Source organism: Chenopodium quinoa, unplaced genomic scaffold, assembly GCF_001683475.1.
Source record: "Chenopodium quinoa cultivar QQ74 unplaced genomic scaffold, ASM168347v1, whole genome shotgun sequence".
Taxonomy (NCBI): domain Eukaryota; kingdom Viridiplantae; phylum Streptophyta; class Magnoliopsida; order Caryophyllales; family Amaranthaceae; genus Chenopodium; species Chenopodium quinoa.
Genome location: NW_018745684.1, coordinates 6,676,004 through 6,736,951, shown reverse-complemented (window position 1 = coordinate 6,736,951; position 60,948 = coordinate 6,676,004). Strand labels below are relative to the sequence as shown.

General features: G+C 37.5%; 3 protein-coding genes and 1 pseudogene across 4 annotated transcripts; all 4 read right to left on the bottom strand.

Moving 5' to 3' along the window:
• Positions 1-211: 211 nt before the first annotated feature.
• LOC110717745 (protein GIGAS CELL1-like) lies at positions 212-3,844 on the bottom strand. Of its 2 annotated transcripts, none has more exons than XM_021896507.1 (3): positions 3,485-3,844; positions 2,160-2,510; positions 212-867 (listed from the first exon to the last, which is right to left on the bottom strand). In XM_021896507.1, the coding sequence occupies exons 2-3, from the start codon at positions 2,499-2,501 to the stop codon at positions 541-543; spliced, it is 669 nt and encodes a 222-aa protein (XP_021752199.1). In that variant the 5' UTR covers positions 2,502-2,510; positions 3,485-3,844; the 3' UTR covers positions 212-540. The 2 variants fall into 2 exon arrangements, with proteins under 2 accessions (XP_021752199.1, XP_021752198.1); XM_021896506.1 differs by having other exon boundaries at positions 2,160-2,520; positions 3,485-3,841.
• An 8,539-nt stretch (positions 3,845-12,383) lies between these two features.
• LOC110717888 (UDP-glycosyltransferase 74E2-like) lies at positions 12,384-21,719 on the bottom strand. The gene is made up of 2 exons (XM_021896672.1): positions 20,966-21,719; positions 12,384-13,220 (listed from the first exon to the last, which is right to left on the bottom strand). The coding sequence occupies exons 1-2, from the start codon at positions 21,635-21,637 to the stop codon at positions 12,495-12,497; spliced, it is 1,398 nt and encodes a 465-aa protein (XP_021752364.1). The 5' UTR covers positions 21,638-21,719; the 3' UTR covers positions 12,384-12,494.
• LOC110717889 (UDP-glycosyltransferase 74E2-like) lies at positions 13,228-16,071 on the bottom strand. The gene has a single exon (XM_021896673.1). The coding sequence runs from the start codon at positions 15,065-15,067 to the stop codon at positions 14,375-14,377; it is 693 nt and encodes a 230-aa protein (XP_021752365.1). The 5' UTR covers positions 15,068-16,071; the 3' UTR covers positions 13,228-14,374.
• Positions 21,720-26,294: 4,575 nt separating the features above from the next.
• LOC110717920 lies at positions 26,295-53,970 on the bottom strand (annotated as a pseudogene).
• Between the last annotated feature and the right edge of the window lie 6,978 nt (positions 53,971-60,948).

The window sequence follows — 60,948 nt, the reverse complement described above, 5'->3', positions numbered from 1 at the left end:
ATAAATTTCAAAGGGTGCCCAAAATGGGCAGAATCCACATTCAAAATTTCACTTAATTTATCTTTATTTAATGTCAAACCGTTGTACGCGAGGCAAGTCTCACGACTTACAATAACGAGTCATCTTTATAGTCATATTTATGTTAAGATCTGCAGCAAAGTACTAAATTTAATCAAGGAAAGTAACGCCAATATAATTAGGAAGATGTCAGTAATAAACAAAAACATAATAATATACATGCAGATGCAATAAAAGCCTTAGAAAAGGCATTGTTTTTACCAGTTATGTACATGAAGAGTTGAGCTAATAGTCCTACACTACAACCATAAATTAGCGTATGGTCTTGATAAGTTAAAAGTAGAGCCTGAATGTACCAAAATTGTTAGCAGAGGCTAACCAGTAACCAGGACTCCTATTTGCAGCAATGAATTCTGCACTCTAAATCTGTGCATATAACTTAGCCAGGCAATTATTATCACCGATTGCCGGAAGTCTCTTGCTAACATCCCATGTCCTTGAATCTCCTTGGGCGTTATCATTTCATCGCATTGACATTAGAACGCGCACCATTTTCTGCCTCTCTGCCTTTTTAGCAGCTGGTGTCTTCTCTAGTTTCCGCTGATCTTCCAACCAAATATGCCTCACCTTATCAATTGAGCCGAGTAATCTCTTCCGCGGAGTGAAGATGTCAGCAGTTTCTTTCCCTTTATGATCAGCATTTCTATCCCTAACTTTACATGCTTCAGGATTGGGTGTTGAGATGTTCTTCTCATCAGGTTGACTGTTGGATGTTGAAGCCTCAGCTTCTTGTTGAGGAGTTTCTAACGTTTGATGGTCACGTAGTTCGGCCCTTTTCCTCTCAATAGCCTGTGTAAGCATCAGAATAGATTTATGCTCTGTCAGGCAACATAAGCATGCCATGATACTCAAGTCTCTTCATTTCAATTGCTTTACCCATACATGGGTATTGACACTTAACACTTGAACTCCAGAAATACGAAATATATATACAAAAAACATAAATCCAACACTTTGACACAAACCTATGTCCAACATGAATTCCCAACTCTAAGCAATGCAAAAAACTAAAAGAAACACAAGCAAAAGAAATTTGAAAACCAATCGTTGGCGTTAATTCTTTTCCATACGGTCAAGATCCAACATAAGCTAAACTAAAAAAAGGTTGACTGAGAATACATGTCAAAACCACAAAAACAGTAGTTGTTGCAATGGAGGTGGGTGGAATTAAATAATCCAAAACCAAGTATCTTGTAACAGATCATACCCCTAAAATTTAAATATAACAGAAGTTAGTGCACCAAACAAATCATGTTACACAGGTACTGTAATTTTTACCAAAATGACTTGTCATTTTTATAGGTCAACGGTTAGGATCAGATCATTAGATATGATACCCGTACGAGGGAACCAAATCAATGTTTGATCCTCCTAAATTACATTCAAGCATATTCCAAAGTTTCAGCCAACCTAAACAACATTATTATAACTTAAACAACTTGCAATTTATCACATGTAACTTCAGCGAGTTTACAGCCTACTTATGAGACTCAAACTCGTGAAGACTCATTTGGTATGCAATACTCCCTCCGTCCCACTAAGATTGTCTCATTTGATCCATGAATCTAATGAGGCAATCTTAGCGGGACGGAGGGAGTAATGAATATCAATAATGTTAGTGGATTTGAGTGCAATTTTGTGATCAGTATCCGCAAAAATGCAACTTTTCTCAAATATGTCTCTTGTAAAATTTTCATTATCACCCATTACCATATTAAATATGGTATGAGCGCAAAGAAAAAATATAAAGAAAAACACATACTTGGAGATAGTATAGTACCACAATATTATAGACTTTTGCTAGAGGTAATCCTTGCAAATTTACAAACAAATTCATTACCATTGTCACCCATCAAATAAACCGGAAAGAAATAATCTTGTTAATAAAAAATTAAAAGCCATGATTCCCTTACACAAATTCGGAATATACACTAATCCTGATGATGAAGGAAGCATGCTTAACAAACATAATCATAACCAAACACCTCATCAAATCATTAACTAGTCATTAAGTATACCCAATGCCAACAATTTAACACAATAATGTACCAAAAGTAAATCACAAAGATGAGAGTAATTACCCTAACAATAGCAGTAATATCCCTTAGAGGTACCCTTGGGTACCAAGAAGGCAAAATACTGCTTCCATGGCCTTTTTTTACACTCCTTGGCCTTTGATTTTCTTTACCAACCAATGATCTATTCATATACCGACGACGATGTCGTATTCTTTGTAGTCCAGCCCTTTGCTTGTTCGATTTAATATTATCACCACTACTCTGTCCTGTTGATGCATTTTGTGTTGATAATCCCATCCAACGTAACCCGGGTTCGTCTACTACGAGATCAACTTGGCGTTCAGCATTTTGCAGTAATGAGGATATGTCAACAGGTCTTGGCAATCTATCTCTTGATGGATGCATAATGTGTAGCTACAAATACCTTGATCATTTCAAACGAATCATATAAATATATTATAAATTAAACTATCAAAATGTGATTGCAAAATGATTTTCTTACAAAATAAAAGTGTAATTTTAGCTATTAAAAACATAGTTTAAAGTTCAAATTTATCACATAAAGTGCTCCATTAATGTTTGAAGTACTTGTTAAGCTTACTATATAGCAAAAAAAATTCCCAGAAAATGTATCTATGATTGTAGCAAATTCCATCAATCTAAGAGACAAATGTGAACTCGATTGATGAAACTCTTCGATTTAACTAAGTACCCGTGTTGGATTCTCGATACTCTGACATGGGTTTGAATACTTTGACCATTAATTTTGAACCAAAAATATTAAAAATAAATTAATAAAAGACACTTGGACACATTCATGTGTCTGGTATGAATTTTCGATTCCGAGTATCATAAAAGTAAAAAAAAAAAAATCAACTCCCATATTTCTAATTTTAAAAGAAAGAACCATATTTCTAATTTTAGACAAGAGTAAAATCAGCATAATACAATCCAAAAATTCCCCAAAAAAAATCCCAAAAATATTAAAGTTATTGAGCAATTAGTTAAATTTAGTTAAAGATGAAAGGAAAAATACCCATTTTAAAAAGAAATCCAAAAAAAAAAATTGAAAATTATTAAGATTTACAGCAACCCAGAAAAAAAATAAAAACACACTCATGACTAAAGATTATTTCACTTCAATTTTTAAAAAAAAAAAAAATCAATAACATCCCTAAAAAAACATTTACAAAAATTGAATAAAAATCCAAAAATGAAATAAACTTATAACAAAATTAAATAAACCCATCATTAAATGATGCAGGAATACAAGTAAATTAAGAAAGAAAATGGCAAAAATTGAAGCTATAAATACTAAATCTTGACCAATTTTTTAAGAAAAAAATAGTGAATCATAAGAAATAAAAAGGGAGGCAGAGAAATAATACCCAGATTTGAAATTGTTGAGTCTTCTTTACTTCAAAACTTGGCAAAATGATTGGGTTTAGTAGCTCTGTAAGTCAATGAATATGGAGAAAGTAGGAGAGAGAAAAACAAAAACAAAAAAATCAAAAAAAAGAAATTAAAAAGCAGAGAAAAAAAGAGGCCAAGTAGAGAGTGGGGAAGTAATGGATAGCGGTAGTTCAGAAATCACATGCTAAAATATGATTTTGGGGTTAAAATTTAATTTTGAATTTGAAATTAGTGAAAAGATTTGGATTAAAGTTTTGGGGTTTGAATTTTACAGTATGAAGGGCGGGATTTTGAATTGGTTTTGAAATGGAGATCTGAAATTTACAGTTTTGTTGTTCATAAGGTGAAGGTTAGGGTTAGCCAAAACCAAAACGGGGTTGGTGTTGGTTGGACCAAGAAAAGAGACATTAGAACATGGGGCAGTGGGGTCGCCGGGCTCCACGGCCCTATGGTATTAGTGTTACGGGACGGAGTAATTATTTAATACGCTTAGTTTTTTAAGTATGAGTAGGTAAAAGATAACGAGACATTGGATAAGACAACTAAAAGTAAAAATATTACATTAAATAAAAGTGAACATTAATTACATCGATCGACGCATGATTTTGGCATAATTCCCAAAATAATACCACTTTAAGAAGTATTTTAGATGTTTATTTGACACCCCAAGGACGTTCGTTAGCTAGATTCTTTTAAATATTATTTCGGATTTTTATGTTGGTTTATTTGATTTGACACGTTTGTCAATATATATTTATTAGTATTGTGAATTTGTGATTATTAGTACGAAATACAAAGAATTCCGCAATAATTTGACTTTTTTACAGTTTATTTAGGGGGCGTTTGTTATGAATATTGGAAATAGAGTAAAAAAGAAACAAATAAGACAGGGGAAAGGAATCATTTAACCATTAACTTTTCATATTTTTGGTTTAACTATGGAAAGGAATTACTTAAACATATCATCCTCTCTTTTTGTTTAAGGAGGGTAATTGTTACATTAAGAGGTAACAATTAGGTGGAAACCATTACCCTAGGCTAGGTAATGTAATTGTTACATAAACCTTCTAACCAAACAATAAGTAATATTAATTGTTTAATTGAATCCGTTTCCAACACAATAAATACTCTTACCAAGCATGCTCGTATTGATTTTGACTTGTATTTTCAACTAATGTATGTATATGGAGTAACAAAAAATTATACCATGCAATATACTTCCTCTGTCCTAAAATTTTTGCCCTATTTGGCGGTTTCCAATGCACGTGTCAAAACGTTTATATCTTCATTTCCATACATGTAAAAATTATAAAAAATTGATACTAATAAAATATACAATAATATGAATCAAGCAAGACCTTATTACACAATTTTTATATGTGGTTGGCCACATTGTGTGGTCGGGGTTACTTGATGGGTTCAATCAGGGGTTACTTGAGGGGTTTGGTCAGGAGTTACTCAGCTTACTCGATCATGGGTTACTTGAGTGGTTGGTCGAGGGGTTACTCGGCTTACTCGATCATGGGTTACTTGAGTGGTTGGTCGAGGAGTTACTCGGTCAGGGGTTATTTGAGGGGTTCGGTCATGGGTTACTCGGTCAGGGTTACTTGAGGGGTTACTCGGTCAGGGTTACTTGAGGGGTTACTCAGTCAGGAGTAACTCGAGTAACCCCGACCAAACGGTGTGGCCAACCACATAGAAAAATCCCCCATCTTGTTAAACTTATTTAGTTGTAATTTGATCTTACCTGAACATATCTAAACTTATTTGAACTTATTAGACCTTATTAAAACTTATTTTAGTTGTAATTTGAACTTTAGTAGCCCTTATTAAAATTAATTTTCCAGAAAAGAATTTAAACTTATTAAATTTAAAATAAGTAAAAATAAGGTGAAAATAATAGACTCTTAGTATAATAAAAATTAGGGACCATCATCGAAAATTTCCAAAGAATAGTGTATAGTGAGCCTACAACAATGAACATGCAATGGCTCAAGAGTGTCTATACAAAGTCCTCTTATTCACTCAAAGAATGAATCTCTTGGTTATAAAGTTATACAAATTCTTCTTAGAAACCCAAAAAAAAAAAGGGAAAAGGTTAAATTTTTTGTTTTAACGAATCAAACGTAGTGGTATTGATAATGCATGAGTTAATGGTATCGTATTTCATAAAAAAGAATATTTTTTGTATGGAAAATTTGTAATAATCCTAATTTTTAAAGGTATTATTTTCTAATAACTAAAGAGATTTAACTTTTTCATAATAAAAACTATAGACACCATCATTTTTTCTTTTGTTCATAAAAGTGGTGAGAATGTGAGATGCTTCAGACTTCAGAGTCCACTATTCCATGATTCCGTCGACCGTCATTAGTGTTTAAATTGTACGGAATACATAGTATTAATTTATCCTAATTTAGGCCAATCTTCTTACAACAATCCAATTTGTCGAATTAATTAGAATATATGGAATGTAGAGTAAATTTATCTTAGTTTATACAACTTGAGGAGAATTTTAGGTTAGTAAAAAATAGCTAAATCAATACTTGGCATTCTTCATATCTCATGATTGTTCACGTCTCTTTTGGGACTGCCATCAACATTCAAAAATAGTTAAATTAATGATAAGCATTTTTGTAAATACATTTTGAAGGTTATTTTACGAAAATAATGTTATTTATTAGGAAATTTTAGAAAATACACCACAAAAAAATCCAAATTTTGATTATAACACAAAAAAAAAAAAAAAATAAATAAAACCTTTTATTATAACACCACAAAAAACTTAAAATTTTGATTTCACCACCTCGTAACAAATTTTTGGATGGAATCCGTTAGTGGGGCGTTAAATGACACATGTCAAATGCTTATTGATTTAAAAATAATAATTTAATAAAAACAAAAAGAAAAATTAAAAAAAAAAGAGAAAAACCCTAAACCCAAAACCCAACCAGTTCCACCATCGACACCACCTTCCCCAGCCGGGCCGAGAGCCGAACCCAAGCCGCTGGCACTCCCTGCCCCCACCAATACTGCCGAAACCAGCCCTTACTCTCTTCCCCCTCCCCAAAAACCACCCCAGCTCGCCTAGCCTCACAGATCCAATCACGAATTCGCATCGAGCAACCCCGCAGCCACCTTCGTGCGCCACTGCAGACAACCAATCCCACCTCTTTGAACCACCGTAAATACTAATTCGCACCGATCCGGTGGATTGTGGTTGGTATTTGCGGTGGCTCGAAGGTGCTGGGGTTCGAATTCATTGTGATTGTGGTTGGTATTTGCGATGGTTCGAATTGGTTGGGGTTCGAATTCGTTATGATTGTGGTTGGTATTTGCGGTGGTTCGAATTGGTTGGTATTTGCGGTGGTTCGAATTGGTTGGAGTTTCGGTGGTTTGGCGACGGTGATGTTGCTGTCGTAAGTGGTGTTTGCGGTGGTAAGGCAGGGTTAGGCCGGGTGGTTTTCGGGGAGGGGGAATGGGGGGAAGGAAGAGTTTTGCCGGTTTTGGTGGGGTAGGAGTGCCAGCGGCTTGGGTTAGGCTATCGGCGGTGGAGGACAGGTGGGTTTCGCCGGTTTTGGTGGGGCAGGAGTGTCGGCGGTGGGGGACAGGTGGTGCCGCTGGTGGGGTTGGGCTGGGTTAGGTTGTTTAGGGTTTTTTTCTTTTTTTTTTATAATTTTTTTTATTTATTTTTTAAACCACAGTTTAGTGACACGTGTCTGTTGTGGGCCCCACTAACGGATTCTGTCCAAAAATCCGTTAAGTGGTGGTGAAATCAAATTTTTGGTTTTTTTTTGTGGTGTTATAGTAAAAGAGTTTTTTTTTTTTTTTTTTTTTTGGTGTTATTATCAATTAATCCTATTTATTATGGAGTTATGGACTACTATGTGAAAGTCTTATTTTCAAAATATTCGTAGGCACTAAGGAAGTGTTTATAATTTAGGAAAGATTAGTTTTAATAATCCCAACTTTGCAGCCTATTCTATTCACCTTATTTTCACTTATTTTAGTTCTAATAAGTTCATCAGTTAAGTTCAAATAAGTCAAAATAAGTTCAGTTGAGGAAAAATAAGTTCAGTTCAGAAAAAATAAGTTATGATAAGGGTAATCCAAGTTCAAATTATGACTAAAATAAGTTTTAATAAATTCAGATTAGTTTAGATAAGTAAAAATCAAGTGAATAAAACGCACCCTAGGTCATTTACTTTAAATAATTCCTAATTTTGATTATTATGGAATAATCCCTACTTTGGGGGGGCGTTTTCTTCTAACAGGTCATGATCGGTCAACAAAAGACAACAACCTATTATAACAGGTTACATGAAACGTGTCAAGCCGTGATTGGTCTAAAAAAAATTAAAACGATAGTTAAAAAATAAAATTAAAAAAAATTGAAAAAAATATAAATCACCAGTCCCCACCCCTTCCCCCGTCGGAAAGTTAGCCCCCACCCTAAAACCTCTCCCCTCCTCGGAAAACGTTATTCCGTCCTCCCCTACCCCTGAAATCTCCCCTTATCCCTTTCCCCACCCCTTAAAACACCCCCCTTCCCCAACCCTCGTAACTACCTCACTCTATTTCGGGTGTGGGGGAAGGGAGGGAGAAGTTTCAAGGGTTGGGAAGGGGTAGGAATGTTTACGGGCCCGGGGAAGGGATGGGGGATGTTGGGGGGGGGGGGGGATAAAAGAGATAGGAGTGAGATTCATCACATGAGGCCATGAAGGTTTTGTGGGCCAATATGAAAAAGAAGTAGATTAATGACCATTTTCTCCAAATGATGTTAAGACATAAGAATTATGCTCCTATCCAATTAGGAATGGCAACGGATCGGTTTCAAGTCGGATAAGGCTACATTCAAATCTGATTTGCTTGATATTCAGATCATGGACTCAGATTCGAATACGAATCCGCTTGATCCGACTCGGAGTCTGATTCGACTCATATTTATAGCATCCAAATTTGGTCTGTTTATTCGGAAATCCGATAAAAATCCACCCTGTTTGTGTGATATACTTCCTCCATTATTTTAATGTTGCACCACTTGCCTTTTATAGAAGTTTCACAAATATTGCACCATTTCTATTTTAGGACAAAAAAATATCTCTGTTCACACTACAAATACCCAACATATCCTTACCTTTTCACACTTATTTTTTAGTTTATGTTTACATCATATGGGCAATTTTGTATTTTAGGGAATGTTTTATTCACATGATTTTTATTTATCAGATCTTATCTGAACTTATTTGAGACCTTATTAAAACTAACTCGTATTTTAGTTGTAATTTGAACTTGGATAACCCTTATTAGAATTTATTTTTCCTGAACTGAACTTATTAAAACTGAAATAAGTGAAAATAAGGTGAACAAAACAGACCCTTATCTTTTTCTCTCTTCCTTTTTCCCACTACCAAAATTATTGTGCCCAACCTCTATGGTGCAATAAAAAAAAAAAACTGAGTAAGTACTAATTTTTTTTGTATTTTCTCTAATAAATTTTATTTCTTACATCATATTGGTTGGATTCGGATCTAGAGTTAGTTTTTGCGAAAGATTCAATTCAAGTTCGATCCGCCTCCTATATATTCGGATTCAGATTCAAACTATTTCTTAAGGGATTCGTATCGAACTTTTTCCTTCGGATCGGTTCGCATTCGAATCGAACTCGAATTTAATTGCCATCCTAATCACATTACTTTCAAGTTTCAAACATATAATCATATCTAAATATATATCGACTACAATAACATTGTAATGCATATGGAACTTGTTTCGAGTTCAACGTCGCAAAACTGTTAATTTGTTGAGTTATTAAACCATACAAAACTATTGCTTTTTGTTAGAGGACCAACTCAACCAAAAGTTTAAGTTCTTGTGCGAAATATTCCGCTTGAAAGTGAGGGGTTGATGAGATTCGAACCCGTGACTTTTGTCACCCTAGCTCCGATACCACATTAGAGGACCAACTCAACCAAAAGCTTAAGCTGATGGTTGAGGCCTATAAATATGTTTTTATACTCTATCAGCCGATGGTTGATACCCAGGAATATGTTTTTATACTCTATCATTTTTAAAGCTAGAGAACTTGTTTTTCTATTAAGATAAATTAACCATTAACTCATTAAGTTAAACCATACTCAAAGGTGCCAAATCCATTAACTTCTACGAAAATTCTTCAAGACTCTGAATGCATCTTATTATGTTTAGTTCAAGTAAGACAAGTTCAATTCAAATTAAGTTCTAATAAAAATATAAGAAAAATAAATCCAAACCAAGCTAAAACAAATTCGACTTAGTTCATAATAGTTAAAATAAAATTAATTTAGATATTTAAGTTAATGAATCATGATGATTGATAAAAGTAAACAAAATATAACTAAGTCCTATAATAATATATTAAGACCATACATGGTAATCAACTATCCAATTAACATTGTGAACTAGTAACAACAAAGAAACTCACATACGTATAAAAGAAAAAGCACCCACAGTGAGGGGAAAATTACTGTGATATTAAATTGAAATTTGAAAACCTAGGAAGAGAAAGTATTTTAAGATTTTATTCTTTTTGTTTTTTTTAATATTTTTTAGTTATTTGCTCTTTGACTATATCTTGACTTTAAGTAGCCTTCTTCGACCTTCTTAGATAAGTCTCATCCGCCATGTGTCAGATTTGTGTTTAAATTGTTGTACATATATTAATAATCCTAATTATTCAAGCAAACCTTCTTATGATGGTCAATTTTTTTGGTTCGCTAATAATGTCAATTTAGAGTAATTTTTATCTTAGTTTAAACAACTTGAGAGTTTAAGCTTAGTAACAAAAACAAGTTCATTTTAAAACACTTTAGCATTTTTTTTAAGAAGTAAGATACATAGGGTAATTACAAAAAAAAAAAAAAAAAAAAAAAGAAAGAAAGAATGTCTTCTCGCAAGATCGTGCTCTAATTTATCTAAAAGTAAAAAATAAGAAAAGTTACCGGTCTGTATCTTAGTATGTCAGAATATCTGTTGTTCTCTTACAATATCTTTTTGGGATTATCATAAAAACATGTTTTTTTTTTCTCTTACAAATGCTTTCAAGGTTGATTTCTATAAACAATATTGTTGTTAATAATGAGTAATATTATATGTTTGTTGTTTGAATTAATACTGTTTTGAAGGAGTTTCTTTCAAGTCTATTACTACGTATATTATATTATATTATACGGAGTACTTCCTTTAATTTGTTACACAATTTTTTGTATGCGGCCTGCTGTACCGTGCGGCAGGGGTTACTCGAGTTACTCGGTCAGGGGTTACTCGAGTTGTCGGGATTACTCGAGTTTCTCGGTCAGAGGTTACTCGAGTTGCCAGGGTTACTCAAGTTACTCGGTCAGGGGTTACTTGAGTAGTTACTCCTGACTGAGTAACCCCTCAAGCTAAGTAACCCTTGACCGAGTAACCCCTCGAGTAACCCATGACCGAACCTCTCGAGTAACCCCTCAAATAACTCCTGACTAAACCCTCAAGTAACCCCTGACCGAGTAATCCTGATCGAACTCGTTAAGTAACCTTTGACCGAATTACTCGAGTAACCCCTAACTGAACTCCTTAAATAACCACTGAACCGAGTAACTCGAATAACCCCTGACCAAGTAGCTCGACTAACCCATGACCGAGTAAGTCCTAACCGAGTAACTCGAGTAACCCTTGACCGAGTAACTCGAGTAACCTCTGACCGAGTAACCCCTCAAGTAACCCTTGACCGAGTGAATCCCTCGAGTAACCCCTGTCCAAACCCCTTAAGTAACCCCTGACCGAGTAACTCGAGTAACCCTTGCTTGAATAACTCGGGTAACACCTAACAAAATAATTCGGGTAACCCTTGCCACACGGTGTGGCCTGCTGCGCCAAAAAGTTGCTGAATTTGTTATTTATCTTGCACAAAAATAAGAAAATGAAATTAAAATTTTCCACTATTTTAAAATAATTTTCAAACTTCTTAGATGAATTTTTTTAGATGGGGTAAGAAATATCAATATACTAGATTAGGTCCCATGCCATGCACGGTAATTTTCACTATTTGTTATTAGTTTAACACTATATTTAATTATAAAAATTATCTAAATGCATGCAAATAAGATGAAAAATTCGTCATTACAAAAATAAAAATAAAATTATATCATACTACAAAAAATCGTGGGAGTATTACATGCATGATTAATATAAATAATTATAGGTTACGTCACAAAGTTATATGCAGGAAAATATTATTGCATAGTATTAATATAAAAAGAATAATATTTTTGTTAAATGTGTATAAATGGAATATAATTACCAAATAGTAAAGGAAATATAATTGCATAGTATTAAATATTTTCTTTAAGAAGTTTTGGCAAAAAAAAAAAAAATTATCTTGGCGGAAACTTTTTTAAAAATAAAGGAGATGACACATGTCATTCTTGGTTTCACCTTTAATATAATATATAAAAATTATAGTTATAGTTATAAATTTCTGTGTTAAAGTCAATTTGATGTAATATAACGTGAAGATGTTTTTATTATTTCATACTATAAATTAAATCCATTTGAGTGTAATAAATTAGAATAAAAAAAAATCATTTTAAGCAAATAATATTAATATTAGTATAAGAATCTTTAAATTAAATATATATAATTTTATTGTCTAAAATAGGTTGTCAATTAAAAAGATATAAAAAGAAAAATAAAGTTAGAATAATAATTAATTTTGAAAAATGATTTTTGGAGGGAAAAAATGACACCAAGAAGCGACATATGTTATTCCCGGTATCTATTTTAGTATTATGTTATTGATTGATTGATAGTATATCTTTATCACCGTTGATATCAATGATTCGACCTTAAACATCATTAAAAGTTCGATAAAATTGCTAATCATATCTTCAAATAAATACACACAAAGTTCAATAAAACAAAACTCTTACGACCTTTCTTACATAAAACATCATACAAAGTTTGAATCTATGAGTAGCTTAACAATTTTGCAACCAATTCTTCAATATTCCTATCAGAGCTACCACCTTCTTCCATTGCCTCTTTAGTGAATTGCTTCCACTTTGTTGCATTACTTCTAATCTCTTTTGCCCGCTCTCCTTCCATAACCTCTCGAATGCTAAACTCTAATTCATCAGAAGTCAAAAAACCCTGATCATCTACCCTCACTCTAACTCCGGTCCTCCAAAAATCGACTATACATTTAACATTAGTAGGTTGATCAGTCCATTGTGGGAATGCAACCATTGGAACTCCTAAACTAATAGCCTCTAATGTCGAGTTCCATCCACAACGTGTCACGAAACAACCCAAGGCATGGTGAGCCAAGACCTCGAGTTGAGGGCACCAATTGACAATCAAACCTTTATTTGATGTCTTCTCTTTGAAATTCAAAGGAAGCTTACTTACTTCCAAAGCCCTAACAACCCATAGAAAATATTTGTTGCATTTTTCCAAACCCTTTGCTATTTCAACCATTTGTTCACCTCCAAGGGAAGCCAAACTACCCATTGATATGTATACCACAGAGGCAGTTTCTCTTGCATCAAGCCATTGGATACAAGCATCGGTTTGGGCTTTGAAAAGACTAAGACCATAGTCTTTATCATTTGCTAACCTCTTGTCCAAGTACATTGAAGGAATGCATGGTCCTATTGTTTTCACAGGCCATTGACTTGCCATCCAATCTACTACCTACAAGTTCAATAAACATAAAAAGATTAATTTTATCGTTCTGTCTAATAAATTGAACAAAACTGGCCTTAAGTTATTATTTCAATGTTCAAACTACGTGATCTATTAAGCCCGATAATCTAGAGATTCTACATCTCCTAACAAGGCTAATATCTCATAAAATTAGAGTTATAGATCTTTAAGTTGATTCAACTCTCAAATTTATAGTCATTTAAAATTGCATAACCTTGATTATACTATTATATTCCCTTTAAAAAAGGTGAACAACAAATGGTACTCCTCATTGTCCTCAATAGTAACACTAGTCCACTACTTTCCAGTTACTCTTTCGGCCTTTCCACTCCACATGCCACTTCAAGTTAAGGGCCTTGTAGGGTCTACCAAGAAAATGAGCCGTATGAACTCGGAGCCATATGTCCAATTTAACTTATTTAATCACATATTTGCTAATTTTGAAAATGATTATATTTGTTCATATTTTATTTTTGTTTATTTATTACAAATGTTAAATGTATAAAACTTTATACGGAGTATTAAATTAAAAGTAGTAAGAATCTAATTTTTTTTTTTTTATTTTTTTCTTTATTTTTTTATTCTTTACTTTATATGATTCTTTATCTTAAAGATTAGTGTACAATAAAATGTCAAATTATTAGTCAAATTAGAATATTTGATCATGAAGTGAACGTAGCCTCAATTTCTTTGCTAATAACTATACTCCATATTTGACTAATAAAATGCACTTATTTCTCTTAAACACTATAGAAATCGAGACTTTATTTCTATTCTCCACTATTTTCTTCCTTCATTATTCTCCTAATTAATTACGCCCGCATTTATTAAAACAAATGAAACTTTATTTAGGAATAGATCCGGAGAAGTATATCACTGAATATTTATAATAAAAAAATTTCAAACATTAACTTAGCACACATCATTCCAGACAAACATCAGAAACAAAGCGAGTATAATAAGTATAATGGGACAAGCTAAATTCATACAATTCTTTTTGATCTCTCCAATTAGACAGAAAATCCTATTTCCACTAAGGAATTTAAATATAGCATTAATTAGTTAGTTTGGCTAAACCATACTCTAAAAAAAACTTTGTATTTCACTCCTCATGCACATATATGTTATTACATTAATAAAAATCATACCTTAATCTCCAACACATCCATGGTATTAACAAACAAACAATTCACCTCTACCAAATTTGAGAATTGATCCAACAAAACCTTGACCAATGCATTTGCATATAAGCTAGGAGTTGAAACAAAGCTAGGCAAATCATCAACCCGTAACAACGACCCAATTGAAGGCAAAGACACAAGATTCGACCCGCTTAGAGAAGTGATTAAATCACCTTTATAAGCATGGTAGTACATAGAATTAACCACACAAGATTGTGTAAAAAAAGAAGCCCCTTCAAGTCCACTTTTTTTTACCACTTGTAACACCCAAGGCATGAAAGCATCATAAATAACCATTTTTGGTGTAGGGTAAAAATATATGCTATTTTGCTTGTAATAGTCAAGGAGTTTAAACAAGCTACGGGAAATGGACACCCTTAGACGATTAAGGTATGCCTCAACGTCTACTTTATTGGGTTCTTCCTCGTAACCATCATATACACGTACAAACTCGAGGTTGCTCGAGGATTCACCCATGGTTTGGGGGCATAATTGATTGGAGATACTTGTGGTGGTGATTACGGTAACTTTGAGGCCTTTAGAAGCTAAGCGTTTTGAGAATTGAAGCATAGGGTTAATGTGGCCTAGTAATGGGTATGAGAGTACTAAAACATGAGCTCCTTTAATTGGTTTTTGATAAACTTCACCCTCCATTACACACCAATAATGTTTATGAAGTAATAAGAATTCTTTGATATTTCTCTCCTTTCGTATTTATATATGGATGTAAATTGGTTCATGATATAAATAGTTGTTTGTCCATTTTCATGCATGTTTAAGTTATGCATGCCACGTTCTAATATGAAACGAATAAGAAGCCAAAAGCTAAGAGAAGTAACGTTTAATTTGAGGGTGGAAGGATAGTAAGTATACCTAAGTAACAATGTCCCAAAATATTTGGGAACCAGCAACTTATGGAAATAGGTAGTCACTTAGCTCATTAGCTCTTGCAAGTTGATTTAATAATTTCTTTAGTTCCTAATCCTAGTTTGGAATATTATATTAAGTGGTAATATTATTGATAATTAAGGTTTAGCTTAATAGCCTACAAATTGTTGACACTTTAAATATCAATATACGTATATGATAAGTGATGTCTTGAAGCTTAAAGTTCTGTAAGTTATAAATTACTTACTCGTCTAGCATTCACTGCCCTAGATACCTCCTAAATTGCGATACAACTTTGTGTACGTACAATACATAGCAATCGTATTCATGCCAATCAAATATCAACAACATTCATGGTTTGGAGTTAGAATCCTTCATAGCATTTAACTAGAGAAGATAATAGTGATGTTGATTACGAAACCCTACATATTTGCATTACAAATACAAATTGCACATATATACAACGGTTTTTTCCTAGTTTGCTTGACTTTACAATAAAGACAGTAGTAATATATTAGGTAACTAGAAAAATATTTCATAGAAAGACAAGAAAATTGTAACACGTATTGTTCAAGTTTGTTGCCATTCCCTTTTTAAACACTCAAACTTATCCAACATCATAAATAAGTTCAACTCTTAATTATGTTTTGGATTAGTTATTAGTATTATATTAAGAGTAGATCATTATATATAATCCAAATCTGGGATCATGCTCTTTTAATTATATCAAATGATTTGCACAATAATTCTCTGGCCTAAACATGAAAATACTTGTTTTTTTTTTATCTGTTCTATAGCATCATGAGAACATAATCTTAATGAGTTTAAAACTAGGGATTATTGAATTATTATGTCAGATAATTTAATAAAAAGTATGTAAGATTATTCATGCATGTAGATGATTAGAAGCTTGAATTATATATACATGCACCATGCATGTCAAATTTCATCATAATACTCTCTCATTTCATAATACGGTGCTTTTTCTGTGTGGCTGACCACATCGTGTGGGCGGGGTTATAGTCGGTCAAGGGTTACTTATTCTGGGGTTACTCAGTCGGTTAGCGCATTTTCACCGGGTTTACTTATTCAGGGGTTACTTAGTTGGTCAAGGGTTACTTAGTCTGGGGTTACTCAGTCGGTTAGCACATTTTTTCGCCGGGGTTACTTATTTAGGGGTTACTTAGTCGATCAAGGGTTACTTATTCTGGGTTATTCAGTCGGTTAGCGCGTTTTCTGTATGAGAGTAGCCCATGACCGACCGAGTAACCCCTAACTAACTGAGTAACCCCAAAATAAATAAGTTCTTAATAAGTAACTCTGGCCACACCATGACCAGCCACATATAAAAATTTGTGTTCTTAATATAGTGGCTGTCAAAGGCACATAATGCCAATGCCATATTTATAAAATAAAATATGCGTCTAAATGTCTAATGCTTTGTTATATATGGAGTATATGTCATCAATTTTAGCATATACTTCGTATGGCCTTAAATTCTGGAAAACTACGCATGACATTATTAAATAAATTGGTGGACTAGGTCAGCCATGATAGTTGATATCAAGGTGAAAGAGCGATAAAATATTGGGAAATTGTCGTTGCTAAAAGGACTACTCCACAAGCTAACATTGAGTGAGCATATAATGACAAATGATATTTGGCCACATATATATGTTGGGTTTGAATTAGATTTGATTAGTGCCATTTTAATTTTATCAAGTCATTTAAATTGGTTGCCAATATAAACCCTTGTGGTAGCATTGATTTATAATTTATCTACATTTGTTAGCTTACTACTACATCTATAACATCCGTTTTTATATGTGTTTCTTTATAAGTCGACAAGAGTGTAAGAATAAAATTATTGGTAATAAGGTTAAGTACGAAATGATGAATGATGGGATGTGTGATGAAGGTACGAGTTATGGAATCCTGAATTGATTTGTTGATGATGAAAGATGGATGAACAAACCAATATTGTCAATTTATTTCAAGAGCTTTCACTGTGGACGGAAAGAGCTAATTTAGATGAAGGGGACGAAAAATTCATAGGGGGTAGGAGAACTTGAATTAAAACGAGTTTTAAGATGGGTAAGAGTGAAAACGTCACATAATACACTCGTCTCTCATTCGATACTTTTGAATCTTTTCAATTATAAGTATTAAGGTAAGTTTGATGTTTATATTAAGTTCAAGCATCACAATCAAGTTTGTCCCAAAAAAAAAAAATCACTATCGTATCTAAAGGTTGTAGGTTTAACTATAGTGGGATACAATCAGTAAAGATAGGGTGTCACGTGATGAATTGAAGACATATTATGTTACTGTTTTCAATTATAAGTATTAAGTTGAGTTTAATGTTTATTTTGTATCGAAGTTCAAGCATCACAATTAAATTTGTTCCAAAACACTTACAGTCTAAAGGCTGTAGGTTTAATTATTGTGGGAGATAATTAATAAAGGAGGGGTGTCAAGTGATGAACTGACATGTTATGTATTGGATATTTTAATGAAACCACGCAGTAGTATTTTTCCTAACCCTGTATTATAATTTTGGATTTTTTTGTCAAAAACTACCTAATAAAATCTAGATTTTGTGAAAAACTACCCAATAAAAAAAATGTTGTAATAAACTACCTGATAAAAGTAAAATGTTGTAAAAAACTACCTAAGAAAAAGTAAAATGTTTTAAAATACTACCTATACCGGATTTCCATAGTTGACCGACCTCAAAACACTCTCGAAACCACCGCTTTAACTAACACAACTTGCTTGAAATCGCCTCCACCACACCTAAACCACCTTTCAACCCCAGAACCACCACCTCTAACCTCAAAAACCACCACCCCGAAGCACTAATCTACCCTCACTAACTCGGAAAATCCTCCAACCACACCGAAAATAACCTTACCACCTTGAAAACCAGCCCTCACGGTAGTTTCGGGGTGTTTCAAGGTGGATCAACGTCGTAAAATTAAGTCAACGATAGAAATTCGGTCAAAAGTAGTATCTTACAACATTTTACTTTTTATTAGGTAGTTTCTTACAACATTTTTTTTTATTAGGTAGTTTCTCACAAAATTTAGATTTTATTAGGTAGTTTCTCACAAAAAGTCCTATAACTTTATAAGGATTGTGTGATGGGAAAAAAATTGGTGAAGTGATGTTGATCAATAGAATCTAATATAAAGAGTAATTTGTAGAATTGTGGACAATTGTTGCAAAGTTAATCTCTGGTACTTTTCTAACCCATGTAATATGAGAGTTGTGGGAAGAGAAAAATACCAAAGTTGGCGGTAGAATCTAATGAATAATCTGTAGACATTTTTTACAAGTACTAAGTTAATTTTAACAAATCTACTGTATATAAAATATAAAGTTTAAATGCATTTTCTATGCAGTTGGCGACACTGTATGACCGATTGTAATAAAAAATGGAGTAACCCCTATAATAATATACAAATAGAGTAACCCCTTATTGTACTTATTGATTAACCCTTAAATAACAAAGTAACTCCAACAACATTGACAGAGTAACTCCCATATTACTATAGGAGTAATATAAGTAACCTCTATAACCCTAATAGAGTAACACCTCTAACACTAACCGAAAAACCCCATGGTGTGGCCAGCCACATATAAAAGTTAGTGTTGATTGATTTGCAAGTGGTCGGGGACGCTTGACCTCAATAGAGTGACTAGAAAAGTAGAAATTAAAAACCTCACTCAAAAGTTGTGTTTTAGAAGTGGTTAGAACTTAGAATTGATAAATACTAGTCTTATAATTTTAGAAAACACAATCAAGTTCAAGCCTTAACTAGTCTTCTTTTCTCATATTCCTGAGTCAAATAATTTGTAAATTAAAGTTTTCCCATTTTAACTTTATTTAGGACATGTTTGGAAAACTAGAGATAGCGCGAGTACATTTAATTAATTGAGTTAACCCTAAAGTAATTTTTTATATTTGAGAAATGCTATTCAACATTATCTCTACCATTAACCGTTATCGAAATTAAACCAATACCTTATCCAACACTCTTATTTTTTCCAATAAGTATTTTGACCTAGCTAGTTAAAACATTATCCGCTGATACCACCGAACATGACATTAATATCGTGCTTGGGATATTTCTATTGAGAATTATGGAGAACGCACTAAAAAAAAAAAACCCTCTAAATTAAGATCCACCAATGCATGGATTTCCACTCAATTCAAAAATATTGAATCTATCATGATTATTCAAGATTAGCCATTCATGTGCAGCCTTATAATGCAACTTCATTCTATTGCACATTTGCACGTTCTGATCTTTACATGCAATGATGCAATAAATGTCGGATACGAAAGAGGCTCAATGTAACATATTTTTGTAAATCAAAATTATCAATCATAAACTTTTGTATCCACGTTCTACAATAAGTTATGGCACACTCATATATAGGACTAATTAGATTAGTATTCGCGCAATGCACGGTGGTGATAAGTAATTAATTTATATATATTTTTTTATATTTTTTGTTGTTGATAAATTTTTTAATTTATTTTATTTTTAATTTTTCTGTATAAATATGTTTTTTATAAATATAAAAAAACATGTACATAATCCTTTTTTTTAATGGTTATTTTTTTATGCTACATCATAATATTTACTATGTTATTGAAAATATATTAAAATGATGGTCAGACAAAATATATTTAATGTTGCATTATCTATTGAGCTTATATGTTTAGAGTGAAAGTTAAAGACACAGTATCTATATCTATTAAATATTGTTGTACAATATTAGGAATATCCAAAATTAGTACAAAGTATACAACAATATTGATACAAAACTCAAGTTTCAGATTTTTAGTTTCAATTCATAACTACTTTGTCATAGGGGGCTAGCAAGTAAAATGAAAAGGCAAAACAAAAATAAAAAATAAAATAAAATGATGACATCATATTGAAGTTTGGAGGGATATTTTTTTAATGAGAGCTTGACACATAAGACACTTTAAGGAATATAACACATTAGCACTTTTTGTTTTAATAATAGCTAATAGATTACAGTGAAAAATCTAGATAATATTTATAATTTCTAGATAAAATAAGTTGTCCCAAATAGCTACCTAAAGTTGTCCCTAAAGGCCAAAACCGATTAAAAATTACTCCAACTTAAAATATTGTAAAGTAAAATTGTGGATCAATTATGGGCTTGTGGCCGGATAGAACATTTATAACACAATTATCTTCACAATGACCCAATTTACTCTGAGTAGCTAGTCATTACTCAAAATTTTAATAGTTGGAAAATCATATAACTACTCCATATCATCTCCATCCTAATTAATTCATTAATTAAATTAATAGTCCACATAAGAGTAGGGTAGGATTAAAAGTTACTTTGCATACAATTATACATGTAGAACTAATTATTTGATACTCTATCTTAACTAAAAACTTTAAGGAAAGATCACATTAATATGGTTCATTTATATAGTTTTAATGTATAAACTTAAAATAACTGCCATTCAGATGTGACCTATTATTTAGATACATTTTGACAAAACAAAAAAACGAAGTTATAACCATCATTATTCATAGACGGTCCAACAGAATGAAAGAACGAAGATATAATAAAAATCAAGTAGCAAGAACCAAAATTACATAAACATACCTTACTCTCAAGGCCATCAAAAGTGTTGAAAAATCGCCAATTAGCATCTCCGCAATTCGAAAATTGATTAATCACAAGCTTCTCTAAACAAGGATGCAAACCCACACGACGAACAAAGGATGGCACGTCCCGTGCATCAAAAGCCATCTCAGGAACACAAATTTCTGGACCTTCAATTGGTACACTCAATATACCTTGATGAACTTGATAAAATATCAAGCTAACTAGGCAAGATTGCGTAAAGAAAGACGCCCCTTCGATATCGAATTTCTCAGCTATATCTAAAGCCCATGGAATGCCTGAGTCATACACAAGGCACCTAACGTTATGACCAATTCCAATTTTATGTTCAACTAGTTGAGTTAGGCTCCGTGGTGCAACAACATCAAACTTTTTCATGTATTCTTCGAAATTTCCCGGTGTTGCGGCCTCGGTGCTACCATCGGATATGGTTTCTATAGTGATTGAGCTTGATTTTAAGTCATGGAATTTAGAGGAAAAAGAAGAAGTGGTAGCTAGTGTAACATATAGGCCTCTTGAAGCAAGTTGTTTAGAGAATTGTAGCATGGGATTTATGTGACCTTGAATTGGATAAGGGAATACTATAACATGCACTCCACCCATACTTGCTTTGGATTCCATAATTTTGAGTTTGTGTTTTGTATTAACCATAGTTTAGTGGTCATATCATACATAGCTATATATTTATGAAGGATGTTGGTTAATGTTGGACACTAGGCTATCCGTATTGAGATTTCATAGGTCAATACTTGTTCCATATAAAATACTTTTCTGTTTTTTTTTAGTTGACACGTTTTGATTTTATGCACTATTTACATAACATACCTTACTTTGACTTCGTTTTGTGATCTAGTGCTATAAAACCATAATCATGTGGGGTTATGTCAGATTAGTTTCAACTTCTATTTTCCAAATATCAAAATTTTTATTACTTTTGCTAATACGTACATATGTATTGACAAAAATATCTAAATGAAACATGTGAATTAATATGAAACGAAGGAAGTAAGTTATTTCGTGTGGAATAAACTAAATAATCGGTTTTACTTATACTAGTCATGTGGATGTTCTAAAAAGTAATTCAACAATAGAAATTCCATTCTTGTTTTCTTGTTTAAAACAATTTTCTAACTATGATTGTCTATAATAAGTTCCAAAAACAAGGATTAAAAGCAAAAAGATGAACGTATAAATGATATAATAGTTTCTTTTCCTTTCCTATTTTGTATCCGAGTAAAAAATAATTTCCCCGTTTTCTTTTACTTGCAACATGTTAGTATTTACTATTCACAAAGTTCTATTTGATAAGACAAAATATAGTCAAATGATGAGATCATGTCAAAATCGTCTCAACATACTTATTGATAATAAAATACATTAATTATTGAAGTCAAATTGTTTTGATCAAGTGAAAGAGAACGTAGGAGGTATAAACCACTCTACTTTTAAAGATTATAAAGGTATTTCATTTCTACATAAGGAACTATAAGGGAAATGGTGGATCTTGGATCAAAACTGGGAGGGGGGGGGGGGGTCAAGGTTTGATCTTTAAACTTTTTGCTCAATTATATATAACATCACTTAAGTACGTACTTAAGCACTATGCCACAACTCTTTACGTATATTTATTAAATATCATATTACTTATAACCAACAATTCAGATTAAGTGGGAGGCATGGGCGGGGGTGGGCTTCTGATCACTGCCAATCCAAGATCCGCCCTTGAATGTTGTAGCATGATGTGATTCCTGCCTTGGACACTACTTTCTACTTCTTCCATTCTATTAATATTGCAACAAGGATAAAATTACGCATCCCAAAACACATTTTATATGCTAAATATCTATAATTGTGTAAGAATAAAAAATATACAAAGTTGATATTGTGAAAGTATTTTATGAGACGAATCCAACAAGATCTCACATGACTATATATTGCTTAACGTATAAATCATAATATATGGTCAAACAAGAGTGATGAATAGTGCAAAAAGTCCATTGTTGCAATATTAATAAAACGGAGGAAGTATATAACCAACTAACTGATCGAGTTGATTTGATATCTAGTGATTCAATCGACAAATCAATCATTAATAAATATGAAGTAAAAATTTATACGAAGTATTTATTTTTAGGCCAAATTAGAAAATAACACCTACAAAAAAACCCGATTTTGATTATAACACCAAAACATTTCGAAATTTTATTATAACACCACTTAAAATCCCAAAATTTTGGTTTCACCACCCACTAACGGTTTTTTGGATGGAAACCGTTAGTGGGACCCACTAGGAACACGTGTCAGTTGTTTATTGGCTTAAAAATAAAAATTAATAAAAATTAAAATTAAAATAAAAATTAATAAAAATTAAAATTAAAATTAAAAAAAAAAGAAAAACCCCTAAACTCTAACCCAACCACCAGCCCCACCACCGCCGACCGTCACTACACCGTAGGAGACCCCAATTGCTTTCGGATTCCCTTCCTTCACCGGCGAAACCACCGGCCATCACCCCCACCAACATCAGCCCCCCCGTAAATCCCCTTCCCCCTTCCTTCTCCCCGAAAAATCACCCCCACCCACCACAACCCTCCGCGAAAACGCCTGCAATTAACGGTTTCCTGAGCAGCGAAATCGCCGGAACTTCACCAACGAAACTCACTAGATTTTGCAGGATTTCAGCCGGTTTCTTGAGCCACGAAATCTTCCGGACAACCACCTGCGAATTGACGGAGAACCACCTGCGAATCTGCTGAATTTCGCAGCGATTTCAATCAGTTTTTGCGCAGCAACACCACCGGAATCTGCTGAGGTTGGGTTCTTGGTGAGGCTAGGGGAGGGGGTCGGTTTCTGGCGGGAGGAGAAAGAGGGTGGTTTCAGGTGAGGGGCTAGGTTAGGGTGGCGTTGGCGGTAAGGCTGGGCTGGGGCTAGTTTAACCGGATTATGCGAGGGCAGGTGATGCCAGCGGCTGGGCAGGTGGTGCCGGTGGTGGGGCTGGCTGGGTTAGGGGGTTAGGTTATTTTTTTATTTTTATTATTTTTTTTAAAATTTTCTTTTTTTTAAACCAATACACAGCTGACACGTGTACATGGCAGGCCCCACTAACGGTTTTCATCCAAAAGTCCGTTAGTGGATGGTGAAACCAAAATTTTGGGATTTTTGTAGGTGGTATAATAAAATTTCGAAATGCTTTGGTGTTATAATCAAAATCAAGTTTTTTTGTAGGTGTTGTTTTCTAATTTGGCCTTATTTTTATTTAGAAAGTAAATGATGCTAATGGTCTCCCTATAACAAGAAAGACCAAAACGGGCAATGATTTCCTTTTATCGAGAGAGAATATGAAGCCAAAGTACAACAGAAAAAAGTAAAGAAAAAAATTTCGAAGTATAATAAGAGCAATTATAGGCTTAAAAAAAATCAATTAGATATCTAGGTTTTAGTCACTAAGTTGGAATGGATTGATATGAATCGGTATGGATTCTCATAATTGGATGGTATGAATTTTATATCCCATATCAATCTAAAGTTGTTTGGTTTAATCATAGAATGGATTCTCATACTTGAGTAGTAGTATGGATTATGAATTCTTGGGAAGGAGGTGAGTATGAGATTCCAAGGGAATGGGGTGGAGATAGAATTTCCCATGTATGAGATTCCATACTTAAATAGCCCAACCAAACAAATAAAGCTATGTAATCCATTCCAACCCATTTCTAAGAAGTTCAACCAAACAGTCCCTCAATGGCTACTTAATATGCATGGGCAAGTGCATATCATTTCTTTCTCATTCATGTACTTTTATTATTTTTAGGTGTCATTTGTTTGACAAAAAAAATCATGGGAAGTTGGAATTCCTAGGAATACAAATTCGTTTGTGTTGTTTGGTTGACAAATTCCTAGGAAGTTCCACTTCCCACAAAATGGAGGAGTTTAATTACCTAAAGAGACTTAGGTAAGTGGACTTCCCATGTAATTTTCCACTTCCCATGATTAACCAAACACAATTTAACATTTTTTAGAAATTTCAATCACATGAAAATATAAATTTCCAAAGAATTTGTATTTCCCACATTCAACTAAACGGCCTTTAATCTATAATATGAATATATGATCCATTGATGAAAAGAAAAAAAAAAATATTTAATACACAATAATACAATAATTTTTTTGACAAGAAGACACAATAATACAATAACTAAACTATATAATTAAGCTAATAAGCACGTAATAAGTGAAGTCTAACTTATCAAATGGCAGACAAAAAGTCAAAAAGGGACATAGACCCATGATTCCATGAAGCATGCCCCCTTTGTTTCTAATGGTAAGTGCTTAGCTGTTTCATTTAGCAAAAAAGTGGTGAAAATGATAATTTAACTATATATTAAAAGGCGTGTCTAAATTTGTTACGCCACATCATCATTCAACGATCTTTAACATCATACCACAACATCATTCAATGAATAAAAATGCATACAAAGAGATGCGAACCCAAAATTTTATTGAATGAAAACAACATGTATTACCATCTTAGCTTGAAATAAATCATGTTCTATTAATTCACATTTATATAAGTATTAAAATGTAGAATAAAAACAAAATAAATCCAAAGTGAGTTATTTTTGTCATTGTATTATAATTTAACCACAGTATAAAAGTTAACCAGACTTTTAAAACGTCTAATATAAAAATAAAATTAGTAAAAGTATCACCCGCAACGAAGCTCGGATCACACCCTAATTGATTAATAATAAAACGAGATTTATGGCCATTAATTAAGGGGACCAAATCCCCTCCACTAGTGTAATATCATACGTAAAACGTATGCAATAATTGATGCGATCTTGGCCGTAAGCTTACGCAATGAGTGATCTACTGATCTTACATTATTTTGCGTAGTTTGCATTTCATTGTTAAATTTTTTACTTGTAAAATACTTTAGAATTGGGATTCCCAATTATTATTATTATTTGAACTAGATCTAAAATAATGTGTTAACATTATCAACCATAGAAGATCTACGATGAGCTCTATTCAACTGAATTAATCTAAATTTAATTTTTCAAAATTGTGTTGAACAAAATACACATGTAATGACATCAATCGCTAGTTTCAAAAGTTTGTTAGGTGAATTAGGCTATGTTACCTGATCCAATTTAAATATTTTTTATTCAATTAAATTTGCTCTAATTCAATTTTCCATTAATATGAATATTCCAAATAAGAGATTATCATAATTTTTAATTATTAAAATTAAAAACAATTAACACAAAATAAGATAAAATAAGCTAAAACCAACGTACCCCTAATTTAAAACTCCTACTTTAGTTTAAGCAAGTAATTGTAACCAAAAGCATAATTGATAGAAAAATAGCGGCACTTTTCATATATGGATTAATACCATTTTTTAATCCCAACTTTCACCAATTTAGTTTCATTAATCTCAACTTTAGATTATTCCTCAATAATCCCAACTTTAAGGTGGCCTATCGTTCTTCATACCCAAACCGGTCAACAAAAGTCAACAATCTTTTATTCTAGGTTGCTGGACACGTGTCGCCACGTGAGTGGTCCTTTTTTTTTTGACTGAACCAATTTTTTTAAAAAATAATCAGAAAATTAATTTTTTATTTTATTTTATTTCCCCCTTCCCCTTTAACAGCCCCTCCCCCTCCCCCTCCATTAATGGCAGCCAGCCAGCCACCATCCCCTCCATTTCCGACAGTCCCCCCATCCCCTCCATTTCCAGCAATCCTCCTTCCCCTCCGTTTTCGGCCACCCTTCCACTTCCCCTTGAAAAGCGAAAAGGGGATTATGAGATTGAGTTTGAAAACTCAGATTTAATGCAAAATTGGGGGTAACGAGAGGTGAATTGAAGGGGATTTCGATTGGTGGAGTGGGTTTGTGGTGGCTTTGCGGGGTGGGTGGGATGGGTTTCAATGGTTGGTTCGCTGGTTGTATGGTGGTTTCGATGGTTGTGGTTGTTGCTTGCGGTTGTTGTTGGTGGTGCAGTGGGTAGTGGTGGTGGTGCAATGGGTGGTAATCATGGTTCGGTGAAGCTTCTTAATTATTTCTTAATCACATGCCCGTACTCTCGCTAATTAACTTCTTCAATTTTTGGGGCTGGTGGTTTTTGGGGTTTGGTTGGTGGCGTGGGAGTTTCGGTGAAGGGGGCTGGTGGTTTTTGGGGTTTGGTTGGTGGCGTGGGAGTTTTGGTGAAGGGGGATGGTGGTTTGGCTCGGAGCGGCGCCTCTAGTGGTGGGGAGGGCCGGCGGTTGATTGGTAGTGGTTGCCATGGCAGCTAATAGCCATGGATGAACAACAAAGGGGAGGAGAGAGAAAATGGGTCTTTGGGTTTTTTTCTTTTTTTTTTTATTTTATTTTAATTAATTTATTTTTATTTTGATAAACCAATTAACATGCAACACGTGAATTTTTTTTTAACCCTTTCTTCAAGTAACCGGTAATCCGGGCCAAAGAATGAAAACGCACCCTAAAGTTGGGATTATTGCGGAATAATCGAAAGTTGGGATTAATAAAAATAAATTGATGAAAGTTGGGATTAAAAAATGGTATTAATCCTTTTATATATACTAAGGTGCACATAGAGGTAGGTGCACCCAAAGATAGTTTTTTCTTCATTTGATATTTTTTTTGCTCATTTGAAAATTTTTAAATGAGCAAAAAAATACCTATGACTCTATAAGTACACTTTACACATGGGTGTACATAAATTTTTTTAGATAAATAGTGCCCTAGAAATTCAAGATCATTTTGCAACTACATCTCATAACTATACTCTTAAATTCTAATACAAACTTGTACTCCGTAGCAATTAAGGGTCGAATTGGTATAGCATTGAGATTTGAGCTTAATTAATTATCATACATTAATATGGATTAATTGTTAGTACTCGTAAATACTTGCTAATGACACGTTATCAAATTATAATTAGCACGGAGTACTTATTTTTTAATCCAAATTGACTATTGTGACCTTAAGATGTTGGATATGAACTCATCTATGTTCCTCTCCGAAGATCCACCATTAGACGACATTGCTTTTTTTCATCAAATCCAACCATTTCTTCGCATTTTCAATGAACTCCACTCTTTTTTCTTCCATAACTTCAATTATACGTTCCACGATTTCCTCTCTTCTTACAAGTCCTTCCTCGTTGACCTTCACTCTTACTCCTACTTTCCACAAATCCTCAACTAACTTAGCAACCATAGGTTGATCAGTATATTGTGGCATCCCTATCAAAGGGACACCCAAAACCATTGCCTCTAGTGTTGAGTTCCAACTAGAGGTGTCAAAACCACACCCGACCCGATCCGATCTGAAACCGACCCGAAAAATATTCGATTCTTAATTGGACTCGCGTGAACATAATAATCTAGCATGACTCACCTTTAAAAATTTATCCCACCCAACCCGACCTCATCAAACTCGATCCGATCATCCGAATTGACACCTCTAGTTCCAAGACTTCCAACCACAGTGAGTATAGAAACACCCAATTGTCTTACTATTAGGCCTTTCGTGGCCACCTCATCAGCAAAGCCCTTTGGAAGCTTGTCCTCGGAAGCTCGAACCACACCCACAAGAAGTGGTATTTGCTTTGTTTAAAGTTTAAACCCCCATGCTAATTCTTCAATTTGAGCCTTTGTTAGACATGCCATGCTACCAAATGAGACGTAAACCACTGACTTTGGTGACTTGGTGCTTAACCAATTGGTGATAGGAGTAGGGTCAATGGGGTAGAGACTTAGGCCAGATTCTTTGTAATGTGGAATTCGTTTGTCCACGTAAAATGATGGAATTGTTGGGCCGGTAGTTAACAACGGACATTCTTTGGACATAACATCAACTATCTGAAAACAAAAAAAGTTTGACATAAGTTAATAAACTTGTGACAAAGTTAAATTCTACATACATAGTGACCTGCACTATTGTGTATTCAAGTTGTACTCCCTCTTTAAAAAAGTTACATATTGTAACCGTTTGTTACATTTAATAACAATACAATGATCTTGTTGTTAAGTCGTTATGTAGCCGGTTATGAGGTTTTTTTTTTTTTTTTCAATCACTATTAGTGGGGCACACTCTCCACATATTAATATTTTTTTCTCGATTTACGAGCTGAAAAAAATTCTATTAAAGGTTTTGGGCGCCATTTTGATCTTAAAGGCCCAGATTAAGCTCGAATTTGACAAAAAAGTAACGTAAATGCATCATTTTGTGTCATTATTTTCTTAGCTGCGGAAATTGATCGAGTAAGGTTTTGGGGGTTCATTTTAGGCTATTTTTAGCACTTTAAGATACAAATTGAACTCGAAATCGTGAAAAAAAAAATGTAATGAGCTCATTTACATTTTTTTTGGCCAAATATGAGCTTATTTTGGTTCCTAACGGTTCAAAATGTCCCCAAAACCTTTAATACATAGAACATTTTTCAACACATAAATTGAAAAGTACTCCTTCCGTCCTTTTTTTTTAATATTTATTACTCACATAATAAAGAGGAATAGGCTTCTAATTAAGGGACGGAGGGAGTAAATGTTAATAGGTGGAGAGTGGTCCTACTAATGGTGATTTATAATAAATAGTAACTCTACTAATAGCTACATAATGGCAAGGTCACCGTATAATTACTAACTGTACTTGAGGGTTATAATGTGTAACTTCCAAAAAGATAGGGCACCCCCAGCACCCTTTATTTTAATATATTGGTGAAATATGTGGTCAAAGTTAATACGTGCAATTGAATAGCATAAAAGTCAAATTGTTGTAATTTTAAAGAATTTTATAACATTAAAAAGTATTGTGTGAGTATGTTTCACTGTGATCCACCACCTAATTAATGTATAATTTCTCCGTTTATATTTATTTGTAACATAGCCTTATCAGAGAAGGAGGTTCCCTTGCCTTCCCCCACTCTCCCGAAGAGTCTAGCCACCCTTTATCTTACCTAGCTTAAGGTGTCAATTCGAATGTTCGAATCGAATTCGGTGAGATCGGGTTAGGTCGGGTCAATTTTTAAAGTTGAGTCATGCTAAATTATTGTGTTCACGTGAGTCAAAATTTAAATCGGATATTGTTCGAATCGGTTTTGAATCAGATCGAATTGAGTTGGTACACCTCTATTATCCAACCAAAAAAAATAAGAATATTATAATAATGACACTATCCTCTCATAGCCCCTTAATTTTGTCGGTGTATGCTACTGTAATAAATATCAATGCATGCCTCCTACGGAGTATTTATTATTTTTTCCATTCTCGGTAAAGTAATTTGAATGAATATATCCTAATAAATCGAACAAATTTCACCTTATCCTACAAATAACTTGGTTGTTCTCGAGTAAATCTAAGGCCCCCTCCAAACCCCCCCCCTTTATTTATTTTAAGGAAAAATTGATATTATTTATCCTAATTTTTGGGCTTTGATTATTTATTTTAATTAGGAAATAATTAATGGCAATAATCCGACCTTTAGCCCATTCTTTTTTAATAATCCGATCTTCCGATTATTATTTAATAATCCGACCTTTGGGGGTCTTTCATTTTAATTGGTCTCGTTTCACTTGAAACCGGCTAACAAGGTAGAGCATTCTTACGTGGCATTGGGTTCTCTAATTTCCCTCCTAAAAGATGCCAGGTCATCTCTCCCTCCTCCCAACCACCCTCGTTAATGTTTGAAAGAACTCCTCATTACTCACTTGAACAGAGCCTGTAAAAAAATCGAATCAGCCATAATTGAAGCTTCAACAAGTTGAGTACGGTGCCCTAAAGTCTGAAGCTTCCATTGTTGGTGATATTTGGACAGCAAAGAACTCCATTAAAGGTAAGTTTTGAACCCTAATGTACGCTTGAAATTTTGCTAATTTTGCAAGTGTATCTCGAACCTTAAGCAATTAAACTCAAAATTGATGATTTTGCGAATTGTGGGTGCGAATTGTGGTTTGTTTGTCTGATGTTGTGATTTTTTTGTTGGTTTATGTTAATTGAGTTCGAATCCTAAATGCTAGGTTTTTGTCGTGTTGTTTGTGTTGGTTTTTGTTGACTGTTGATTGTGCTATAGTTCCTGTTAATTTAGGTATGGGTCGTAAATCTCGTAATAAAATAAGCTTGAAAATGTGGCATGGGTGTTTCAGCAGCTTGACAATGGTGGGTTGTGTTATATGAATGGGCAAGGTAGAACTTTTAGTGTAGACCCTGATGAACTGTGCTCCTTTTATCTTGTGGAGTTGGTTATGAAGTGTGCTAGATATGATGGTAGAATTCAAGGGTTTTTATACTTAGTTCTTGGACTCAGTATGGTGGATGGTTTGAGGAAGGTGACAAATGATGAAAGTATGAGGGAAATGATACAGGTGGCAGAGAAGCACATGGGGTGGAGGTATATGCTATGCATGATGACAATGACCCAATAGCCTTTCCTACTGAACTACAGCCTGCTTCCTCAAAACAGACCCAACCCAAAACTGTGAGAACAAAAAAACTACCAATAAAGAGGGGACCACCAGTCAGATCTAGTCCAAGAAACAAAAGTCATCCATTGACTATTGATGAACCTTTCCAAAAAGCCCTTGATAGCTCATCAATTCCAAAAAAAGATGCCCCCACTGAAGTTATTCCCAATCCACCAACCATTACCCAAACTAACCAAAGTACATGTAGAATAAAATATGTTATAAACCCTAATACCACATTTGAAATATCTCAGCCCAGTCCCTCTTCCATAGCAGCTGCAAACATAGAAAATGACCCTATCAACAGTTATAAGTGGGAAGATTCAAGGCTTGATAGCCCTATCCCCATTAATGATTTGATACCAGATTTTAGCAGTGACAGTGACATAGCTGACCCTAGTTACAACCCACAAGTTGACAAAGGAAAAGGAGTCAGTAGCTAGCCTTTCTTTGGAGAAGTGTATACAGATGACAGTGGGGAGGAGGATGTGTTACATGCAGAGTTTGATGGTGGTGCTAATATAGGTGAAAAGCATTATGATGGTTGTGCTGATATAGGTGAAGAGCATTATGATGGTGAGGAGGCAGAGGAAGAGTTTGAGAAGGAGACTGAAGAGATTTTGAATGAGGACCTACAGTATTAGTCTGACAGTGGGGATGAAGAGTACAACATAGCTAGGCAAAGGGTAAGGGATACAACTGCCCAGCTTGTTGATATTGCAAGGAAAATCCAATCTGAAGTAGCTAAGGGTGTAAGCATACAACAAGAGGTTGGGGAAGCTGGAGCTGGTGAACCTTCTAGCCCCTTGAGTGATTATGAACAGAGTGATGAGGAAATTCATACCCCACCTGATAGTGATGAGGAAGATTTGATTCCTATAAGGAGAAAAAGATTAGGTCTGTTGGTGTCTAGAGAAACAGATTTTGTAACTTTTGAGTAGAAAGTTGGACAGAAATTTGCAAATAGAGAGGATTTCAAGGATGCTGTAGCAAAGTATGGAGTGTTGCAGGGCAGAGATGTGAGTATTGTTGTGAGTAACAAAAAAAGATCACAGAGGTTAGGTGTCAAATGCACAGAAAGCTGTCCAATCTATGTGTATGCTTCCTGGGATAGTAGGAGAGCTACAATAATTGTGAAGACAGTGAAAGGTGTTCACACTTGTCAAAGAAATATGAAGAGGAACAGGCAGCTCAAATCAAGTTTTGTTGCAAAGCAATATCTAGATGTGTTTAAAACCAGGCCACATTGGCCAGCAAAAGAGATTATTGAGTGCGTAAGGAAGGCATACAGGATGCTGGTCACCAAATACTTTGCCTATACAGTTAAATACACTGCCCATAGACTGTTACATGGGTCAATGGATGACCACTACAACAAGCTAGGAGGGTATTTGAAGGCAATATAGGAATGCAGTCCTGGAACAGAATTGAAGCTTGTAATTGACACTGAAAAGCAGGCTTCCCTACCAATTTTCCAGAGACTATTCATATGTTTTGAAGGTTTGAAAACTGGGTGGATGCAAGGTTGTAGGAAGGTCTTGGCAGTGGATGCCTGTTTTCTGAAGACCTTTATGGGGGGTTAATTGTTGGCTGCTGTTGGCAGGGACAGTAATGACCAGATGTTCCCAGTGTGCTAGGCTGTTGTTGAAGGTGAAAACAACTCCAGCTGGGAGTGGTTCTTCATGAAACTTGCTGCTTGTCTAAATCTGGGAGAAGGAGAAGGGATCTCAATTTTTTTTGATGAGCATCAGGTATGATTCCACATAATTCTTTAGATGAGCTAATTGTATATACTTTGCCTATTCTATGCTTAATTGAATTCTGTATTGTTTGTTTTCTGATTTGACAGAGCATAGTGTCTCAAGTGTTCTGCCTAAGGCAGAGCATAGACAATGTGCTAGACACATATTTGCTCACTGGCACAAGAAGTATAAAGGAGATGAGCTGAAATTGCTGTTCTGGAGAATTCCAAAGGCATACAATAAGGCTGATTACAATGAAGGACTTCAGGAGCTTGCAGAGTTGAATGTGGATGCAGCCAATGACTTCAAATTGCATAGGCCTGAATTATTCTGCAGAGCTTTTCTGAATCCTGTAGTCGAGACTGATGCAATTACTTCAAACATAGCAGAGACATTTGATAGGCCGTCGTCGAGCCTACCAAAATATAAATTCCTATCTTGGTCTCACTAACTAATAGCAAGGGTAAGAAAGGGTCGAACCCAAGAGAGGAGTTGAATCAACCACCGAGTACTACCGTTTAAATAAGCTAAATGAAGTCGAAATTGGTTTGGTCTTGAGTAACTTCTACTAGTTCAATTCAACTAAAGCTAAGAGGAGATTAACAATATTTAGAGGAATCTAGGGCTCAGGTTATACCACTCAAATTCATCACAAATCACGATTAGCATACAACAATCAAGGTAAGTTAAGGGGATAAATTAGGGGAAGTCATCTAAGGCACCCAACTACTCTCTCAAGCTAGAGGGATTACTTGAATCATGAATACAACCTACGTACTCTCGTGGTTACAAAGCATAAAGCAAGTGTTAAAGCATAATCACGATGACATAAACATTCTTTTGATCGGAAATTCCTATTCTCATTGCATTTCGGGTCAATAAAGCATAAGGGAGCTAACTCAAGTCCATCTCTCGATCCTTCGTTGAGAAAGCTTGGATAAATAGTTCTAGCAATGGCCATATACAAGAACTAAGCAATCAAACCACTTAAGCTCAACTAATTAACATCCCACAACAACCAAATTAGAACATGCAACTAGTTATTAGTGACTACATTGAGGGTTTTACCCAAACCCTAGAAATTAGACTACTCACAATCCATGGAGGTTAAAGCAATTAAAGATTTCAAGCAATTCATGAACAAGTTCAAACTAGGGATTAAGCTAATTAACAATCTAAGCATGCAAGAATTAAGCAAATAATTACCAACAAAGTAAAGGGAAATGGAAATGATGAGTAAGAAACGGTTACTATGAAGCTTCAAAGTGAGCAACAATGGTGGACTTTGTCTTCTACAATGATTGAAGTTGAATATTTCCAAGCTACAATTAAGAACTGACTAATGATTTTGAGAGTTTTGATGTTCTAGGATTACAAAACTAAGAGAAAGCTCTAAAAACCTTGCTTTTTCGTACAAATGAGCTCAAGGGGGGTATTTATAAGACCCCCAAATAAAAAGGACGGAGAAAACGAGGAAGGAGCTCGATTGCAGGTCTGCACGGACGTGCAAGGCTCAGCATGGTCGTGCCAAGTTTGGCACGGACGTGCAGAAGGGCCAAAAATGAGGCAGAAGCTTCTGCCAAGGTCTTCACGGACGTGCAGCTTTTGGCACGGACGTGCAGACTTGCACAGACGTGCTATCCTCTTGCACGTCCGTGTAGAATGCCCTGCCTAGATAGCTTAACTTTGGAAGGCTGTAACTTTTTCGTTTCTTGCCGGAAATGAACTTGTGACCAGTTGTTGGAAAGCTCTTGAGACGAAATTCAATCTCCAATTTGAATCGCTTCAAAAGGTTGAGTAGATCAAAAGTTATGGTTGGTTGAAGTTGACGCTTACGCAAACGACCTTTCAAGGTTCTCCAAAAGCTTTTCATTTCCCTTTAAGGCATTCCTCCTTCTTCCTCCATGGATCTATCAACCAAGCTTTCCCTTATCCTTTCTCACTCATGCTTGATCACATTCATAGTGCTAAAAATAGCTACATTACATAAAAAATACAAACAACCCGTGAAGCATGGATGGTACAAAATTTGCATAAAAATAGGATAAAAAATGAACTTTGATGTCGATTAATAACGAAAACAAGGTTCAAAAGTACCCTAAAATCATGCCAAATAACAAGTTATCAAATCCCCCCCTAAGATTTTTCTCGTCCTCGAGAAAAACAATAATGTCAAACCAAAGAAGGGGAATAACTTGTTAGAATCAAAACAAGGAGGAGCAACAAGGAAAATGCACATACACACTAATCCGCGTAGCAACCAAAATCACTTTAGCGCAAGTGAGAAGCAATTTAAACCTCTAAGTCGCCCTAAAGGACGAGTTTTTGTCTCGTGAGGGTTTCCAATGAGCTTACCCACAACTCACACAAACCACAACAAAACTATCAAACTACACAAATTCCGATGTTATTATCACCCAAGTCAACTCATCGGGATATAAATCGCAAGCAAGACAAGTGAGGACTTTCAAGAATTACCAATCATACAAATGTGCACATGAGTTGAGGGTAAAGAGGAGAACTAAGCAAGATTGCACTAGGATACTTCTTTAGACCTTTTACTAGTTCATTAGAGCACACCTAGATATTCCAAAGTTTCAACAAGCCCTTTTTCGGTTATAAAATCTCAAAATGCTAGTCCACCTCCCAAAATGCACACCCAAGGCCTCTTAACTACACTCTAACTCGAGAATTTCATAAGAAACAATGAAGTAAACAAGGTGTAGGAGGCATCCACTAGTTGACCTCTAAAGAAGAAAATTTTGATAATTTTCGAGAGAGTTTTTGTTCTCCCTTTTTATTCATTGTTCTATGCTCTTCTTTTCTTCTTCTTCTTCTTTTTTCTTTTCAACTTTCAATGCTCTCGCCTCTTTTAACCATGAGCGGCTCTTTCTTTTATTAAGAACATGTGACTTATTATGCCACTTATTACACATGATACAAATATAACCAATTCCCTCATAGAGTTTCATTTCGGGGAGGAAAGGAGGCACATTAAGGGCATAAGGGACCGCAATTCAATTCAAACATATCCTACTTGAGAAAATTAGACAATATCCTATACTAGGAGTGCAATTGAGCATTCATTGGCTTTCATTTCATATACTCTAATGCAATCAAGATTAGTAGACCTCTAAATGACCCCAACTCTTGCATACACCCTTCTAAAAGAACTAGTACTCATCGCTCAAGAGTCAAGCAAGCAAAACATATAAGCATTGTCATTTGAGTCTCATCCTTGGGCAAATTTTTTCATTTTTCAATTTTTTCATCATTTTGTTTTTATGAAGAGAAAGTGAAAATATTCACATTACTAACTAGAGAGGGAACACTAATATTCACACGACAAGAGGTTTGGATTTCAAGGAAGCTAAATTGGATTAAGGGCCTTGGGTATTAGGGAAATGAAACAACCAAAACAAACGCAACCAAAACAAACCAACATGTCAAAAGGCATGCAAATGACTCTTCCCAAGCTATCATAAACGTTGTCCTCAATGTTAAGCAATAAAAGCACATAAAAAAAAAGAGAAAGAAGACTAACTCAAGGATCGGGTCTTCTTCGACGCTTGAACCTCCTTGGCACCTTTGTTCTTGTTGGAAGACATGCACTTCGTGCTGTTTCTTTTCTTTTTTTTTTTTTAGATTAATCCACTACAAAAATACTCGGGTTGCCTCCTGGAAGCACTTCTTTAACGTCACTAGGTTGACTACATTGCGCTATCCACAATTAGGGAGGGTCAAGGCACACCTTTTTGACCCATCTCATTGTTCCCACACACTTTCCATTTTCCTTAGGCAAAATAATCACATTGCTATCATCACTAGAAATGCAACCAAACAACTTGTCCATCAACTTGATCTTGTTTTTCTTTTTCTTCTTGGCCCTCTCTTGCTTTTTCACCTCCGGAACATGAGTCAATTCATCTTGTGACTCCTTCATGTCTTCTTTCAAAATATTAACCAAAACATCAGCCCGATGAACTTGTTTAACCATAGGGTCATTCAATGTTTCCGGAAACGATAAAGAGATTCTTTTATCCCCAACATGTAAGGTAAGCCGCCCTTGTTTCATGTCAATATTAACACCCGCGGTTTTCAAAAAGGGCCTACCCAATATGAGAGGAATTTTGAAATCCTCATCTATCTCCATGATTACAAAATCACAAGGCATAAGAACTTTCCCCACTTGAATTGGGATGTCCTTTAAGACTCCCAATTGAACTTGAACCGAGCGGTCGGCTAGCTGGATTGACATTTTGGTGGGGCTAATCTCCCAAAGATTCAATCTTTTTTCCATAGAAAGAGGCATAAGGCTAACACTAGCCCCAAGATCACACAAAGAATTTGTTGATTCAAGATCCCCAACCTTCACCGGTATAGCAAAACTACCGGGGTCACCAAACTTCTCGGGAAGCTCATTTTGAGGAATACCACTTATCTCCGTTGGAATGGAGATAGAATCACTCTCCTCAAGCCTACTCTTGTTAGAAAGAATATTTTTCAAAAACTTTGCATATTTAGGCATTTGGGACAAGGCATGGAGAAGTGGAATGTTTGATTGAAGTCCTTCCATTTCATCAAGGAACTTGGAAAATTTCTCATTTAACTTCTTCTCTATCATTCTATGAGGGAATGGAATATGAGGCTCATATGCTTTCAATGGAGCTTGTCTCTTCACTTCTCCCTCATCTCTCTTTGAGCCACCCTCATCACTCATTTTTGACCTTCTTCTCGCCTCCTCACTCACTTTATTTTCAAACTCACTTTCATCTACCCAACTATCTCTCTCATCTCCCTTTATGGCAACATTTTCTCTCATAATTGGAGCTTTATACCCCCCTTCCATAATCAAGGTGATTGATTTCTCATGCTCTTTTGGATTCATTACCGTTGTTCTTGGAAATTGACCACCGGGGTTAGAGGTGCACCCAACGTGTTGCGGAATTTGAGATAATTGACTTTCAATCATCTTGTTGTGTGCTTGGAGTTGTTGAATTGAGCTACTAACATCCCCATTGATCTTGATTTGTTGGGTCATGAAGGTTTCCAAAACGGATTCAATGTTGGATTTTTGAGGAGGAGGGGCTTGATTGTATTGGGGTCTTTGTTGGACATTGTCTCTTTGGTTGGGGTGGAGATAGGGAGCTTGTTGTTGTGGAGGGGGTGGTTGATTGTAAGGAGGAGTTTGGTTGTAATTGTTTTGAGGAGGGGGAGCTTGATTGGGTTGTTTCCACCCAAAATTTGAATGTTGTTTCCAACCTTGGTTAAAAGTTTGGGAATAAGGATCATTCCTACCAAGTGAAGCCACATGCTCCGTTGTAGTGTTGCAATAGGATTCCAAGTGATCGTTTCCTCCACAAGTCTCACAAGACATGACTTGTGAGGAGGAGCTACCGGGCATATTGTTCACTTGATCTAGCTTTCGAGCTAACATATCAACCTTTGAAGCAATAAGATCGATTGCTTCAAGATCATGCTTACCGCCTTTCTTGGGTTGACCTTGCCTTTTATCACCCTCATAAGCATAATGCTTGGCCACTTCCTCAATCATTTTGTAGGCCTCGTTAACCGATAGCTTTTTAAGGCTACCTCCGGCTCCCGAATCAAGGTTGGCCCTTGAGGTAGGAGTAAGACCATCATAGAAGCTTTGCACTATGATCCATGAGGTGAAACCGTGGTGAGGGCATGCTCTAGTGTAATCTTTGAACCGCTCCCATGCTTCACTCAAAGTTTCATCAACCTCTTGGTTGAAGTTTGTGATCTTCCGTCTTAGTTCGGCGGTTTTCTCGGGAGGGAAATACTTACCAAGAAAAGCTCTAGTCACCTCATCCCAAGTACTCAACGATCCCTCTTCAACCGTTCTCAACCAATGCTTTGCTTTGTCTCGAAGGGAGAATTGAAACATGTGCATCCGAATAAACTCTTCCGAAATGTTGTTTTGCTTGATAGCTGTACACAATTCAAGAAAGTTGTCCAAATGAGCAAAAGGACACTCATAAGGACTACCCTCAAATTGATCGCTTTGAATCATGCGGATGAGTTGAGGTGAAAGCTCAAAGTTGTTTGCATTTGTGGTGGGGAGACGTATGCCACTCCGAAGTTGGAATGCGTTGGGGTGGTCATAGTCTCGTAGCAAAGGTTGTGGAGGAGGATTCCCTCCCATGTTATCTTCTTGGTAGGTTTCAAAGACCTCTTTCGGATCGGAATCCGAATATACAATGGAGAACTCGGGTGTGCCTTGTCAAAGTCTCCTCACATTCCTCAAGGTCTTGTTCAACTCTAGATCAACGGGAATAAGCGGTGATTGCTTACTCTTTCGTGTCATACAAAGTCAAACAAAGCTAAGAAAAACGTTAGCAATGACTATCACAAGTTAAACATACATAAACAAAAATTAAGGTAAGGAAACTACTATACATATACACACATTTAGTCTCATTCACCAATAATACATTCAATGTGACTTTGCCTCCCCGGCAACGGCGCCGAAATTTGATAGGCCGTCGTCGAGCCTACCAAAATATAAATTCATATCTTGGTCTCACTAACAAATAGCAAGGTTAAGAAAGGGTCGAACCCAAGAGAGGCGTTGAATCAACCACCGAGTACTACCGTTTAAATAAGCTAAATGAAGTCGAAATTGGTTTGGTCTTGATTAACTTCTAGTAGTTCAATTCAACTAAAGCTAAGAGGAGATTAACAATATTTAGAGGAATCTAGAGCTCGGGTTATACCACTCAAATTCATCACAAATCACGATTAGCATGCAACAATCAAGGTAAGTTAAGGGGATAAATTAGGGGAAGTCATCTAAGGCACCCAACTACTCTCTCAAGCTAGAGGGATTACTTGAATCATGAATACAACCTACGTACTCTCGTGGTTACAAAGCATAAAGCAAGTGTTAAAGCATAATCACGATGACATAAACATTCCCTTGACCGGAAATTCCTATTCTCATGGCATTTCGGGTCAATCAAGCATAAGGGAGCTAACTCAAGTCCATCTCTCGATCCTTCGTTGAGAAAGGTTGGATAAATAGTTCTAGCAATGGCCATATACAAGAACTAAGCAATTAAACCACTTAAGCTCAACTAATTAACATCCCACAACAACCAAATTAGCACATGCAACTAGTTATTAGTGACTACATTGAGGGTTTTACCCAAACCCTAGAAATTAGACTACTCACAATCCATGGAGGTTAAAGTAATTAAAGATTTAAAGCAATTCATGAACAAGTTCAAACTAGGGATTAAGTTAATTAACAATCTAAGCATGCAAGAATTAAGCAAATAATTACCAACAAAGTAAAGGGAAATGGAAATGATGAGTAAGAAACGGTTACTATGAAGCTTCAAAGTGAGCAACAATGGTGGACTTTGTCTTCTACAATGATTGAAGTTGAATATTTCCAAGCTACAATTAAGAACTAACTAATGATTTTGAGAGTTTTGATGTTCTAGGATTAAAAAACTAAGAGAAAGCTCTAAAAACCTTGCTTTTTCGTACAAATGAGCTCAAGGGGGGTATTTATAAGACACCCAAATAAAAAGGACGGAGAAAACGAGGAAGGAGCTCGATTGCAGGTCTGCACGGACGTGCCAGATTTGGCACGGACGTGCAAGGCTCAGCACGGTCGTGCCAAGTTTGGAACGGACGTGCAGAAGGGCCAAAAAGGAGGCAGAAGCTTCTGCCAAGGTCTGCACGGACGTGCTATCCTCTTGCACGTCCGTGTAGAATGCCCTGCCTAGATAGCTTAACTTTGGGAGGCTGTAACTTTTTCGTTTCTTGCCGGAAATGGACTTGTGACCAGTCATTGGAAAGCTCTTGAGACGAAATTTAATCTCCAATTTGAATCGCTTCAAAAGGTTGAGTAGATCAAAAGTTATGGTTGGTTGAAGTTGACGCTTACGCAAACGACCTTTCAAGGTTCTCCAAAAGCTTTTCATTTCCCTTTAAGGCATTCCTCCTTCTTCCTCCATGGATCTATCAACCAAGCTTTCCCTTATACTTGCTCATTCATCTTGATCACATCCATAGTGCTAAAAATAGCTACATTACATAAAAAATACAAACAACCCGTGAAGCATGGATGGTCTAAAATTTGCATAAAAATAGGATAAAAAATGAACTTTGATGTCGATTAATAACGAAAACAAGGTTAAAAAGTACCTTAAAATCATGCCAACTAACAAGTTATCAACATTCAATGAATAATGATGTCCCCATGGTTTTGGCTTGGCGCCCATGGTTCCTGTTCCAGCACATGCCCGAGCAGTTTTTGAGGATAGACATGACTTAACTCTCACTTTTTTCGGCAATATTAGCAACCTCTCGACTTTGGACAGGGCCAGGGCTTGGATGTTAGGTGCTGCTACCAGAGCCGCTGAATCTTTGGAGAAGGTGCTGAACCCTCTTATGGAGAACCAGAGGGTACTGATAAGGTAACCTTCCAACGCTTACTGTTTCGTTTTTTTTTTTTTTTTTAATTTTTTTTTTAAAATTCTTCTAAGTGTTGGAATTCGGCTAGCTGCTAATCTGCGATTGTTGTCTTTGCAGGCTGTGCGTAACCATTTCCTTGCTGTGGAAATGTATAATGAGCTTCAAAGCAAAACAGATAAGGCCGATGCGGCCGAAGCCCGAGCTGAACTTGCTGAGCTGAAGCAAGTTAGGACCGAAGAGGAGGCGTCTAGGTTGAGATCGAACATGCAAGACATGAGCGCCAACTTCCTCTCCGTCTGCCAGAATATGGAGAGGACCATTTTTCTTTGGCTGGAGGAAGGTCATGCCCTCATCCAGGAGTACGGGGCCGAAAGCATTGCTGAATTCAAGGCCCGTATCGAGGCAAAGCTGAAAGAGGATGTTGAGTCTCGGCGGCTCCTAATGTCTGATCATGAGAGCCAGCTTGCTCAGGTTAGGGAAGAGGCCGAGAAGAAGCAGGGTGACTTGGCCGCAGCCAACCAAAAGCTGAAGGAAGCTCTCGAAGCTCAGAAGTCTGAGCTTGAGGATGCAAAGGAACTTCTCAAGACCCGCATTTACACAGAAGAAGAATATGCTAAAAGGTTTGAGAATGGCTGGAAATCAGCTCGTCGCGTGGCCATGCATGCTGCTCCGAACCTCGACTGGGATCAGGTTGAGGCTTGGTCAATGGATCCTAAAAACCCTCGCATCAACGAGGCTAGTCAGGCTGAGATTTACTTCCTGGTTCATCAGGCCGAAGCTGTAGAAGCTGAGAAAGCTACGAAGGAAATTGGAAAGCCTTCTACTTCTTCTGCTGGGGCTGGCCCTTCAGGTGTTCAGCCTAATGCCAAAGCATAGGAATTAGGGCAGCTGTCCTCTAAGTCTTGCGGATCGACTTGCGCTTAAATTGATGATCTCCGCTTCTGCTTTTGCTTGTCTTTTACTTCAGTCTGCCTTGTACAAACTTTATAATCTTGTTTTTGTGTACTTTCGGCAGCTGTGTTTTCCGCTTTGTGGGCGGCTGCCGACTTTGAATTTTTTGTTAAACATTCTGAACTTTGGTGTTTGTAGTTCTAACTCAACATTTCTAGCTCTAACTTTTTTGAATAGGTGAAGTACAATTGCAGCTCTTTCTTCTCAATTTGCCCGTTTGAATAGCCTTGACCTTAATTGCTTTTTTCCTAAATTTCTTCAAAATTTGGCTAAGTACAGAGCTTCGGCTTGGAGCTCGGTATGTGAGTACCTCTTGCCCCCCCCCAGAACTTTTAAGATAAGGTCTTTGGAGTTCTGAGTTTATTGCTTTCGTTCTTTCGGCGTAGACGAATGTTTATTGCCACATAGCAGTTTGAACACTTATGTTTATTTCCTATATTCTGCCCGGTTTTAATTCATCCGAGGGAGCGACTATCTTGGACACAGTGCCAGGGCAATGATCATCCTAAGTACAAGGCATCATTATGCAATACTTCGGAGGTGTAATCATCACCCGGAATTGATTTGCCGAAGCATAGGGCATCATTATTCAATGCTTCGGGCCTTTTATCAATTCCTATTTTTGGCTATGTCTTAGATAAGCCTATGACCTCATTGCCGAGAGCAACAAATCCGCCCGAGGTACAGTGCATCATTATGCAATACCTCGAGGTTCTATTTGTTACCCCCATATCGGCAGGTTCTTCGGCTTGCCGAAGTATAGTGCATCACTATGCAATACTTTGGACATCACCGGGTGTAAACCTTGAATTTTTTCAAAAACGATGAAGAAAGAAATAATGAAGACATAATGAAATTGTGACTAACTGCGGCTCAAAGGCCTTTCATTAATTGGAAGAGGACGTACTTACATAGATTTTTCTCCCACATTGGGGTTTTACACATGAAATTTCCTAAGTACATCTGCATTCCAATGGTTTTTCGATTCGGTTCCATATAACTGCCGAAGCCGATAAGTTCCTGACTGGAGCTCGTCGTATATTTCATAAGGCCCTTCCCAGTTAGCCGGGAGTTTTCCATGGATGCGATTTTTTTGAACAGCAGCAGCATTCCGAAGAACAAGGTCCCCAACTTTAAGGAGCCTTGCCTGGACTCTTTGGTTATAGAACTTGCTGATTCTTTGTTTGTATGCTGCCATTCTGTCTTTGGCCAAATCTCGGATTCCGTCTAGGAAATCCAGGGATTCTTTCATGAGATGCTCATTTTCTTCGGCTGAGAATTAGTTGACCCGAAGACTTTCTGAGCCAATTTCCACTGGTAAAACATCTTCGGATCCATATACCAATTCAAAGGTGAATGCCCCGTAGCCTCTTTTTCAGTTGTCCGAAGCGACCATAAAGTTCATGGGAGCTCCTCTATCCACTTGGACTTCTGATCTTCGACCCTCTTCTTGAGAGCATTGAGTATTTGTTTATTTGCGGCTTCGGCTTGGCCATTACTTCGAGGATGACAGACTGCCGAATACGCCAGTTTTATTCCGAACTGATCAGTGTATCGCTTCAGCGGCAGGTTGTCGAATTGTCTTCCATGATCGAAGACAAACACCTTAGGAATGCCGAAGCGAGTGATGATATTCTGCTAGATAAACTTCCTGACAGTTTGCTCAGTTATGTTTGAAGCTGCTTCGGCCTCAATCCATTTGCTGAAATAGTCAATGCCGACTATTAGCCACTTTTTCTGGAAAGGAGCTTCGGGAAAAGGTCCCAAGATATCTAACCCCCATTGAGCAAAGGGAAGAGGAGCTAGAATTGGCTGAAGGTCTTGCGACGGCCGATGGATGACTTGTGCAAATTTTAGGCATTTTTCACATTTTCTCACCAGCTCCTTGGCGTCCAAAATCATGGTTGGCCAATAGTATCTCGCCCTTAAAGCTTTGTGGGCTAGGGTCCTTCCCTAGATGTGGTTTCCGCAGATGCCGAAGTGAATCTCTCGAAGGATATAGTCTGCATCTGTTGGACCCACACACTTCAATAGTGGGGCTGAGAAGGATTTTTTTAGGAGTTCCCCATTATAGACGATGAACCTTGAGCTGATTCTTTTCAGTTTCGTGGCCAAGACTCTGTCTTCAGGAAGTTCTCCCTGAAGCTTATAAGCGAGGATGGTATCCATCCAGCTCGGTTCGGCCCCGACACATAGGACCTCTGCTTCTTGGTCAATGCTTCTGTTTCGGCACACTTCCACGTATACAAATTGGTTCAACTATGTGAGAGATGAACTTGCAGGTTTAGAGAGTGCATCAGCTTGTGCATTTTGACCCCTTGGGATTAGCTCAATTTGAAAAGTTCTCAGCTTCACCATGACTTTTTTGATTTTGGCGAGGTAGGAGATCATAGAGGGTTCCTTAGCCTCATATTCGCCTCGGATCTGATTGGCGACTAGCTGAGAGTCTGTCTTCAAACAGACATGTTCGGCTTCGAGGGCTATGCATAACTATAAGCCAGTAATTGCTGCTTCATATTCGGCTTCGTTGTTGGAGGCCTTGAATTAAAATTTCAGTGCATACTCGAAGTTTTTGCCTTCGGGAGAGGTGATCACTACCCTTGCCCCCGAACCATTCACGGTGGCTGAGCCATCCGTGAAAACAGTCCAGATCTTCTTTCCTTCGTCGAGTGTTTCCTGATAGGAACACTCGGCTAGGAAATCTGCTAAGGCTTGGGCCTTAATGGTTGCTCTCGGCTGATAGCTTATGCTGAACTCAGTGAGCTCGAAGGCCCACTTTGTTAGTCTGCCTGACTTTTCAACCTTGCCGAGGACTTTTTCCAGCGGTTGATCTGTCAAGACCACTATCTGATGTGAGTCAAAATAAGGCCTTAACTTCCGAGCCGCTACTACCACTGCATATGCAACTTTTTCGAGCAAGGGGTAGCGCGTTTCGGCGTCGGTCAATGTATGACTGACGAAGTAGATCGGTTGCTGGGCCTTTTCTTCTTCTTTTAGCAGCACCGCACTCACTGTGGCTGGGCTAACTTCCACGTATAAGTATAAGACTTCTCCTTCGGTTGGTCTTGCCAGCGTTGGGAGATTGGCCAGGTGCTCTCGGAGCTGTTGAAAGGCTAACTTTTATTCTTCTTCCCATATGAGCTCTTTAGATTTTGGGAGTTTGAGCGCTTTGAATAAGGGCAACCCTTTGTCTGAGGCTTTTGAGATGAACCTGGATAGGGCAGCCATTCTCCTAGTGAGACGTTGAACGCCCCTCTTTGTTTTCGGCTCGGGAAGGTCAAGAGCTGCTTGAACCTTGGCGGGATTGGCGTCAATCCCCCTTTTGCTGACCATGAAGCCAAGGAATTTCCCTGACTTCACGCCGAAGACACAATTCTTCGGATTCAGCTTCATCTGATGCTTTCTCAGAGTGGCGAACGTCTCGGCTAGGTCGGAAACATGGTCTTTGCCTTTTTTCTTTTGACGCAACATAGACTTCCATATTGAGGCCTTTTTGTTCGGCGAACACTTGGTCCACCAACCTCTGATATGTCGCCCTGAAATTTTTCAGGCCGAAGGGCATCATCTTGTAGTTATACACCCCGACGCTTGTAACGAATGCCGTCTTTGCTCTGTCATCAGGGTGCATGAAAATCTGATGGTATCTAGAAAATGCGTCCATGAAACTAAGCAGAGCCTTGCCACTTGTCGAGTCGACTAGTTGATCGATTCTCGGCAAGGGATAGAAGTCCTACGGATAGGACCTATTTAGGTCCGTGAAGTCAACACACATTCTCTAGGTGCCATTAGCCTTCTGAACCATCACCACATTCGCAAGCCATTCAGGATATTGGCAAGGCTCGATGAACCCTGCGTCCAGAAGTTTTTTTACTTCGGCCGCGATGTCTTGGTTCTTTTGAGCGGAATGATTCCGCTTCTTTTGCTTAACTGGCCGATATGTGGGGTCGACATTAAGCTTGTGAGAGATAAGGTTCGGATCGATTCCTGGCATGTCAGCTGCTGAGAATGCGAACACATCTCGGTTGTCCCGGAGGAGTTGGATTAATTCAACCCGAACGTTCGGATCGAACCCTTGTCCGATGCTGACACATCTTTCAGTATCTCCTTCGGTCAACGATATTAACTCAGTTTGTTCATCTGACTCCATTGTTGTGGAGCCAGGCTCTTCTGGTTCGGGTCTGCTGTCAATATCAGTAGACCTTCCTTTCTTCGGTTGTTCCTCGTTTGCGGCCCAGCCGAAGAACTAGCCTTTCCAGTCCCCAAAGATGTTCTTTTTCTTGGGGACCCCTGAGCCAAAGCACTTAAGCCCTTTGGCCTTTTTGTACCTTGCTCTTTCTCTTGTTCTTCCTCATCATCCTTGTCATTGCGGCGACTTTTGGATGGTTTGAGGAAATTGCATTCTCGGGCCTCTCTTTGGTTGCCCAAGATTTTTTCGGAGCGCCCTTCGTCTGAAACGTAGATCATTGCTTGATGATACGTCAAGACAACTCTCTGAACGTCATGGATGAGGGGTCTCCCCATAATGACGTTGTATACTGATGGGGCGTCAATGACCAAGAATTCAGCCATGATACTCCGCCTTTCTCGGTCTTGGCCGAGGCAGACGGGAAGAAGAATTTTCCCATCTAGATATGAAGAAGAGCCGTTGAATCCAGTTACCGGGTAGGGAATTGGAGTTAGGTGCCTGCTCTCCAACTTCAGCTGGTTGAATGCCTTTCGAAAAAGTATATTCTCCCTGCTGCCACCGTCTACCAGTGTCCGATAGACGTTGTGGTTTGCAATGCTCGTTATGATAACCAATGGGTCATCATGGGGGTATACCACCCCCCTGCGTCTTCGGATGTGAACATCATGTTCGGCACCGGAGCCTGTGGCTTTCGGAATTCGGCATGATGAATCTGATGGGTCAGCCCCCTCAGGTGGCGCTTCAGTGCATTCAGAGAAATACCCCCGGAAATGGTTAATATGTCATGATGTCATCCCTCGGGAGGTTTTTCCCTTGTTTTGGTGGTAATCCAGATCCTGCCGAGAGTCTCTCTCAGCTTTCTTTTATTCGCGGCGTTCCACGACATATTTCTTTAAGTACCCTTTCTAGACCAGTTCTTCAATCTGGTCTTTCAGCTGGAGGCAATCCTCGGTGCGATGCCCACGTGGTTCATGAAACTCGCACCAATGATCTTTCCCCTTCTTCTGATGCCAAGAAGGAGGTGGCTTCGGTTTCTTGAATCTTCCCTCCTCCCTCGTCGCACTAAAGATCTTAGTACGTGGTAAGCTGAGAGGGGTGTAAGATTCAAATTTTCCCAGATAGGGAGCCTTGTCCTTCTTCGGCTCCGTGGTCGAGGGAGGTTCTGAGGTCTTTTCCTTCCCTTTCCTCGACCCTGGAACTTCGGCTTGCTGCCCTTTTGGCTTTGCGAGCCCTGATTGAGATTGCAGCTTGGCCTTGTTCCATTCTTCGGCTCGGATGAATTTATCCGAGGCGTCGAGGGCTTCTTCCAAGGTCTGCGGGGGATGCATGACCATAAAATCTATAAACTTTCCAGCTTGTAAGCCGTTCCGTAGTGCGAATACGGCTAGGCTCTGGTCCAGACTTGTGATTCTGGACGACTCGTTGCTGAAGCGAGTCAAGTAATCTCGGAGACTTTCGTCTTCCGCTTGTTGCAGACTCATCAGTTCTGCAGTAGTTTTCTCTCTGCGATTGGCCATAGAAAACTTACTTTTGAATTTGTTGAAGAGGTCATTCCAACCTGTTATCGAGCCTTCCTTCAGCCCTTTGGTGATCCATGACTAGGCGACACCTTTAAGGGTGGTGGGAAAGTATTTGCACCAGGTAGCTTCGGACCTGGGGTTAAGGTACATATGCCCCTCGTAGGAGGCTATGTGGTCCTTCGGATCCAAACCACCATCGTAAGTGATGTGTGCCGGAATTTTGACCGTCGGCACATGTTCCTCTAATATCCACCTCTGGAAAGGCGAACTGGTAGGAACCATCACAACTTTTCCCTTCTTCCTTTCCGAAGGAACTTCACTTCTCCCTCTTAGAGAGGTGGAAATGAGGGGTGTCCCTCCACGTAAAATCTCTGGGCGAGAACCTTCGAGATAGGTGAGACGATTGTGAATGTCCTTATCCCTTTCCCCTAAGCGCTCGTAAACGCTTCGGCGAGAAGCGTTGTGGCTGCTTGGGGCGTTCTTTGAGTTTTGGACTTTGGAATTTTCGAAGTGACCGGAGTCCCCTCGCCGTTCCCGTCTTGTCTTGCCCAGGCTTTCGGCTCTCCCGCTCCCCTATCCCTTGGAGAGTGGATTCCGCCCTTCCCCTCCCGAAGTCAGTTTCCTCTTCCGGCTTTCTGGCTTCGGCGGGGGTGAAGGAGGAGTGGTATGCACGGATGGGAGGCGTCCACCTAGGGCTTTCATGAACTCCATGCAGACAACCACTACCCTCGCCACCTCTTCAGTCGAAGGAACGGTGGGAGGAGTTGAATGCATGCTTTGCGAGGGACTATCCTTATGAGCATCGCTCTCTCTCGGTGAGTTCCCAACTTGGTGATCCCGTCAGGAGGGAGATCCCTCGCGCAGATTTTCTCTTCTCGGAGAGTTAGAGGCAGATGGCTCAGGCGACGATGAAGGCGTTCTACCGGTCCTCACCGTGATTAGACCCATCTTTTTTGCTTTTTTGGAGCTTGTGCCACTCTTAGCCATGTTTTGCGGTGGCTAAGATCGGTATGAGAATTTTGGCTGAATTTTTGAAAGTATCCCCACAGACGGCGCCAAATTATTTCGGTAAAAACAATGGGACCTTCGGCAGGTCCTTCGGATGAGTGGAGATGAAGCCCAATTCGAGTGATGACCGAATTTAGAATTTCCTGCACAGCTGAACAAACGTAAACTGGCCTCGGGGGTTGTGCCGAGGAAGGCCCCTCTGATGCCGAAGTCAGTACGAGTGTAAGAACAAGAGAGAATATCTATGCAAGAGTATTTGTTGCTTGAGGCCATTTGTGTGAATGAAAGTAATTATGCAAGAATGTGAGCTTTTATACCTTGTTCCCATTGAGTGGAATGGGCTTGAGGAGTCAAATGGGCTGCCATTTGACTGGGCCTTGCTTTACCTGACTTTGTTTAAAGTTTGAGGGTTGAACCTTGCCTATTGGGCTTTGTTTATTTTCATTTGTGGACTGGGCCCAAATATAAGTTATTTGGGGCCCAAACAAAAATTAAAGACCCTCAAAGATCGGATTATTAAATAATAATCGAAAGGTCGGATTATTAAAAAAGAATGGGATAAAGTTCGGATTATTTCCATGAATTTATCCTTTTAAATTAATCTCAATTTTTTTTTCTTTAATCTTTAAATAATTTCAATTTAAGGGCATTTTATTTTAACAGGCCAAATGACCAGTGACCTGTTGAAGAGGTTATATATATATATATATATATATATATATATATATATACAACTACTAGAAATGAGCCATTTTCCGATGGACAAAATCCATCGGTATCTCGTTTACCGATGGCTGCCATCGGTATTTTGGCCATTGGATAATAATACGTCGGCAAAATCAAAAATACCGATGGAAAAACCATCGGTAAACTTAATACCGATAGCTACAAATTATCTCTACCTTTTCAAATACCGATGGCAATAGCCATTGACTTAAGCCATCGGTATTTTTCGATTACCGGTGACTTTAGCCATTGGTAGTTTTTTTTTTAAAAAATAAAACCCCTACCGACCCCACTACCCCCTGCCCCCATACCCTACTGCCCACATCCCCAAGACCCCAACTACCCACCACCGCAACCAATCCACCAACCACAACCATTGGCAACCCTCATCCATCTACCACCACCTCTGCCACCTCCATAAACCCACAAAAATAACCAATAATTCACGAAAATCAACCACAAATACTAACGAAAATCAACCACAAAAACCAACGAAAATCAACCATAAAAAACCCACGAAAATCAATCAAAAAAGTTCAAAGAAAATCAACCAAAAAAAACCCTCGAAAATCTACCAAATAATTCAGCCACATAACCCACGAAAATCACAAAAATAAGATAATCAACCACTAAACCAACGAAATTAATTAAAAAACATACAAAAATCAATCACAAAACCCACGAAATTAACCTCAAAACATACAAAAATCAACCTCAAAACCCACTACTCCAAAACCCACGAATATTCAACCAAAAATAACATACCTTTAGATTTTTTTCACTTCTTAAAGTTTAAATGGTCAAAATTGACCATAAAAACTCCAGATCTGAAATTTTTATGGTTAATTTTGATCACCAAAAACCACAATGTCGCTCGACTTCCCACAAAAAGTCTAAGAACACTGTCGATAAAATCGAAGAGCACTAACAAAAAGTGTAAAACAGAAAGGGAGTAGAGAGAAGAGGGCGAGAGAAATAGAGGAGAAAGAAGGAGAGAGGAGAGAGAGAGAGGAGGAGCCGTGGGAGAGAGGAAAGATAGGGAGAGAGGAGAGAAGGAAGTGGTGTGAAACAGAGAAGGAGATAAGAAAGAAAAAAGAGGGAAGTGGGGCGCTCAATTAGGGTTTCAGACTTTCTCTTTTTTTTAAAAAAAAAAAATTACTATCGGCAAAAACCATCGGTATTCATTTTTTACCGATGGCTTTTAACCATCAGTAAAAAAATCCAATTTTCTTTTAAAGAATAAGATTTTATTGATGGTAGGAAACCATCGGAAAAAATATACCGATGGTTAGGCCATTGGTGTTTTACAAAATACCGATGGCTTGATAAAACCATCGATAAATTATATTTTTACCGGTGGATTTTAGAGGCCATCAGTAATTTCCATCAGCAAACGCGCGTATTCTTGTAGCGTGTATATATATATAAAATAATCCATGTGTCTAATAGTAATTGGTCAAAAAAATAATTGAAAGAAAAAAAATCAGAAAAAAATAATAAAAAAATAAACAGCCACCCCAAAGCTCCACCATCGACAAGCGTCCCCTCCCCTATGTCGGTGCCTAGAACCCTAGCCCATGTCCCCTCTCCTCTCTCCCTGCGCTGGTGGCACCGCTCCTCCTTCCCCTTCGGTGGTGGGAGTGGAGGTTAGGGTGGTTCGTTGGGAGGGGCTGCAGTTTTGTTTTGTTTATTTTTATATTTTTTAAAAAAAAATTTAAATTTTTTGAATTTTATTATTTTTAGACCAATCAGGGTTTGACATGTGTTAGGTAATCTGTTACAATAGGTCATTGACTTTTGTTGACCGGTCATGATCTGATAGAAGTAAATGACCCCCAAAACTGGGATTATTAGAAAATAATCGATAGTTGAAATTAATAAAAGTAAATGGCCCAAAGTTGGGATTAATAATACCAATTTTTTTTTTTTTTTAGATTACTTCACATGAGTTTATCAGATTACACAAAAAATAATTGTTGAAAATGTATATTAGGTAAATTCCAGTAATAATTTGTACATGATATAAACAAGCACAAAACATGTATATACATTACCTCTTCCTCCAACTCGTAGACAGTGTTGACAAGCACAAAGTCAGCCTCATCTAAATTGGAATATTGGTTCAAAACCAAATCAAGGTAAGCTGGGTAAGACTCTGGTGAGCTCACAAAAGACTGTAAGTCATCGACATCCAACGGAGGCAACCCCGGAATATGCACCGGTGGTGAAGAAACCGAAAACTTCCTATGGTAAACCAAGTAGAAAATACTACCTCTGTTTCGTATGTATTATCTGAAACAAACTTGGTTGCACAATCCCCAAGGCAAAATTTCTTAAGCAAAGATTAGTAAAAAAGGAACATGTGACTAATTGGATGAGAGAGAAAGTAAACATCACCAGCACCCACCTTGTAACCACCTTCTCACCACCACTAAGATCTGAAACCCCAGCACCACCACCCAAAACCCACCCAATCAACTCGCACCACCAAAGAACGAAGCCCCACGTCACCAGACCACCAACGAACAAAACCCCACGTAACCAGGTCAGCCACCTCCAACGAATCGAAACAACCACCTTACCACCTCCGACGGACTGAAACCCCAACAAACCACCACTAATATAGATATGAAACGAATTGAAATCCCACCCCACCACCACAAAAATCTGAAACCCCACCTCACCACCATAAAGATCTGAAACCCCACCTCACCACCACCAAGATCCAAAACGCAACCAAGACCTCACCTCGTATTGGTTAATAGAAAACCATCGAATTTGAAAAGGGGCGGCGACTTAGAAAAAGGGAAAAAAGGCAGCAGTGAATTGGCAAGGGTGAGGTGAAATGGTCGGCGACTTGATCTGAGTGGTGGTGGTGGTGGTGTGGTGGTTGTGAGAAAAGAGAGAGAAGAGAGAATAGGGCTGCTGCTGGTGGTGGTTGAGATGGAGGAGAGAGAAAAATTGGTGATGTTGGTGGTGGATGTGGTTGTAAGGGAGAAGAGAGCATGTGGGTTAGGGTTTTAATTATGGATATATTTTAATTTGGGTTAAGGAGTTAATGTTTTATTTATTGAAGATAAGTAACATTTAGTAAGGGTATGTTGGTAATTTTACATAAAAAATTTACTAAAAGAGGAAACTTTTAGTTAGTTGCACATAATATGTAGCATCCGTTTTTGGAAAATGTTGCAGATAATACGAAACGGAAGTAGTATAATTTACCCCACATGGTTGGGTAAAAAAAGCAGCCCCCATACATTCCATATTTCTTAGCAAGATTTAGACCCCGCGGTAAAAATGCATCATACATTATACACGTTGTAGGGTCATGTGTACCAACATGTTCCTCTATAAGGTCTCCTAGGGCTTGAGAACCGACAGTCTCAAACCTAGCAAGGTACGCGGCAACACTTTCAGCCCTGCGTATCCACTATGATCATGGTTACGAGGCTAACATGGTTGTCGGATTTAGGGTTTAGGGTGGCGGAGATGTGCTTAGTGATGGCTAGGGATGCTTTGACACCTTTGGAGACTAGACGTCTACAAAATTGTAACATGGGAGAAATGAGTCCTTGAACCGGGTAAACTACATCTAGAACATGGGCTCTATGTTTTTGTGTGATATTTTCCATGGTTCTCTTACTTCACTAGAACTTTGTTATGCTTGATAATTTTAGTAAACTAGAAATAGACAAATACAAATGGTGAAAGATTTAAAAGGCGATTTAGCATGTGTGGTTGAAATCGTTTGAAAGATTGATAAATACTCCGTAGATGATTTTTTTTTTTATCGAAATTAGGGTTTCTGCATCTGTTTACATACTCCGTATATTATGTATGGATTAAATTTTCCAACTTAAAAAAAATACAAAAAAAAAAATTAAAATTAAACCAAAAAAACAAAATTTTAAAAAAATGAATAAAGTGACCAAACCGGTTCAAATGAAAATAAGAAATAGATAATTTCCTTCCAAGTTAATAATTTAGCTAGTTTTGGAATTAAAATTTATAATTAACCGTTTTGGTAAATACTTTTGTCAAATTCGTCGTTTTGATAAAAGATCCAAATTAGTTGTCATCTATTATAAACACTCCATTGTGATACTTTAATTCATGGAGATGTATCAAAATTAAGTTATGCTTCATCCTTTACTTCAATTCATCTACAAACTTTTTTGGATTTGTGTATTAAACCTTTTTCTTTCGTAGATTTATGCCCTTACTTTCTTCTTCATTTTTTAAGTTGTCATGTATGTAAATGGTATAACATACACTTTTGCCTCTCGTTTAATTGTATAAGTACTTACATATTATTTTTTTTTTTTTTTTGAAAGAACATTGTTATTGTTATGCCTAATTATTGCTTCAGGTTCATATGTTTGCAGGTTGCTAGGTAGCAGGTTACCACGAAGTCAATGACCTGGTTTCAAGTAGTTAAAAGAAGTTATAAATAAAGATCTTTCTAAGGAATATTCTAAGAAGATCCAAGTTGAATAGGTCAAGAGGAATGCTAAGAGAATCGGAGCCATTAAGCTACAGCTAACTGTTAGCAAGGAACAAGTCAAATCGCAATGGATAAAGCATGGAGAATGTGGCATGAAACTCGGAACAAAATCTAGAAACTAACCTCGAATCCCACAAAATCAGGAAGGGAGTCGTTGTAGAGCTTCAAGAGGCTTTCTCTCTTTTAATAATGGCAAGAGTCATTGTAAATGGCATCATACAATCTCTAAGCTTTACATTCAATAGCAATTAGTGATCATTAGTGATATTACAGATTCATCATGAATCTATATTGTACTTTTACTCAACTTTGAACCTAGTGGATTGGTGGACTGATAGCCACCTGCAATTTTACCCTTATTGCTCGGGTTTTCTGAGTCATCATCTTGTCTTTCTTTCTCCCTTTCCCCTTTGTTCATTTCATTCAGATCATTCATTACCGGTCCTTGAACCTGCATCATCATTTTCATATCTATTAATCTAGTTGTAGTCCAATTGAACTTGGTCTTATCTGGCAGTCAAATTTTGACCTAAACAATTTTGCGCCGTCTGTGGGGATACAATTAGATCACCCTACTTATTTCATTCGATTTATCATTTTCATTCCCCATGGCCGAGATCCATGAGCAAGATCCTACCATGGATGAGATCCTTAAGCAGTTGCGGGAAACCAGTGAAGAGTTGAGAGCTGCTCGAGAGCATAGCCAGAAGCTCCAAAATGAATCCCAACCTCCCCAAGAGACTTTAGAGAAGTTGAACAGGGAGCTTGAATCTGTCGAGAGCAACAAGAAAAGAAGGGCCAGGATTAAAAATATTGCCCAATTCTTCCTTATCTCGCTCGACGAATCTGATGGAGAGGAAGACAGGCGTAAGAACCTGAGAAAGAGTTTGAAGGAGGAGATGTTGACCCTATGGCCAAGAAAGTGGCTATCATCGAGGCACAGAACCAAAAAATGATGAAACTCTTGACTCGGCTACCAGGTGCACCGAAGCCTGTGGCCTATAAATCTCCTGATGGATTTGCTGAATCCCCCTTCGTGGAAGAAATTGCGCGAATTCAAATTCCTACGAAGCTGAACATCCCAGCATTCCCCAATATGTTTGATGGGACCACCGATCCTCAAGACCATGTGGCCCAGTACAAGCAAAAAATGTGGAAGCTATCAATTCTGTGGGAACTTATTGAACCCACCATGTGTAAGTCCTTTGGCGCTACTCTATCTGGACTTGTACTCCAATGGTTAATCAATCTGAAGCCTGGATTTATCAGCAGTTTGCAATCAGTAGAGAATTGGAGAAGCAGAGAAGTGACCTGTACCGAGTCGTTCAGAAGCAGAATCAAACAACCAGAGTATACTGGGACAGGTTCAATAGAGAGGTGGTTAACATCAACAAATGCAATCATTCAACTGCCATAGAAGCATTCTGCAGAGGTCTTAATTATCAATCCAGGTTGTATTATGAGTTGGCCAGGTATCCTTGCACCTCTTTTGAAGAAGTTATAACCAGGGCAATGGTCGAGGTTCGTGTAGAAGAAGACGAGCAAGCAAGGGGCCTAGTCACAAGAAGACCGATCGGGTATTCTGGGAACCAGTATTATGGACCCAGGTAGAACAATTGGCACGACAATCCAAGGCGCAATAATGTAAGCAGTGTGTCAGATCCAAAAGTAGGTGAAGGCTCCAGTAGGCTGGAACTAGGAGATCATCCTGACATCCAGTCTTACAGATTTAATGTGGACATAGTAGGAGTAGTCAATGCACTGAAAGATATCAGAAAACCTGTCAGGTGGCCCAAAAAGAGTGATAAGCTAGATCACTAGAAGGATAAGACTAGATGGTGTGAATATCATGGGGACCACGGTCACAGGGCTAATGAATGCAATGGATTAAAGAGAGAGGTAGCCTGGTTGCTCAAGAAAGGGTACCTAAAAGATCTCTTAGGGAAAAAAGGCAAGGCTCCTAAAGCCAAAAGGGAAGCCTTACCCGGTCCACAAGCTTCACCTCCACCCAGCGTAGTAATCAGCGCCATAGTAGGAGGGTCGAGCATAAGTGGTATGACCTATTCTAATGCAAAGAAGATAGCAAGGGTTGGCGCGACAGCTTCCAGCATTCCTCAAACCTATCCCAACAAAGAAGAAAAAGCGTTGGATGAGATGAACATAGCGTTCGATGAAAGCAGATTCAATGAACTAGAGCATCATGATTGTTTGGTCATCTCCCTTCATGTAGGCCATTGCTTAATGAAAAGGGTAATAGTTGATAATAGAAGCTCAGCTAATATAATCTTCAAAGATGTCCTAGATCAAGGAATCAAATATCACCAAGAGATCTACAAGTGCTGGTCGGGTTCAGAGGTGAAACTATGAATACCCTAGGAGAAATCCAGTTGCCAACCTTGCTGAAAGGTGTGAACATGATGCATAAGTTCTATGTGATTGATTGTAAGACCGCCTATAACGTGATAGTTGGAACCCTGTGGATCCATAAACTGAAAGCCATCCCATCAACCTACCACCAACTCTTGAAGTTTCCAACTCCATGAGGGGTAGCGGTAGTCAAAAGAGATAGAAAGCAAGCTAGAGAATGCTACCAGATTGCCATGAAGCCTCATGGACCCTTGATCTAGCAATTACAGCAGAATCCGACACCTAAGTAACCAGACGAGCTATAGTTAGATAAAGTAGTGCTGGATGAATCTAAGCCAGATCGAAAAGTCAAGATCAAAGCTGCATTATCTGCAGATCAGAAAGGAGACATCATTAAGTGTTTAAAGGAGAATTCAGATTGTTTTGCTTGGTCTCAACAGGAAATGAAATGAATCAGTCCAGAAATCATCACTCACAAGCTCAATGTAGATCCTAATATGAAGCCAGTGAAGCAATAAAGAAGAAAATTATCACCGGAGCGGAACCATATCATAAATGAAGAAGTACAGAAGCTGTTAGATACAGAAAAGATAAGGGAAGTCAAGTACCCATATTGGTTCGCTAACGTGGTTGTCGTCAGCAAGAAGAATGGAACCTGGAGAGTCTGTATCGACTTCACAGATCTAAATAAATCATGCCCCAAGGACCCATTCCTGCTGCCTCACATCAATTCAATGGTAGATGTCACAGCTAGGCATAAGCTACTTACATTCATGGACATGTATTTAGGCTACAACCAGATCCTAATGCATCCTAACGATCAAGAGAAGGTTGCTTTCATGATAGATAAAGGAATATACTATTTTAAGGTGATGCCTTTTGGGTTGAAGGTGCCGGATTCACCTACCAGAGATTAGTTGACAAAATGTTTAAAGACCAGATGGGGGACACCATAGAAGTCTACATTGATGATATGTTGTTGAAGTCCAAGAAAGCAGCTGACCATGTGGATCACCTGAATCAGGCCTTCAAAGTGCTAAGGAAATATGAAATGAAGCTGAATCCGTCCAAATGCTCGTTTGGATTATCTGCAGGTAAGTTCTTGGGCTACGTTGTAACGTAAAGAGGAATCGAAGCTAGCCCAGACCATGGTCGCGCTATTATCAATCTTTAATCACCTAGGAATATTAAAGAAGTTCAGATATTGACAAGAAGAGTAGCTGCATTAAATAGGTTCGTCTCGAGGTCATCAGATAAATGTCACTTGTTTTATAACGTTTTATAGAAAAATAAATGTTTTGATTGGACTGATAACCACGAGAAGGCCCTTCAGGACCTGAAAGTCTATTTAATGTCGCCTCCATTATTATCCAAACTTGCTGAAGGAGAGTCTTTGCATCTTTATTTTGCTGTTAGCACCCAAGCTGTAAGTGCTATCTTAGCAAGGGAAGCTGAAAGTCAGCAACTACCTGTCTATTATGTCAGCAAAACTCTCCTTAGTGTTGAAACTAGATACTCCTCACTTGAAAATTGGTATCAGCACAAATAGTAGCTTCAAAAAAATTGCGTCATTATTTTGAAACTCACCCAATAGTGGTGAAAACTAACTATCCCATCAAGTCTGTGCTACGCAGACCAAATTAACAGGTCGAATAAGAAAATGGGCAATGGAACTTAGTGGCTTTGACATCAAGTACGAACCTAGAACAGTAATAAAGTCGCAAGCCTTAGCTGACTTTGTGGCTGACTTCAGCCTTGACGTAGAGCAGGAAGCAGAGCAAGATGTGAAGCAAATTACCCAAGTTACAAGCCTAGGAACCTGAAATATGTACGTAGATGGATCATCCAACCATAGGGGGACATGATTGTACAATCTATTTGTTGTGAATTTAAAGCTACTAACAATGAAGCAGAGTACAAAGCTTTGATTGCAGGTGTTTTGTGATTCCCTCCTGGTTGCAAGTCAGATGAATGGCGAGTTCGCAGCTAAAGATTCTAAGATGATTTTGTACTTAGACCTAGCCAAATCCATAACAACTAAGTTCATTACCTTCACTATTAAACAAATACCTAGGGGTGAGCAAAAATTCAAGGTACCCTGAATCGGAACCGGAACTTGTTAGGAACTCCAGGTTCCGGAACTGGAACCTGTACAAGAGGTTTCGGTTTCGGGTAGTAAAATAAGAGAACCTGTTGCAACAAGTTCCGGTTTAGGTTCTCGGTTTTTTGGAACCGGAACCTGTAGGGTACCCTGTAACCTAATAAAAGTGTTACTTAAGCTCAAATCATATATCAATTTAAGCCCAATTTTTACTTAATATAAATAAAAATAATTGTTATAACTATATGTATTAAATTAAGTAAACAACTATTTTTGGTTTGTTATATTTGCAAACTGTAAATTTATGACCCTATAATTTTTTTAAAAAAAATTGCAAAAAAGTACAAAATATAGTAAAAGATCAGGTATCCTGAATTGGAACCGGAACCTGCAGGTTCTGGTTCCGGTTCCCAATTTTTAAGAACATGTTCAACAGGTTTCAGATCCGGTTCTCATTTTTGGGGACCTGTCATAATAGGTTCTTGTTCCAAGAAATTTAATAGGGTACCCTGTTATGTTTACCTCTACAAATACCTAGAGACCAGAACACACAAGCAGATACCTTAGCCAACTTGGGTTCAGCCTTGAAAAAATCCAAATTCTCTTCCATCCCTCTAATCCACTTGCTAGCACCTGCCATCATTACAGTAACACATACACCAGAACCTGTTAAAACAAACACTGCTGAACCCGAACCCAGTCATCTCAGTAATCCCAAACCTGTCCAGTCTGAACCTGTCAACAATGAGCCTACCGAACCCAACATTGTTGCCTCCACATCAAATCAAACCAATTGGATTCAACCTATCTTTAATTACCTAGAGCACAATATCTTACCTGAAAACAAGGCTGAAGTAAGAGCACTCAGATTCAAAATGTCCAAATATGCGATCATCCAAGGTGTTTTGTTTAAAAAGTCAACCAGGGACGTGTAGCAGCGATGCATCGATGAAGACAGATACATGCAGATACTTAAGGATTTTCACGATGGTGAATGTGGAGCCCATTCAGGTGGAAGAGCTCTAGCTAACAGGATACTAACCTATGGTTACTAATGGCCAACACTGCGCACAGGTATGTAAATAAGTGTGACAGCCGCCAACGTCACTCAATCAGGTATCGTTCATAAACCCTCTGAACCTTTGCATCCTACTTTGATTCCATGGCCTTTCATGAGATGGGGTGTGGACATAGTTGGCAAAATACCACCTGCCCCAGGTCAAAAGGTCTACATGTTGGCTCTAACAGATTAATTTTCTAAGTGGATAGAAGCGGATTCATTTCAGTAGGTGAAAGACAAAGAAGTGATTAACTTCATCTGGACTAATATAATCTGTAGATTCAGTGTGCCATCCGAAATCATCTGTGACAATGGATCTCAATTCACATGTGCCCCAACCAGACGTTTATGTGATAAGTGGAACAACACCCTCATTATTTCAACACCCAGATACCCACAAGCGAATGGACAAGCTGAATCTAGTAACAAAATAATCATTGGTTCTTTGAAGAAAAAGTTGAAAGCAAAGAAAGGAAAGTGGGAAGAAGAACTACCTAGAATCCTATGGGCCAACAGAACTACACCCAGTATAGCTAATGGTCAAACCCCCACAACAACAAATTGACTCTTGCCCCACGAATCATGCCACGGGAATACAAAATTCGTGGCATAATTTGAGCTTACCACGGGAAAATATAGTTAAGTTAGAAACTTAAAACTCCATCAAAATATTATGCCACGGGAGAAAAATATTCGTGGCAAATTGAAACTAGTGCCACGACTATTAATTTTCTCCTGTGGCAAATAAACACTTATGCCGGTGAATATGTTCCCGTTGCAAACTTACACTTATGCTACGACTAATCTTATTTATGTGACAAAATTCACCAAGGGTAATTTTTTCACTGTGACATTGAAATAGTTGTGCCACGTTA

What these genes read in the sequence shown, in the direction of transcription:
- LOC110717889 (XM_021896673.1), bottom strand. Translation starts at nt 15,067, where the DNA reads ATGGAGGGTGAAGTTTATCAAAAACCAATTAAAGGAGCTCATGTTTTA.
- LOC110717888 (XM_021896672.1), bottom strand. Translation starts at nt 21,637, where the DNA reads ATGGTTAATACAAAACACAAACTCAAAATTATGGAATCCAAAGCAAGT. An exon ending in TTGATGGCCTTGAGAGTAAG is followed by an intron (nt 13,221 to 20,965) that starts GTATGTTTATGT and finishes TTGAACTTGTAG; the next exon opens with GTAGTAGATTGGATGGCAAG.
- LOC110717745 (XM_021896507.1), bottom strand. Translation starts at nt 2,501, where the DNA reads ATGCATCCATCAAGAGATAGATTGCCAAGACCTGTTGACATATCCTCA. An exon ending in ATATTACTGCTATTGTTAGG is followed by an intron (nt 868 to 2,159) that starts GTAATTACTCTC and finishes ATGCTTACACAG; the next exon opens with GCTATTGAGAGGAAAAGGGC.